This window comes from Peromyscus californicus, unplaced genomic scaffold, assembly GCF_007827085.1.
Source record: "Peromyscus californicus insignis strain IS unplaced genomic scaffold, ASM782708v3 Scaffold_5__1_contigs__length_169319896, whole genome shotgun sequence".
In the NCBI taxonomy this organism is placed as follows: domain Eukaryota; kingdom Metazoa; phylum Chordata; class Mammalia; order Rodentia; family Cricetidae; genus Peromyscus; species Peromyscus californicus.
The window spans coordinates 100,368,043-100,439,844 of record NW_026294573.1 but is presented as its reverse complement, the minus strand read 5'-3'; the positions used below and the strand labels follow the sequence as shown (position 1 = coordinate 100,439,844).

Genomic DNA, 71,802 nt, shown 5'->3' with positions numbered 1-71,802 from the left:
GATAGAAATAAAAGAAAAAAATGTGATATCAGCATCTTTAAAACTTGGAGTGGGCAGTTAGGAATCCTCTAGAAAACCTGGGCACGAGCTCAAGTGTGTGTGTGTGTGTGTGTGTGTGTGTGTGTGTGTGTGTGTGTGTGTGTGTGTACACGCTTTGAGCTCCCCCAGCTTCTTCCTTGCCCCTGTATCACCTCACGTCATTATCATCAGATCATCAGTGATCCTGGGAGTCATTCAGATGCCCGCTTCTCAGAACAGGAAATGGGATCTCAGATCTAACAGTTCTGTCAAGAACACGTGAGTGAGACAAGAGACAAATTCAGAATTGTAATTCTGGATTTGGGGAGTCAAACAATCTTTTCCAGCCCCTCTCGGCTTCAAGATTAAGTAAACTTCCAATTTTCTTACACACACACACCCATTGCCTATTCTCTGAGAAATGTTCCCTGCTGGGTATACATTTCCATGGAGTTTGGTGAACTGTCACCAGAACAAGCCTGCAAGCCTGGAAGTTGTTAGAAGGCATGACATTGGCGACCTCTCTCTCTCTCTCTCTCTCTCTCTCTCTCTCTCTCTCTCTCTCTCTCTGTGTGTGTGTGTGTGTGTGTGTGTGTGTGTGTGTGTGTGTGTGTGTGTGTGTGTTTCTTTCTCTCTTTCTCTCCCTCTTTCTCTTCAGCACCTCTGGCCTGTGGCAGTTCAAGCCCTTAGGGTGGGGAGGGAAGGGAGACACTGTATGGGAAGGGGAGGCAGAGGGGTGAAGGAACACATGGGAAATATATCCTGTCTCCCACATGCTGATACTTGGGCAGTCCTTCAGTGTGTCTCTAAAATGGGTGAAGGACAATAGGGCAGCTGTGACAAAAACTACACTGAGCACCGACCAGGTGCCCAGCATCTGCAACCAGCAAAGGACAGAGCTGAGGGTCTAACTGGAACCTGGAATTCTACATGCCTTCTACCCTGCCTCTCCTTGTGAAAACATCTTCCGTGTGTGCAGCTTAGGAATTTTAGCTGAGACATAGAGACTTTCCCTCTCACTGTCCCCGGAGGTCTGAGCAGCACTGGTTTGGTTTAGTTATGGGAATCCCCATTCCTTTTCTTGAATTATAAATTACGTGTATGTCTGTGTCCCCAGGTACGCGCAGGTGAGTGCTGGTGCCCAATAAAGCCAAAAATGTCAGCTCTCCTGGATCTGGAGCTAGAGGAAGTTGTGAGCAACCTAGTATGTGTTCTGGGAATAAAGTCTGGTGCCTCTGAAAAAGCAGTGCATACTCTTAACTGCTGAGCCATCTCTCCAGCCCTTGGGGTTTTGTTATTGTTGCTGATTTTTTTTTTTAAGACAGAGTCTCACCATGTAACCCTAATTAGCCCAGCAACTTCTTTTGTGTATCAGGTGGGTTTGATCCTATAGTGGTCCTCCTATCTCGGTCTCCCAGGTGCTGGGATTCCAGGGATGCGCCACCACTCCTGCTTTCCTGAGCTGTTCTGCCCACAGGAAACTCCACTTGAAAATATAGTCCCCTGCCTCCGACACACTCCAACTTGACCCACTTTTCAGGGCCTGGAATTAAATTCCCCTTTTCTGTGAAGCCCTCCTTGGCTGTCCCAACAAGATGACACCCATGCTTTCTACCTCCTCCTTCCAAGGCACTGAGCATGGCCTGCCACATGCCCTGGTTGTGAGATTCAGGGATGCTCATCCCCGGGCTGTCTGGATCCTGTTTCCTGGCCGGCCGGAGGCTGTGCCATGGTAAACCCCCCAGTGGAGATCTACTGAAGTGTACGGGTGATGCCCAGGCTACCTCTGCATTCTCACCTTGCTTCTGTGTCGACTGAGATCCCTCTGGAGTCTCCTTCACTCACTCCCCTGGGCTTCTGTGCACAATCTAACTCAACTTCTCTCTAGCCTTCTCTTGGTGAAGTGCCTATTTTACTGATCTGCTGACATCACAAACCATGGCTTAGAACCACTACCACTGCTTACTTGGTACCGTAACCTAGTCTGGGCTCAGCTGGGCAGCTCTTCTGTTGGTCTTCTTCATCACTCATGACTATATTCTGCTGTCAGGCAGTGGGAGACTGGGCTCTGCTGGGGAGGTGTGGACAGCCAGGACTCTCTGGTCTCTGTGTGGGGGCTCTTTGGCATCTTCTTCAGCAAGATAGCCAGGGTTAACAGAGAAGCCCCGGGCATCTAGAGAGCAAACGGAGAAGCCTGGGCTGCCTGTATTGTATCTTGTTGGAAAGTGAATCACAGATTGTGTTAGTTACTTTTCTTGTTACTATGACAAAATAACCTGCCAAAACCAGGACAGAGGGTTTATTTTGGCCCATGGTTTGAGAGGATCCAGTCCATCATGACAGGGAAGGCATGGCAGCCAGAATGTGAGGCAGGAAGCAGAGAGAGAAACACAGTGCTTAGCTGGATTCCTGCTTTTTCCTTTCTGTTCCATCTGGGATCAAGCCTGTGGGATGGCCCACATTCAGAGTAGATCTTCCCTTTCAGTTAAACCTTCCTGGAAATACCCTCACAGACTGCCCAGAGCTGTGTCTCCTAGGTGATTCCAAATCCAGTTCATTGTCAACGGAGATGAATCATCACAAAGACGCAGCCAGACTCACAGGGAGGGCTTCAAAAGGCATGAATTCAGAGACTGACATGTCAGTGTTCCCATCCTTTGACCAAATACCCAACAAAAGCAACTTTGAGGGGGCAGAGTTCAAGACGAGGCTTCTCTGTGCAGCCCTGGCTGTCCTGGAACTCCGCCTGTAGACCAGGCTGGCCTCCAACTCACAGAGATCTGCCCGCCTCTGCCTCCCAAGTGACTGGGATTAGAGGTGTGTGCCAGCACACCTGGCTGACAATAAGGGAGGGGTTATTAATTTTGGCTCATGGTTAGAGCACATGAGTCCATCATAGCAGGGGAAGCATGGTGGCTTCCAAACAGTGGGAATGTGATAGTTACATTACATCTACAGTCAAGAAGGAAGTGAGGGAAGGAGAGAGGGAGGGGACAAACCAGAAGAGGAAAACATTTATAACCTCTAAGACCCACCCCCAGTGACCCATTGATGGACTGATAGACTACATCTTCTAAAGGATCTATAGCCTCCCCAAACAGCACCACCACCTGGGGACCAGGGGTTTAAAAACACTATTTTTTAATTCTATGTCCCTATGGATCTATGTGGGAGTGCCTGCACATGAGTGCAAATGCCTTCAGAGGCCAGAAGTATCAGATTCCTCTGGAGCTGGAGTTGCATGCATGTGGTTGTGAGCCACAGAATGTGGGTGCTTGGGAATCCAAGTCAGGTCCCTTGGGAACACAGTACATGCTCTCAGCCGCTGACCATCTCTCCAGTTCCCAACCTGAGAACAAGTCACATCGCACCACACCCCAGGGCTGTTTGTCAGTCTCCTCCCATGTGCAGGGCTCCTTAGGGACAGGGCTGTGTCCCTAGGAACTAGCCAGGAAGGAGTGGAAAGAGAATAGTCCCTAACCAAGAGCCCCAGGGCCAGTCCCTGAGCCTCAGTTTCCCTATGTGTATGGTGAGAGCCTGAACAGATCAGATCTGAGGGGAGCTGGCCTTCCTGTGATTCCATAAAACAGTCTATAACTCCTGATGAGGTCGCTAGAGCTTCTCATCCAGCCACTTCTACTTCCTGCTACAGTCTGTGCATGCCTTTTCTTATCCCCTGTTCCTCTTTTCCTTCCTTCCTTCCTTCCTTCCTTCCTTCCTTCCTTCCTTCCTTCCTTCCTTCCTCCCTTCCTTCCTTCCTTCCTCCCTCCCTTCTCTTCTTTCTTTTCTTTCTTCCCTTCCTTCCTCCCTTCCTTCCTTTCTCTCTCTCTCTCTCTCTCTCTCTCTCTCTCTCTCTCTCTCTCTCTTTCTTTCTTTCTTTCTTTCTTTCTTAAGACAGGGTTTCTCTGTGTAGCCCTGGCTGTCCTGGAACTTACTTTGTAGACTGGGCTGGCCTCGAACTCAGAGGCCCACCTGCCTCTGCCTGGCCCTCTGCTCCTTTCTGTTTCTGGCCACCACTCTCGTTCCCTTGCATCCTGTGGGGGTGCCCTGCACTTTTGGTTAACTCTCCGCAGCAGGGGCTGACTTCCCAGCTCCCCCATGCAGTTGGAGGTGCTTTCACCACTGCAAGGTCCTTCCTGTCTTTTTTTTTTTCTTAAACCTGACTCTTCTCCCACCCTCCAACACAGCCTCTCCTCCAATGAGCCTAATGCACGCCATACATGCGTATCCATCCCTGAGCTGGGGGTGTAGCTCAGTTGAGAGAGGGCCTGCCTGGCATGAATCCAGAGCCCCCTCATAAAATGCTGTGATGGAACACACCTGTAATCCCAGCATTTGAGAGGGAGGAAGCAAGAGGCTCAGAAGTTGAAGGTCATTCCCAGCAGATTCGAGGCCAGCCTTGGTACATAAGACTCTGCTTTAAAAAGGGGAGGAGGGGCTAGAGAGATGGCTCAGCAGTTAATAGCACTGGCTAGAGGACCTGGGTTCAATTCCCACACCCACATGGCAGCTCACAACTGTCTGTAACTCCAGTTCCAGGAGATCCAACATCCTCATATAGACATACATTTGGGCAATATACCAATGCATATAAAATAAAAATAAATAAATCATAATAATTTTTTTTTAAAGTCTCTGTGCTGCCTCCCGCTCTCCATGGACACAAGCATCTTTTTGAACTCGTGTCCTTAGGAACATACAGGAGTTCCCCTGAGGTACTGTGGCCAGGGTTGGGGATGCTAGGCCCCAGGTATTAATCAGTCTAAGCAGAAAACAGTGTTTACCACAGAGGGCTGAACACAGGACACTAGGGACTGGAGGCATGGAAGGCTGAGTCGCTTCTGGAGGAAGGTGAGCTGTCCCCAGCATCAGCAAGAGCAGAAGGTGGCTACCGTCCCCTGCTGGGGACCAGAGTGACAAGAGGTCATCCGAGAAATCTAGATGGATGGCTGATTTGCTGCCCAGAGTGGCCTTTGGAGGTGATGTGGCGGCCAGCGAGGAGACACTAGGATACCCACATGGAGGAGAGTCTGCTGCTTCTGCCCTCCGGCAGGTTCTCAGTGTCCTACTTTACTTCTCCCATGGGATGGCAGTCCCAGCTGCACCCTTAAGAAGGCTCTGGCCCCCAAGAGAGCTCAGTGCAGTACTGGTGACTTTTCTCTGGAGGAAACCTGCTGAGGCCACTGGCCAGAAGTCAGCTGACAAGGAGCCTGGGGAATGAGACCTTTGGGAACCAGTCCTTCATCACACAGAGCAGAGGGAGAAGAATTAAGAAACCCCTCAGAACACAAGGCCTGGGGCCAGCACCACAGGGTGCTACAGCCCTGGCTGAAACATGTCTTGGGCTAGACTGTATCTCAGTTGGTAGAGTGCTTACTGAGCTACACAGAGCCCTGGGTTCAACCCACAGCACTTCACAAGTCGGTCATGGCGGCACACAACTGTGATCCCAGCACGCAGGAAGCGAAGGCAGAAAGACCAGGCACTTAAAGCAGGGCTGGGGAGATGGTTTAGCCGGTAAAGTGCTTGGAACAGGTGGACCTGAGTGGGAGCCCAAGAGCCCCTATGAGAGTTCCAGCCATGGGGGTGTGTGCTTGAAATGCCAGTGCTGAGGAGACAGGGACAGGATGATCCCTGGGGCTCACACTCAAGGCTGACCTCTGGCATCCACACACATCTACACCCACACACACACACACACACACACACACACACACACACACACACACACAGAGAGAGAGAGAGAGAGAGAGAGAGAGAGAGAGAGAGAGAGAGAGAGAGAGAGAGAGATCAAGGTAACCCTCAGCTGAGTTTGAGAACAACATGGACCACATGAGATACTACCTCAAAAAAAAAAAAAATCCAAACACCACCACCAAAAACAGCCTGCTTTGCAGAACTGACTGTGGCAGCTGTTACAAACCACATCTGCTTCCCACTGAGCCTGTCTGCCTGTCTACCCTTCGGTATGAGACTGACAGGTAGAGAGTGTTCCTGTCCTCTCTCACGCAGGAGGCTGGACTTCCCTTCCCTTGGACCTGGCTCATTATGTCTCCTAGGACAGCCCCCTTCCCTGGGTGCATGAATACTCCTCTCATGCCCCGCAATCTATCATTATTATTACCTTTCTCGGGGCTTTGGGATGTTTTTGGTACCTTGTCAAGGGGTCTGAGATGGGTGGCATATACCTGTAATCCCAGAATTTGGGGAGTTAGGGGGCTGAGGCAGGAGGATCACGAGTTTGATCAGCCTGGGCCACATAGTATGAGATTCTATTTCAACAAGCAACAAAACAAAAATAGGAGTCATTCCCCACTTGGCAGGTCATGTCCCCTCAGTGCCCTGGACTGTGGTTTCTCTAAGCCCCAGGGAACTGTGGGAAGAAAGTAGGAACTTGTCACTCCAGGTTTCCCTCTCGCTCGGCCCTGTGTTGACCCCTCATTCTGGGATGATCTCTGCCTGTTTCCTAGGTTGAAGGCTCTTCACGGAAGACTTAGTTTTCAGCAGCATCAATTTCCCAGAGAACATACTAAACATTGTCATCACCGTTGGCACCACAGCTGGAAAGAGCAATGTTGAATAGGAGGGAAAGGTACACATTATGTGTGGAGCAGAGCTGGCTTCCGAAGCAGGTCCCTTCCAGGAAACGAAGAAAAGTGAAGAAAAGCGCAAAGTGGGCACGTCTGCTCCCACCCCTCAAGTGTCCTGTCTCAAGGGAGTGTGCACACCTCAAGTTCACTTTTAGTCCTGTGTGTCAAAAGGTTCACAGTGTGACCCATTTCATAGCTACAGAGGCAGTAGAGCACGGGGGTCAGACACATGCCAGTGCGAGAGAAAGCCGAGGGGATCTGCACACAGCACCCCGCCTGCCAGGTCCCCTGACCTGCAATGTGTGCCCCTTCCCTGAGGACGCTTACATGCTAGTGCAACTGAAGAGCTCCCCAGCGTTTAAGGAATGGTTCGTTTTGTGAAAAGGTTTCCTATTGTAGCTCAGGCTGGCTGTGAACATGTGATCCTCCTGCCTCAGCTTTCCAATTGCTAGGATTATAGGCATGCTCCACCATGACTAGCTAAGGAGGCTTTTGTTCTAAGACAGAGTATAGCTATAGAATAATCCAGGATGGGCTCCCAATTGTGATCCCCCTGCCTCCATTTCCTGAGGGCTAGAATTACAGGCATTCAGGGTACCACACATTAGGCCTTCACAGATTGCTAAGCACCTAATTTGTGGTATGTACAAGGGACACCTTTTCTCACTTAACCCCCCTCCCCATCATCACAATAGGGACTTATTCTCCCCACTTTATGGAGAAAGCCATCGAGAGGCAGAGGTTCCAGATTGAGGTAGCGTTGCTGTCGGGCAGGATGACCATCCTTTCTCTTGGTTGAGCTGAGTCACGGAGCCATTTGATTTGAGGTCTTGAGGCCTCTCATTGGCCTTCCTTGTGATCTCTCAGGCTGCTCCCCATCCTCCCCACCATTTTCTTGGCCTGGGAACCAGATGAACAGCAGTCACACATGGCACTTTCCAGGTCTCTCCTCCCCCACCGCTTAGGCTGTGCTCAGAGCTCCGGCAGCCCCAGGGATCCCCCATCTGGCTGCCGAAGCTTGCAGTCTCCTGGGAAGTAGTTCCTGCAGCTCCAGGCAGGTGCAGAGGCCTGGAAAGACCTGTTGTTCCAGGGCTGGTAAGTGAAAGCCCCAGGAGTCCTAACTTCCCATGACAAGTGAGGAAGGTGTCACTGCCTTCCCTGAGCCGGGGGAAGAAGCTGCCTATGGCCCTGTGGATAAGGGGTTCGGGCGAAGTCTGGGTGTCAGAGTATGTAGTGGGATGACTTGGAGCAAACGCAGTCAAATGCTCAGCCACAGCCACCCTTGGTGACAGGTTAGTGTAAGGGGTCTAGAGTTGCGTGGGCATGATGGGCTCGGGTTGCCCCTTAGTTTGAGAGGGCATAGAAGCCATTTTCCTCTAAGACTCACTCCCAGGAAACTTCTAGAGCCCAGTCAGCAAGGGACTGAAGAGTCTTTAAACTCTGGTTGATGTCACTTGATGAACAAGGCATCAGGTGATTCCAGGAGCAACAGGTTCTCAAGTAAGTCTGAGCCCTTCCGACTGGAAGGTCCCTGCCTGAGACACTCCACAGCACAGTCTTATGTAGGAAGCAGGCTCAGAGAGGGCAAGCAAGGTTGCACAGCACAGCCAGCCACCTTGCGTCCACACTCCCAGTTATGCTCTCTGCTTAGGGGGTTCTTGGAAGTCCCTGTGATAAAAGTCACCATTGCTCCGAGCACTCAGCCTGAGGGCTTGTCATAAAAGGGGCTGTTCCCCTAGATTCTGAAAGCGCTAAGGAACAGCCCTGTTGTTTAAAAACTATATCCAGATTATTTTAGTGTGTGCACGTCACAAAGACATCTCTGATGCGCTGGCTTTCCCCTTGCTGAATCCCTGGGAGATGTAGACTCAGGAAACATTCTGCTTAGAGCCTATGGGGAGCCAGAGAAGTCCCAAGCCTAGTGTATCCCAGGGAGCAAGCTGCAAGGCCGGGGCGACAGCAAAGGCAGGTGTGGTTGGAAAAAGTCACAGGGAATTTATTGAAAATGTGACTTTGTCATTGACCTGCTGGGTGACCTTGGGTGGGTGCCGCCCCACGCTTCCTCAACACCGGTCCAGCATTGGGGCTGAGATCCTTGTTTTCCCCACTGCTGTCCCTGGGTACCACTTTCCTTCCTCCCTCGGGTTTGCAGAGGCTGGGAAAGGGTTGGGGTCGAGATGGAGGTTTTTCTCCCATTTCAGCTCAGGGTTACTGAGTGACTTAGTCTCCAGATGTGACAGCTGGTGAACACGAAGCTCCTGAGGGGCTCTGTCTAGATCTGACCATAGCCAGCAAGTGAGTGACAAGCCATCCCCTGCTCGCTCTGGGCTGACATGGCAGCCAAGGATGCTGTTAATTTTGCTGTTTACTGAAAGAAGTCCGGTGTGAGTGGAGGCTTTTTTGGTGTTTAAAGCCAGATGGTATTTCCTGCCTTGATCAGCCTCAGAGCTTTGGTTCCCATGGCAACCCTGAAGTTCCACCTACTGCAACTTCCTCATTCTCCAAGCTTCTTCCTCTTCCACCACGGTGTCAGGGGCCCAGGAGAATAAAGCCATTAACTAGTGTGGTGCGTTGCACTTCACAGCTGACATACATTCGTTTATGACCTCACTCCTCACCGCAGCTTTGCCACAGAGCATCTGCTGTCTGTCTGCTGTGCACAGGGAAACCCAGGCTCCAGAGACAGGTGACCTGCTCCATTTGCCCTTATTGGTGTCGGCAGGACTCCAATCAGGTCCGATGTCTCTGGACCTTCGGTAGGACGAGCGAGCATATGAGCGAGCATACCCAGCACACCCACTGCTGTGCTTACGATTCTGTGCTTACAATTCCTTGATTCCTAAGTGGTGAATTTCTTTTGTGAGTTGGGCTAAAATCAAGGTGTGGCATCTTTTACCAAGTTAACTTCCCTGAACCTCACTTTATCTGCAAAATGGTAATCATGGTGCCTCTGAAAGGGTGGGGATATTACACATGGATACATACATAGCCACAGTATATGCCTAGTGGATTTGAAGAGGACCTGAGATCGACTGTAATTACCCGCAAGACCCTGGGCGGATTATTCTGCTTGTGGAACCTGATGGATGAAAGTCTGAGAGATGTCCAACTTTTAGACACTGCAGCATGATGTTGTCATCTACAGATGTGCTGGGCCACACAGCTATGTGATGTTGTCATCTACAGATGTGCTGGGCCACACAGCTATGTGATGTTGTCATCTACAGATGTGCTGGGTGACACAGCTATGTGATGCATGCAGCTTGCAGGCTGCAGGTTGGATATGCCTGTGATAGGTAACAGCACACAGTGTTTGTTTGCTATGATAAGGGCAATGGACAGCTTCTCACGATGCAATGGACATGCACATCCCTGAGGACCTTGTAGGGATTTCACTTATGAATGACCTTAAGGAGTATGACCATAGCTTATGAAGCACCGTGCGAGTGTTCTGAATGGTTCATTGTGCAGAGAGGCAGGGTCCTATCTGTAGACTACTCCAGAAGCTTCAGGGCTCTCGGAGTGTGGGCAGGCGCTGGTATGGAGTATTCCTCCAGGTACCAAATTGTTAGAAAGACACCTGCTGCTGCCGCCTAGGTTCTGCACATCTGGGACCCCGTGGGGCTTTGGCGGCCATTGTGCCTGACTTTGGGACACCCAGGAAAGAATGGAAAGATGTCAACAAGCCATGTCTCGCATGACAAAAATGTACTCATTGATAATGACTTGGCCAAATCTTTTGAAACCAAAGTTACTTCTTAAAAAAGTCATCCTTTCTCAGGAATGCCAAAGGACACATTTAAGCTCGTGACAGGAGGGGGATCGAAGTGGAACTGACAGTCGGCACCTGGTGCTGCTCTTTCTGCCAGCTTTCTTTGCTCTGTATTCTGTATGACTGTGGTTTGCAAACTGAATTATGTGCATTAAGTTAATTGCTATCCAATTAACAAATATTTTCCATTCATTCTTGCAATCAGTCTGGCTGGTACATCCCATAACCAGCTCTTTTGCCTGTCCCCAGCTCTGTGGTGGTCAATGTGGCGGTGCCAAGTGGCTGATCAGTAGTTCATGTGGCTTGACCCCCCACAGGACAGGCAGAAAAAAATGACCAGGAACTCGGGTGCCAGGGAGTGCTTTCCTTGTGACGAGCCCTCAGACGGTCAGTTAAGCTCCACACCTGCCCCTTGAGCCAGGACTGTCATTATTCTAGAGGATGACAAGCAAGGCAAGGACTTGGCTTGGCTCCCGGGGATTCCCCGGTGCCTCTCTGACAATGCTTGGGCCTCAGCACATGAGCTTGCATCCCAGTTCCCACAATCCGTAAGGACACAATACAGTCAGCTTGCCCGGCAGCTTCATTCACAACGCTCTCCACCTCTGGACCCTTTCCACTGGTTCCCCATGCTGCATGGCCCTCACTCCTCTTATTCTCTGTGGGTTCCAGGAGGCAGACTCTACTAGTGTAGAATGGTTGTGTGGTCTAGTTTTATGTCAACTTGACATAGCTAGAGTCATCTGAGAGGAGGGAACCTCAATTGAGAACACGTCTCCAGAAGATTATAGGCTTTCTAAGGCATTTTCTTAATTAGTGATTGATGGTGTCATCCCTGGGCTGGTGGTTGGTCCTGGCTTCAATAAGAAAGAAGGCTGAGTGAGCCTTGAGGAGCAAGCCAGTAAGCAGCACCCCTCCACAGCCTCTGCATTAGCTCCTGCCTCCAGGTTCCTGCTCTGACTTCCTTCAATGATTGACTATGTTGTGGAAGTGTAAGCCAAATAAACCCTTTCCTTCCCAAGTTTCTTTGGTTATGGTGTTTCATCACAATAGTCACTATAATTAAGACACTGGCCTCCAGCCTTTGGACACTTGCAGACAGGGAAGTGGGACTGGGTGGCAAGAGAGGAACAGAGGGGACTGAAAAGCACATGAGGGGGCTAGAGAGTCCCCAGGCTGGGTCTCAACGGCTGAACAATGGCTGAGCAGATCCTGAAGGGGTGGGTGAGCATGCTTGTGACAAGCTCTGAGCTCCACATTCATCTGCTGATGAGCAGAGACAATTGCTCTACTGAATGAACTGAAAGTGAAGCTGAGAACTGGAGAGAGGATGTGGAGAGTGGTAACTCCACCCCACGGGACAGTCTCACCTCAGGAAGGGGGCTTACCAGCCCATCCTGAAGCATTTGCTCTGCAGGGCCTTGGGGACACTGGCTTGAGAGTCTCAGTATGCCTAGGTCCCTCTGAAAAGTGGGCCCATGTATGTGAGAGAAAGCAGCCCCGATCAGGTAAAGATCTCCTGCAGAGGACAGAGCAGAGGTGAACAAGACCAACCGGAAGGGTGGAAGGCCACCGGACACCAGGGCCTTGGGTGGCCCCTCCTGTCTCCTGTATCTGGTAACTGAAGCCAAAAGCAAAACGCACCCCTGTAACCACCGAGGTAGAATGCAGCAGTAGAGTCACACCCCTGTAACCACCGAGGTAGAATGCAGCAGCAGAGTCACACCCCTATGGAGTCACACCATGGGGCGCTTGCACAGCCTCTAAGGAAAACCCTCCCTGTCAGCAATCACACGCCTCTCCCACTCCAGCCTGACCGCAACCAACATGCTTTCTCTCTCTGTGGATCTGCCACTGTGGAGACACTGCGGTCTTCCATCCGGTTTTTTCCTTAGTGCCAGTCTCAGGTTCATCCTGGTCAAGACATCTGTCAATTGAGTAACATTCCTTTCTACAGACAGACCACATTCACACATTGGTGGACACCTGGTGTGATGGTTGCTATTGTCAACTCAATCTACAGTCACCTGGGAAGAGTCTCAGGGAGGGACTGCCTCGATGAGGTTGGCCTGTGGGTATGATTGCAAGGCATTTTCTTAGGTTATTGAGGTGGGAAGGCCCACACTGAATGTGGGTGGCACTGTTCCATGAGTCTGGCCTTGGACAATGAAAAGGAGAGCTGAGCACACACCCCTGGCTCTGACTACAGATGTGACCACCTCCCTTAAGCTCCGGCCTCCATGACTCCCCTGCCACGGTGACTGTAACATGGAAAGTGAGCCAAATGAACGCTTTCCTCCTCAATATGCTTTTGTCAGAGGCAACGAAGAAACCAAGACGCCAGGGCACCTCCACCTCTTGCCCACTGTGATGGTGGTCTCGTTTGAACATGGCTTCCAATTATTTTTAGAAATATGCTGAGGAAGTGAACTTCTGGGTTAGATATACATTGTGTTTATACTTTTTGGTCCTGGGTTCGATAACAGGGTCTGGAAAATCTAGAGGCAAGCACTCTACCATCGGGCTTCGTCCCAGCCCGGCTGGGTGGGCATTCTATGTTTTACTTATTGAAAGTGCTCTCCTGCTTCCTAGTTTCTCATGGTTATGGGGGGAAAAAAGACCTACAAAGGGTCCAGGAGAGTGTTTTTGAGATTTGGATTTCAGAAGTCAAACTGAAGCTATCATTGCTGTACCCTCTTCCCAAAGTATGGCGGACTTATTCAGGTCAAGGCTAGCTCATCAACTGGAGACTTGGTGTCAGGGTAACTTGCTCATGGATACCTATTCCTGTCACCTCTACCTGCTACTGACGTTGGGGAATCACCTGCCAATCCATCCCTCACTAATCTAAATTCCTCTCTAGTTACCTTGACACACAGGGAACCTCTGTGCCTGCCTGGGCGGGTACTGCCTCCCTGGCATCTCTGGTCCCTGAGGGTTCTTCCCCATAGGGAGTTGCCCTGTCCCCAGTCCCCCCACCCCCACACCCCTAACCACCACCTTCTGTTTGCCTGTGCTCCAGGTGGCTGAGGCACCAAGACCAGGGCTGTGGTACAACTCTTTACAGAAACAAGGCGAACCTCCCAAGTTATTTACAGCACTTTGCACCCCCTCCCCACTGTAGACAAACCGTGAGGAGGAAGTGACAAAGTGTTGTTTGGTTGGTTGGTTGCTGGCTGGGTTACTCATTGCCAACGGGCAGTCAGACATCAGAAGATGGACTCTGAGGTGAGACCTGCATTCAAACCAGCGTCCCTCATTAGCCGGGTTTGACCTTCCTGAAGCTGGTTACTATCGCTGTGTCAGTCACCAAACTGACAGGAGTGGAAGGTTCCAGCTGCCTCAAAGGGTTATTGTGGAGACGGGGTAAGGCGGTACAAACACCCTGCAGCATGCTATGCCCCGAAGAGCACAAAGAGAGCAGACACAGTCCCCATTTTTAATATATGCAGTTCGGCGAGCAAAAAGTCTTTCCAAGAATCAAGTCTCTACGTGGAAATAATGTAAGTCTGATGTGAAGGAAACGGAAACCAACCTCAGGGCTGGAATACAACAGTGGCACCATGATCTCTGACTATCGGGTGCAGCCACCCTAGTGTGGCTTGGGACAAAGTCACACCCTAGCCCGGCCCCCAGGGTATCCTGATGAAGATGGCTGGGGCTGTGTCTACTGGTCTTGGGGGGTGTAAGCTCCCGTGGGAAACAAGACCCCTCTCTGAGGTGATCTGGCTGCACTCTGGTGGGGCCGGAGTAGCTGAAGACAGGCGAATGGGCTTGGCGCTCTCCTTGGTGCTCTCCTGGATGGCTCCTCCTCCACAGCTTCCCCTGCAGCTTTACCTCATGGCCATTGTACTCTCAGCTGTGCTACACCCAGAGGTGTGTCCAAGTCTACTCCTGGAGAGCAGTGCCCCAAGAGCAGGGGGAGCCTGGCCAGCCCTCTGGAAGGAACCAGAAAGCGAGTGGGAAACTCCCAAGGGTCTTGGCACTCTCTCCCTGGCATTTTGCAGAATCTGGTGCCAACTTCATTAGGGACAGCATTAGGCTTCCTCACATGTTGAACAGGACCCACTAGGGATTGCTTAAAACGAACAAGGAGAGCCACAGTGGGGTGCTTCACCATGCCTTCTGCAGGGGTTCACCTGTACACAGCATCTTTTCTGGAAGGGTCCCAGGCCTTGAAGGCAGCACCTACTTGGATGTAGAGGTTAGGGTTCTTATCTGCAGCCATGGGGCCTCCATCTTGACCTGTACATGTTCAGGCCTCTCCAAAGCATTAGCAAAGAGAGGGGCTTCCCAGGCCCCTGCACGCTGCATCAGCTCTGATGATTTGGCTAGCCAGCCTTCTTTCTGTCCACTTGCTGTGAGTCCCAGGGAGGAGATAACCCAGGGGCAGACGCAACGGAAGGGCAGAGATTCTCTGCTCAACCTCGATGCCTCAGGGCTTCGGTGCCAGCAGAACCATCAAGCTGCAGCTACCTCTTGCTTGACACTGCTTCTTCTGGCCTCGCCCATCCGGCCATGGCTTGTGTCGTCGTTGTAGAAGGACAGACGGAAGAAAAAGGGAAAAGGGGGAAGAAACAGATTTAAAAGATGCAACCATCTTCGAGATTCCTACCATCTATACAGCTCCAGGGCAAAGGGGCTTTCTGGACTCCACCTGACTTTGGTACCTTGGGACAGATGTTCCCTGGTAACTCCAAGAGGAAAACCGAGGCTCAGGAGATGAAGCAACATGTTGTGTATTACTTAGTGAACGGCGGCTAAGCTAGAGCTTGGTCCGCTCCACATGCAGTATCTTTCTGGAGCTTCCACTCACTTCAAAAAGGAGAGAAGTCAGGTGATGAGTGACATAATGGATAGACATACTCCGTGGACATAATCCAATCAGAGCACCTGCTGCCACTTACCCCCTCCCGTACCCACGACTGTGCCATGTCCACATCTGCCTAAGGACCAGTTCCTGTCGCCTGGGACCATGCGGGTGGAGCCTGAGGCCTCACTAATGACTAAGTCCTTGGCTCACCACACACGTGTCATACATCCTGACAGGGCACCACTGTCTGGCCTGCCATGGGCCAAAGTGAGTCTTTCTGTGGTCTCAGGGCCCAGAGGGTCTGGTATGGGGCAGATGCTCAATAAATGTCCCAAGAATAAGAGGATAAAAAAGGAAACTTCGTTCTTACAAATTCTTCCAGTCTTCTTGGAATGGTGTGGGGTGGAAAGAGGTGGCCAGAACATTCCAGCAGGATGCTGGACGGCAATGCCTCCCACTGTGCAGTGGACAAAAAGCCCACTGAGCAGGGTTCCTGCCAGCTGAGTCAGGGAACTCCCTTATGCTGATGTCCTCCTGACAAGCAGGCCACTTCTGCAGGGCAATTAAGAACTGAGTCTGAGGACTCTGGTCTGGCTCAGACTGTGTCCCCTGGAGTCTGCGGCTGTCACTGTTCCAGATAAAGCAGGGCTTTCTCAGTGCTGTCCAAGGGACCCTGGTCTCACAAGAACGCCTTACAAAAGACACCATGAGCAATGGCACCAGCTCTGTGGCCCCATGAGGTGGCCCAGCACAACGAAGGGACGGGGGTGTTTCACGGCAAAGACAATCTCGCATCTTGGCTTTGACCAGTGTTTGCCAAACCTTCTTGATACAGAACCTGACCCAACTTCCACAAACCCTCCTGTCAAAACCTAACATCTCAAGGCAGTAGTGTTCCAAGAAATGCATTCTGGGAACTACTGGAAACCATGGAGCAAGGGATACACTTTTTTGTGGAGGGCAGGGAACAGCCGTGAGCAGAGGAAGGGTCCCTAGAAGAGATGGGGATGGCCCAGAAAGGATGTCAGGACTGGCCAATCAGCACACTGCGCGGGAGGAAAGGGCTCAGAACCATTCAAGTGCAGTAAAGGTAAGAACGGTGTCGCCCAGAGCCTGTCTCACACCAACCCTGTTGTCCGGCCCAGATGAGGTCCTGGAGGCCTGTTCTATGGAAGCCAGCTCTGGCACAGCACCTGTCACACAGGTGACCCACTGAGGGCAGTGCCAATCATGTGGATACGCAAGCTGGGGCACAGCAGGCAGGCAGCACACGGAGCCTCAGGCTCTACTGCTGGGTTTGAACCTCAGCCAAGGGTAACCTCCAGGACACTGGTTACCCACAACAGCAAGCAGCACCACGACACCAGAGGTGAACAGGATGGGGAAGGCCTGGACGTGGAGGCCACCCGCTCGGACTCACACTCAGCACTGCTACTTCAGGACCGAGTACTCACACTCAGCACTGCTACTTCAGGACCGAGTAACTGGAGGGCGGCTTTCTGCCGCCTGGGTCTACTTCCACGTGTACAGTGTGAGGTTAATCAGTGTGGAGGATGAATGACCGTGCCAAGAAACTAGGGCACATAACAGGTACTTAGCGAGCACGTCCCCCTTTAAAGCAGTGGTTCTCAACCTATGGGTCGCAGCCCCTTTGGCAAACCTCTACCTCTAAAAATATTTACATTACGATTCATAACAGTATCAAAATTACAGTTGTAAAGTAACAACAAAAATAACTGCATGGTTGGGGGTCACAATGTGAGGATCTGTATTAAAGGGTCACAGCATTAGGAACGCTGAGAACCACTGCCTTACAGGACAGCATACAGGAACCTTCCTATAGACAGTTTCAGTGAGCAGGGGATGGGAGGAACAAGAGACCCACTGGATCCATCAGGAGGAAACATGAGGCTCTGGCCAGTGTGGTGGCCACGGCCTCTAACAGCCAGGATGGAGGGACAGGTAAGAGATGGCCCAGCACAGCTCATAGTAAAGATCTGAATTCCGAGACAAGTGCTGTCTGCTGCGTGCCTCCCGAGGACCAAGTACTTGATGTACACAGGCTCCAAGGTGCAGCTGAGAGGCCCGTGCAGCTCTCACCATATCCCCGGCCAGCTGTGCAGCTGGCCCCGACCCCTGACCCCAAGTCCACAGCACAGAGCCTAACTCTGTTGCTGTTCCTGAGGCGGGGCCTGCCTGCTCACGGGTTTCCCTGCCCATCAAGATTCTCCAGACAAGCTCCAGTTCTTCTCTCACGCTCAGTACCCGGTGAAAACTAGAAAGAGTGGGTTTGAAAAGCCAGGCCCTCCCTGGCTGTAGAGATGCACAGGCCAACTAGCTTTTGAGGGGCACAGCACTATAAATAAGGTAGAGAAGAAACCCCAAAGTTTCTACTTCATCGCCTTCTGGGCCCCAAAGCCCTTTGTTTTTCTTCTTTATTTTATTTTTTTGGTTTTTCGAGACAGGATTTCTCTGTATAGCCCTGGATGTTTGGGAACTTTCTCTGTAGACCACGCTGGCCTCGAACTCACAGAGATCTGTCTGCTTCTGTCTCCCACGTGCTGGGATTAAAGCCCCAAAGCCCTATCACAACGCAGTACCTCAGTCTCTGGCTCTGTGCTGGTGCAGAAAGATATACCTGACTCTGGAGGGCACCGTGGCACCCAGAACCTCGTTTTCCCAGCTCTCTAGCCTGTAGGTAGAGAAGGCAAAGGCCACAGAGGCGGAGGATCACACAGTGTGTTGACAGCCTTTGCAACAGAGGGAAGCATGCTGTACACCCCATGCTTGCTGCTTGCGTGCAGTAGCTGCAGTGGAGAGCTACGGTAGTGATGTGCACAGCACAGAAGAACCACGTGTGTATGCAGGGACACCAAGAAAGGCCTTGACTGGATGACTGGGACCCACCAGGAATGAGTTATGAGTTGTTGTTCTATAACAAATGGTCTCACGGATCCAAGGCTGGCCACAAACTCACTACATAGCCAGTGAATACTTTGAACTTCTGATCCTCCTGCCTTTACTGCCATGAGTGCTAAGATTATAGGCATGTATCACCACACCATTTATGTGGTGCTGGGGATCAAATCTGGGTCTTCATGCATGCTAGACAAGCACTCTACCAACTAAGCCTCATTCTCAGCTACAGGTGAAGGTTTTACAGCAAGATGTAGCAGACAAGGTTTACCTTCCACCAAAATGCTCACTCCCCTGTGATTAGTATTGCTTAAGCCACTACAGGAACTACATTTCCCAGCCTGCTTTGCATCCAGGTAGAGCCATGTGATCACTGGGGGCCATTGAAGCATGAGCAAAGGCATTGAGGAAGAAGTTGGGTCTGTCATGTCCATTTTTTAAAGACTTTAAAACTCTTGGGGATGGTAAGTCACCAGGGGTAAATAGTGGGATCCCTGAGTCACTGAGTGAACCCCACTACCAACCAGGAACACCCAAACGTCTCTGCACACTGGAGTCCTGTACGGTACAAGTATCACCAGGGGTGTTCTGGTAGAGGGGACATAACGTGGCAGCTTGGGGCAGCAGCTTGAGCTCTGGCTGTGTGAAAGGGTATTGATGTTCAGGGTGCTCACACTGATGGTCACAGCAAAGAGACTCACGTACAGGGACTGTTGCCAGGGGCCCTGGTGTTGCTGGCGCTGCTCTCAAAGGAAGAGTGGAAGTTGTGAATGGTTTCCTGTAGAATCTGCCTCTCACGCCCCTGTGGACAGAATAGAAACACACACAGAAGTCCTCTTAGATCTGTGGTTGATCACTCAGCTGACTGTGGTTGAGGCTCAGTGCATACCTGAAAAACCCAGTGTTCTGGAGGGAAACAACCCCCTAACTGCCAGAGTACCAAGATCAGGAAAACCAGACTGAGTCAGAAGCTCCCAGTGCCAGCCCACAATTACAGCTGCTGAAGGGAGAGAGACCCCAGGGTGCAGGGGTCTTGTCTCCAGCTGAGGTATGACTGGGGACTCCACCTGGCTTGTGGGGAGGGCTCCTCACTTGCCCAGCTTCAAGAATGCAATGGGATCCCCCACAACAAAGCCCCTATCCCCCAATTTTGATGTGGGAAAAGGCAGAGGTGGCTGTTTCCTCAGCCCTAGGAGAGCATCTCCCCCAACAATGCCCAGGTGAGAAGCAGCAAAAGACACACACAGGTTAAACATGGACTAAAACCTAATAGCCTGGGTTCAAATCCCAGGTGTCCCATTTGCCTCTCCACCTCTCTGGGCCCCCGCTTTCCTCATTGGTCAGTGGGGCGAGGATAGTAGCTCGGCAGGTAGGTCCCATCATGGGACTCTGCATGGCAGCAGAGAGGTCCTAAGCAGGGACAGCACTGTCCATTAGACTGCATGTTCTAAACTATGGATAGACGTGGCCAAAACTTAAAGCAAGCTACAAGTGTATTCTCAGCTGGGCATGGCAGCACACACTTTTGATCCCAGCACTTGAGAGGCAGAGGCAGGAAGATCTCTGTGAGTTCAAAGGCAGCCTGGTCTTCATAGCAAGTTCCAGAAGAGCCAGTGAGTCCTTGTCTAAAAAAAGGGGGAGGGAGATTATCTCTGGCAGATTGTTCTCTGTGAAAGTGCCCACGGAGTGAGGTCAGATTCAAAGGTTCTTTTTGAACTTTCATGAACTTCCACCAGCTACAAGTTTACGGCAACCTTGAAGACGACCTTAAACGGCTGTTAGTATTAGCAGGGGTGTACGGGCACACGGCTGAAGGCTGCAGAGTAAGGACCAAGCGCCAAACGTGAGCAACGGAACCAGAAGCCTTACTCCACCAGTGACAAGCGGTGGCATCCAGATCTGGCCTGGTTCCCCTGAGCAGTATCTGTAAAATGGGATAATGCAACCTGCCAAGTGGCAGGCGACATATGGTCTGATTTGAAACATCATTTCAGCCTTAATTCCCTGAGAAATAGGTCAGGGACACCCAGGCCCCAGAGTTCTGTTTCCTCACCTCAAGAGGACACCAGATATTCACACCATCATCACCAGGATGGCAGTGACAACTGTCTTCTGGTCTGCCTGAACATCCCCCCCAAAAAAGAGCAAATGACCAGTGTGTGTAGGCAACAGCTCTAATCCCTCTAGTAGCTCAAGAAATGTAAATCAAAACCAAGGGTATGTTTGGGCCTACAAACACATAAGGACTAGAAACCACACCAAAGGGCCATTGAGATGGTTCAGTGCATTAACACACTTTTCCCTAAGCCCCAGGGTCCAAATTCAATCCACAGGACACACAGGGTAAAAGTTGAAATTGATTCCTGCAAGTTATCTGTGATCTCCACATGCACTCTGTAACATGAATAGACACATACATACCTACATACATACATACTACACACACACATACATACACATGCAACTTTTAAAAAAGCAAACCAGTAGTGCTCAATACTGACAAGGCCTCCAGGGAACTGGAACTCACATCCACAGCTAGTAGGGTGCCCATGGTACTTTCTGGAAAGAATTGGGGATAACATGCATGTACTGTGGGTCTGGCTCTTTGAGTTGTAGACACCTATCCTGAGGACACTGGGAAGGATTCATACAGAAGCACCCACATGTAGGGAGCCACATACCAACAAGCAGGGATTTTAAAAACAATTTTAGTAAATCTATGTAAATTTATATCAGTAAGAACTCTGCAGGGCACAGTAACATATTCCTGTCACCCTAGCACTCAGCAGGCTGAGGCGGGAGAACCCTAAATTCAAGGCCAACTTGGATTTTATAGCAAGGCTCCATCTAAAAAAACAAAAACCAAGAGAGTTCTTAGCAACGTGGGTAACTGCATAGATTTCATGCTAAACAAAGAAAACAGGATATAAAATTATAGATCCAAATTTATCTCAGTCATGTTTAAAAAAAAAAAAAGGCACCTAGCAAAAAAAAGTGCAGAGTAATTTGCCCCAAAGTGCATAGTGTTAGCCTCTGAGTAGCTGGAGCATGATTTCTTACCAAAATCCTCTCGATCATTTTTGAACTGTACAAATTTAGTTTAAAAAAAAAATCATCACAAAAAGAGGGACCCTAAAGAAACAAAGACTTAGAACCCAGGAGCGTGAGACGGAGACCATGGTTTCTGCTGAGCCTTCTGCAACACAGAACCCACTGGGGGATTCATGGACCTAGCAGCAGACTCAAGTTCACGCTCACTGTGGTGACCTGGCCCGCAGACACAGGGCCTATGGCACTCTACTAAACGGTGTTATTAGGCTGATAATACACATTAACATATGTATTCCTCGCTCGAGGCTGGCTTGAACTTATCATGCAGGTAAAGATGACCTTCAACTTGTTTTTTTGGACACGGTCTCCTGGTCTCCTGTATCTCAGGCTGGCCTTGAACTTGCTATCTAGGCGAGAATGGCTTTGACCTTTTGGTCCTCTGGTGTGCGCACCACCATACCCTGTTTTATGCAGTGCTGGAATCAAAGTCAGGACTGCATGAATGCTAGGTAATATTCTATCAACTGAACATCTATCTTTCGCCCTCACTTAGAAACAAAAAAATCTAGGTTACAATGCTCAAGCATTTCTTTGAGTAAGAGGTGTGTTTTCTATCAGGGCTCACAGCAGAAAGAAATCCCCATTCCTCCATGCAAAGCCTACTAATGGTCCCATTCCACTGCATTTTTAAAAAGTGCTTCTCCAGGGGCTGGAGAGATGGCTCAGTAGTTAGAGCCATGGCTTTTTTTTTTTCCCCCCAGAGGACCCTGGTTGGATTCCCAGCATCCCATGGCGGCTTAAAACCTTTAACTCCAGTCTCAGGAATCTGATGTCCTCTTCTGGCATCCTTGGGTACTGCATGCATGTGGTGCACAGGCATTCACGCAGGTAAAACACACACACACACACACACACACACACACACATATAAATTTTGAAAATTAAACAAAGTATCCTTTTAGGCCCACTCAATTGATTCTCTACCTCCCACAGCACGGACCTGGGTGGCAAGAAGCTTAGACCTCCCTCTGGCATTTCAGAGATCCAGTCTGCGGTGGCTGTCTTCTTGACTGAGCTGAGTGTCAAAAGAAAAGCCTGACCGTCAAAACAAGTTCACACTCAGCCCCAGTGTGGAGTTGGAGCCTCCAAAGAGGGCCAGGCAGGGCCTGCCCTGAGTAGCCAGGTCCCGTGCAGCAGGTCGGGATCTGAGAGCTGCATCTGGCTCCAGGAATTATGCTCCAGTCACTATGTTGTGCTAAGAACCTGGGTGAGCAGCACCAGAGCAGGGAGGGCAGCTGAAGGCCATGTTCTCTTACAAATTTCTCCCCACTGTACCTTCCTCTAGGACACGGTGACACTGCCCCTTTCCAGTAGACTGTGCCTGGTACCGTTTATCCCTGGGGCAACAGGGTCTTCCTCAGGCAGTGACTTAAGTGGGCTGCTGCTGCTGAGGATCACCTGGCTTGACACGTGGGCTTCCAGGGGGAAGGACACAAGGTGCTCTTTGCCCAGCATCTCAGTTACACAGGGTGTTCCTCTTGTAGAAGCTCCAAGGAGGATCACCCAGCTAACCCTTCCGCTTGTGAAGGAGCCTTGCTCAGAACAGAATGCAGCCCGTGCTAACTGGACAGCAGGAGGCAGCCAACTTGGGAGAAAACAGAAAGCTCCGTTCTGCAGCTGTGAGAAACGCCTGTGGGGTGTGGGTGGCTATCCCATCTACTCTGTTGAGGACAGTCACTTTTCCTGAGGTTGGCACACCTTTCTATTTGTCTCCCTAGGCCAAGGAGCCCATGGCTACACAGGGTAGAGGAGGTCACGGGGCATTAGCCACTGCTATCTCCATGCCACTTCCTGTGGTGTCGACTCCCTACCTGTCCTCACCAGCCATGTTTAGAACCTTCTCTGGTTCTCTCTCTGAACTTGTCACTGGCTTTCCTGTCATCCTTCCTTTGGCCACATGTCCACCCTCTAGGCTTGAGACCCCAACTGTGGGAGCCCGTTCTCGGGTTCCTCGTGGCTTTACCAAGCAGGTTCGCATAGAGGATGATTAGACCACGGGTCTGAGTGCAGGTGTCTGAGATGGTCTGCATTTGGCTGTGCTGGGGGGAGGAGGTCTTTTGCTCCACTCCTTGGCGTCTCTATAAATACCCTGGGGCTGAGACAGTCAGGGCCCATTGGAATAGGTTCCAGGCCTTCTCGAGGCTATCCTTTATTTTCTGTTTATCTCTGCAAGATTCTCTGCAAAATAAATCCTTCTATCTAATATTTCCTGTTGCTCATACTCAAGAAAACTCTGGGGAGCTGTGGGGTTGGTGGGTAAACGCCCCACACCCAACCTCACAGTCTGCCAACACTCTGCCCTTTTTCAAGATCCTGCCCTCCCTCACCTGGTCACCCCACCATCCAGCCTCTGCCCTCTGGCTTCCCCCACGAGTGTTTCCCTACACACGTGCTCCCTTTGGCCTAATCTATCCCTGCCTTCGACTCCCTTATCCAGGTCTGCCCTCCATCTCTACTGCCTCAGGAAGGTCTCTCCAGGCCCTGCCTGCCCAGCTCCGCTCTACATAAAGGACAGGGCATCTCATGCCTGCCCTCCTCCATGTGTGCCTGTGGTTTACTGACCCTACTGAGACATGGTCACACCAGGTCCCAGTTCAGGCCAGTCTCTGCCTCTTACTGGCTGTGTGGCCCTGCACAAATTCCTCCAGCACTCTGTGTGTGGGGGCTGTGGGGGCATTTCTCAGCATGGTGCTGATCTCAGAGTGACACTCAGCTCTCAGAACTCACATGGTACCCAGGACAACACAGATTCTTTCCATGAACAAGTCGGTGCTTTAAAGCCTTCATGAGGGCTTGGCTACCTTTATGGACTGGCCAAGGGCTTTTGTTCCCTAGCTGACACCCTTCCTAACCAGGGAGACATGCCTCCAGCCTGCCTCTGCTTCCTCAGTCTCTACATTTAAGAGTGTAACGGGAGCCCTGCTGGTGCCAAGGAAGTCAGGGTCCCCTGCCCACCTCTGAGCTGGACTCCGTTGCCTACCCATTGCCTGGGTGAGACACTTTCAGGGACACCGACAGGAAAGACAAGGAAAATGTCAGCAATGCAGTACCTGCGTGGTACTCCCTCATTCATGAAGGGTCATGAAACAGAAACAACAACAGCCATTGGCCCAGGCCTAGCTATACAGCAGAGAGGAAGAGGGTGAGGCCAGAAGCCCTGGGTTCAGGTCCTGCCTCAGATGCCCAGCATGGAAGCCAGACACAGTCCAGTCTGGGAGTCTCTAGCCCCTTGCCAGGCAGCTGTGCAGACTCCAGCCTCTATCAGGGCTGACTGACATGTTTGCTGAGTGACTTGCAGATGATAAAGGGTGGCATGAACATTTCTTCGCTGTGGGCACTGTTCATCACCCACTGTTGCAGAGCACACTCCCCAGGGCAGAGAAGGAATCAGAAGCCTGGCCATGCTCCTGCCTCGCCTCACATAGTGCAGCACCGCCTGGGAACAGCCAAACCATCAAGCAACAGGCAGAGTCCATATTACCCTGACACACTGCTACTGCTCCACAAGTGGGAAGCTGTGAAGCAAGGGGCAAGAAAACCAGCAGGGAAACAAGCACTGTGGCTGCTGAGTGAGCGCTTGACGGGCAAGGGGCAGGGGTGCAGGCGAGAGCCTGTCAGCAGCCACGGCTAGGGTTTGCACGGTTTATGCCACAGAGTGGGGGTACTGCTGATGCTCACTTCTAAAGTGATGAGATTTAACACTAGGCATCAATGTGGGACACAGTACAGATAATGGTGTTTGACAGCCTTGGGTGCCGGGGGCTCTGCAACTGCCCTAATCCTCACACTATGGGCAGGACAGGGCAGGGAGACCCAGAGAAGGAGTGCCATGTCCTGAGATTCCACCCACAGCTAGTCTGATCCCAGGGCTCTCATCCCACAGTGCCCACAGTGTTGTCGACGGCAATACCCATCCCTCAGCATTGAAACCACCCTAGGAAGTATGCATGTAAACTGGAGGAGCCACGACCTCGTGGGGGAGAGGCATTTGCAAAGGGAATGGGCTGCATGGGGAGGTAGTGGGCTCTCAGTCATGAGGAGTGTGCAAGCAGGCCACCTCTGTCACCTGCCAGAGGACACACAGAGGGACCATCATGAAGATCATGGTGGTCTTCAGCGTTTGAACAAGGCGGGTGGGAAGCTAGAACACAGTACCTTGCCTGCATTCAGCTCGGAGATGGCGGCCAGAATCTGCTGCCGGGAACCATCCGTCTTAATACCCAGCTCCTGCAGGTCACCGTCGGTGAGTGTGAGGAAGGCCTCCATGTCCACCTGGGGAGAGAAGGGATCGCCACTGTCTGTGGGACACTCTCCCCGATGGCACATGTGCCACAGGAGGGGCTGCTGAGCCTTTCTATAGGAACCCGTGATGACTCACTACTTCCAAGTCCGGCCTGACACTTAAAGACAGCTAACTCTTCACAGCCCTAGCCCTTGGCTTTCCAACAGAGGCATTGTGGGAAGATTTAAAATGAACAGAGGAACATCTTGGGGACAGGGATCTGAAGGACTTGAGGTTCTGCCACTGGGAAGGGAATCCCCATGTGACTGCATGTAGCCATCCTGGACCTTGCACAGCAAACAGGGTACATGGGAGTACTCACCGTATCCCCCCAACACACAGGACAAGAGAGGTGCACACTGGGGAAAGACAGAGAGACAGCTCAGCAGGAGCAGGAGGGAGAGGAGGACCATGGGGAACTGAAGCGGAGACACCACAGACGCATGTGCGACAGTACTCCTTGTCTGGCAGGTGACATGCTGCCAGCCCTGCCGGCCTGCCTGGGTGTTGGGAAGAAACAGTCCTGCTCTAGGAGAAAGGCTGATGGGCCTCTGCCCCGGGAAGTTGGGGCTGAGAGATGGTCAAAGTGGCCCAGGTAAAGACATCCCACCACCCTGCATGTGGGACAACGGCAGCCTGAAACACAGCGGGTCAGGGACAGGCTCCCAAACCCAACAAATCCAGTCCTATGCGCCCGATCCTGCACAGAGTGTGGGCGTGATGGCTGGAGCTCCAGGAGCCACACGGCTTTGGGGATGAGGGTCACACACCTCATGAAACAGAAGCGAGGTACACTCTGAGACACAGTCTATGGACACGTCAAAGAAGAGCAGGCAGCAGCCAGGAGTCGGGAAACAGTTCTTGGAAACGAGGAAACCTCTGTGGAAGTTTCAAAGGCCAAGGAGAGAGACAGGACATGACAGGAGGAAAATTGAGGAAGAAGGCGGGACACACATCTGTCTCTAGAGCTTTCGCTGCATCTCAAGCTTGGTGGGGATCAGGAGTGACAGTACTCAAGGCAGCTGTCATGTGCCAAGCTGTCAGCAGACTCCTAAACCAGTGATCACAGCCCCCCAGGGCTGGTGGCCTGCAGGGAGTTTTATTGGGCTGGTACAGCGGATTTAAAATTTCTATTGATGTATAACCCACCCGCTCTACAATTCACCAAATACAGCTGTGTTTACAGTGTGTATCTGGATTAGTGCGCTCCGTGTCAAGCCGTTCCTTCTGGGGAAAGGGTCTCGAGTACCCCAGGCTGACCTTGAACTTCCTGCCTACCTCCACTTCCTGGATTCTGGGGCTGTGTGCACAACCAGGCCGGGTAGGTGCAGTGCTGGGAATGAAGCTAGGACTTCAGGCACGCTAGATAAATAGTCCACACCTCAGCTACACCCCAGCCCAGTATTAGGACACTTTCATGCCCTGTGAGGAAAGCCTGTACCCAATAGCAGTCCCTCTGAATTCAGCCTCAGCAGTTCTCTCTAGCCCTGCCTGCCCTTCTCTCTCTCCCTGTCTCTCATAGCCTCCACACAGTCTCACTCTGTAGTTCACGATGACCTGGGACTTGTAGCAATCCTCCTGCCTCAGCAATCCGAGTGCTGAGATGACAGGCATGAGCCACCATGCCTAGTTGAAATGTGGCTTTTGAGTGCTTGTAGGTGACCCTGACACTGTTTCTAGACGCTTCCCAAACTTGGATTCACATGTGGCTTGGCTTGTGTGAAGTTCATACAACAAAACTGCTTTCAATACAGAGAAGTGCTCACAGTTACAGACTTCCATCACAAAGGAGAACTCAGGCTCCGTGCCACCGGGAAGGACTCAGACGTGATGGGCACCATTGGACTGAAGGGAACTGTATGTGCAAAACCTACGTTTTAATGGTGAGTCTTAGCTGACACCCAGAAACAACACCCTTACCTCTTGCTCCTCGAAGATGGGCTGGTATTTCTCAAGTGATAACTTCTTAAGGATTCCAGTCAGCTCATCTTTGTGAGAAAGAGATGGAGATTAAATCACACACACCACACACAATACACATACACACAACACACACACAATACACACACACATACACACACAATATATATACACATACACACACACATACACATATACACAATACACACACCATAATACACACACACACATACACACACAATACACACACATACACACACAATACACACACACAATACATACACACACAATACACACACACAATACATACACATACACACACATACACATACACAACACACACACACATATACATACACACAATACACACACACATACACATACGCACATGCACACACAATACATACATACACATGCGCATGCACACACATATATTTTGGAGTTTGGTGACACTCAGCAGGAGTGGGTCTCATACTTCTCTAGGACGTCAGTAAGATCCCCCAAGAAGCCATAGCACAGACAGATCCCTTGGCTGTACCCCTGGTGACTGAGGCGAGGTGTGTTCAGTTATACTCTCCCTCAGGGCAGGCCCTCAGCTCTCTAGGAAGCCAAGATCAGCCTGTAGAGATTAGGGTGGCCTGGGCCAATGGTCCTGGGGCTACAGGCAGCAAATGTGGGGAGTTCCAGCTACTGGAAATGAAACCCTGCCTTGCAAGAGCACACACTCAACGCCACGGCTAAGGCCAAAAGTCCTCAGCTGGTCTGAGAATGGCACCAGAGCAGGCAGGCACTGTGGATGAGCAGAGGCAGGGGGTTCACATGCATGGGGCCCACGGCCTCCCCAATGCAGGGGTAGCAGAGCCAGAAGGACTTAGATCGGGGGATGAAGGTGAGCATCAGACCAGGTAGGACAAGGAGGAGACCCAGAGCAGTGTCTGGGACTAGAAGAAATACAAGGACATGCTCAAGAGGGACTGATCAGACCGGACACCACCCAGAGGACAACGCAGGCTGAAGTCAAGGCAGAAAGGAAGGAGAGGCAGAGTGGATGGATGACAAGAAAATGCTGCTCGACAGCGGGTGGCCAGGGCATGGTGTTCCCTGTCCCGAGACATTTGACATTAAGTGAAGAATGAACAATGCACATATCTGAGGGCAGAGCACTAGGCAGCATCTAGGGAGCATGAGCAGCAGGTACAAAGGTCCTGAGGTAGTGAGTAAGTTCAAAGAAGATAGCGGAGAATGGGTTCCTTCTTCACTCACTCAGCAGTAACTATCAGTGTGGCTACTGCATGCTGCGAGTTCATGGGTGGGGCGATCTCTGTCACCTGGACCCCTGGGGTTTCGCTTGGACCCACTGAGAGAGTAGTGCTCCTTCAGCTGGCTGGCAAAGTCAGCACAAGGATGAAAGAAGTGTGAAGCTGCTTGTTAGCACTGAGGTCTGCCAAGATCTGGAGAAAGCATTCCCAAGGTCCCTGGGTCCACACTCACCTGAAGCCTGCTCCAGACATCTCCATCATACGAACCAATTAATGGGTTTTTCTTAAGCTGGTTTGAATAGAGCCCCCGCCCCCCCGCCACACACACACACACACACACACACACACACACACACACACACACACACACACACACCTCACTAGCAGCTGTAGGATGCTGACTTGTGCAGTACACAGGGAGACGGAGCGATTGGGTTTGGAAAGGCCTTCTACAGGTGTCTGTGCCTATCAGCAAAACAGCCTATACTCAAATCCCACTTGAGAGCGCTTACAACCAGGGCAGGGAAAAGATGTGAGACCTTGGCTGGTAGCACCCGGTTCTGTGCTGCCAGGCCACCGTGGTGGAGGAACAGGTGTGGACTGGGCCCTCTGGGGACTCACCCTCGTCTGTGATGGTGCCACTGCTGGAGCCTCCACTGCTCTTAGACTGCCGATGGGATGACGAGGAAGACACCCGAGGATTCCGCAGCGTGGCCTTTGGGAGAGGGCGAGGGCGTGAGGGTAGGGGATGTGCTTTTAGAGGTAGCAGAAGTTCCAGATGGAGGCCGCTTGCTGGGGTCCAGTTTCTGTACGGGGCATAAAACAAACATTGAAGCCATCACCTGGTGGTTGGGGAAGGAGTATCTTGGAACACGGTGGTACCTACTCCACGGCACATCTAGCTGGGACTGTAATGTCTATAACACAGACTCAGAGATGCAGAGTGGCATCAGGTCGGGAAGCCTGGGCTCGGGTGCCACTCTGCTGCTGCCAGGAGGTGGGGTTTGTACCTAAACACTACTGAGCCTCCCATCTCCTCATGGAGGTAAGCTCCTTAGATTTACCAGCGTTCCATAGTTTTCAACCTACAGATTCTACACATTTTACTAAATTTAAACAGATTTCATTTTCATATAATCTTATGTAAATGATATTTATAAAATGTCAAATTAAAAATTCTAATTGTTGGGGCTGGAGAGATGGCTCGGTGGTTGAGAGCACTTGTTGCTCTTGCAGAGGACCCAGGTTCAGTTCCCAGTGCCCACATGACAGCTCAGACCCACTGGTAACTCCAGTTCCAGGGTGTCCTACATCCTCTTCTGATTCCTGTGGGCCCTGTAAACACACATGGTACAGATACACAGATGCACACAAAAAGCTCATATACACAAAATAAATCGAATTTTTAGAAAAATTCTAATTGTTTACTATAAGTATAAAGAAATACAACTGACCTCATATATTGGCCTTGTGTTCTCTGAGCTGCAGCCCAGCCCCTGGCCTCCTACTCTGGGCTCGCTAAACCATTTTATTAGCCCTGATCTGTACAGATTCCTTAGTTTTCTATATGGCCAGACACACTGCCTAAGGGCAGCGGGGGTGTGGCTTCTTCCTTTCCACACTGTCGCCTTTTCGCCGCTGGGAGCACAGGTTGTAAGCAGTAAGCACCCCTGGTCTGACAGCATCCTAGCTCCCATCAGGGGAGCGCTTGGTCTTCACCGGCAACTGTGATGTCACTCTACTTATTTAACCCGTGACTGAGGAAATCCCTCTGATAGCTGCTTTGTGTTTTAGCTTCTCTACACTCCATACACACTAGGTGTCCTAGAAAGCCAGAGGAGGGCATGGATCTCCTGGGACTGGAGTTACAGCTGGCTGTAAGTCACCATGTGGTGCTGAGAATCAAACCCAGGTCCCCTGGAAGAGCAGCCAGTGCTCTTAACCTCAGAGCCATCTCTGCAGCCCCTCAATTCTGAGTGTTGTTAAATGCTTTTCTGCATTTCTTTTTCCATCTGTTAGACAGTGTGTCACAGTCACTGATTTTCTGATGCTGAACCCAACTTACATAACAAACCCCAATTAATTGGAAGGGGCTTCCTTTTGTCCACTACTAGGTTTGGCTGTGTGGAGATTTCAGAATATATGAGGACTGCTGATGCCCCATTCTTTCTTGCAATGTCATGAAAACTCACCTTGTCCCAACCTTAGGAGACAGAGAGACATTGCATCATAATACAGGGGTCATTAAGACACAAGAATCATCCAGCATGGTGGTGCACATCTTTAAGGCAGAGGCAGGAGGATCTCTGTGAGTTTGAGGCCAGACTGGTCTACATAGTGAGTTCCTGCCTCAAAAAACAAACAAAAAACAAGACAGATCCAAATGTTTGTAGAACTTTAAGTGAGGCAGAAAATGATAGACCTGAAAAGAGAGATAGTTTACCCCCTTCTCATAATTACAGATGTTCCCACTCCTCTGGGAACAGATGGAGTTGGAGAATCAGGATGTAGAACATGGACCACACTACTAGCCAACCTTGACTCCAGAGTGACAGTCAGAGTCCCCCTCCCCAGAGACAGCAAGAGAATACATGTTTTTTTCTTAAGTGGCTATGGGAGTTTCACCAAGATAGATCACACTCCAGGGCATAAAACAGACCTTGACACACTTACAGACGGGGAGGGAAACCACGGTGGAGCCGAGCTACACTCAGTGATAGGAAGATTCCTAGAAAGCCCTCCTCAAATGACTGAAAAATTACAGTAAAACAAAAACCAAAGATGTCCAGACTCAGCTGTGCCCAGTCACAGATGCTCCAAGCATGAACCTTAGCTTGATGGCGGAGGAGGCAACTGACACCGACAAAGATTTGGAGGTGGCCTGCTCGCCCCACTCGCCATCTGCCTTCCCAACGATTCAGGTTTCCATGATCGGTGGGTGAATAAGCAGAAACCAGGCCCATGCATACCTCACCAGAGCAGTGAGCCTCCTGCTTTAAAACAAAGTACAAAATCCAGATCCAGGAGGCTCCAGTTTTGAAGGCTAATTTCTATTCTTCCTAAGGGAGCTGTTGAGAAGCACTTCATCTCTTCACTTACTACTACAGCCCGCAGCAGAGAGGCCGTTTCTTACTGGGGCAGTAGTTTCTAAGAGTCCTGGCTGAGATGGACTCTCTGGAGGCAGAAACATTCCCCAGACCCCATCCCGAGAGTCAAGGGCAGCAGGGTAGAGTGGAGAGCTGTTTCTACACCAAGCGTCAGGAGATCATGGAACTGGATCATTCTCCCGATGACTGCTCCTGGGGTCATCTTTTTTTTTTTTTTCCCCCTGAACCAGGGTTTCTCTGTGGTGTTTTGGTGCCTGTCTTGGATCTCGCTTTGTAGACCAGACTGGCCTCGAACTCACGGAGATCCGCCTGGCTCTGCCTCCCGAGTGCTGGGATTAAAGGCATGCACCACCACCGCCCGGCTGGGGTCATCTTTTAAAAGACAGCTAATTTGGGCTGGAGAGATGGCTCAGAGGTTCGGAGCACTGACTGCTCTTCCAAAGGTCCTGAGTTCAATTCCCAGCACCCACATGGTGGCTCACAACCATCTGTAATGAGATCTGGCTGCCTCTTCTGGCCTGCAGGCAAACATGCAAACAGAATACTGTATACATATCAAATAAATAAATCTTTAAAAAAAAAGACAGCTAATTTCTTTTCATCAGAATATACCTGTATGTTGTTATAGCTGACAGATAAGGCCAAGTAAGGTAATAGTTAATAACTTACATGCCTATTTCCAACACCTATAACAGAAAGCTAAATGATGTTTAATACAGTTAATTCAACCATCAGAAAGGAAGAGAACATTTTAGACAACAAAGGAGAAAGCTATTTCCAAAGCTCTCAGCTAGTAGACTTACTTTAATGAGTAGCTGTGAGTATCCAAGGAGAAAATGTGAAAAGAGAAATACACCAATTATGTAACTTTTTGTGTCTGACAAAGAAAATGCATCAAAATATCAGGAGGAACTTTTTTGTCTCTAGCTGAACTCGAAAATAAACTTAATTATACAGGTCCTTCGCATAAAAAATTCTGAACATAACAGAACATAACAGAAATACGTGTATGTGTTAGGGAGAAACTTGTGGAACTAAATTATAAAAGAAACTTAAATTATGAGGTTTCGCTGTGAGTTGGGGTAACAGAAAGTTGTGGAGCCGGTAGCAGCGGGGCAGAAACAGACTATTTCTCTCACGTCTGCTAAACACAAACCTAAGAGCGGGGGCCGGAGCTCAGTGAGTTGAGGTTTAGTTCAGCAGGCTACCCCAGCCCTGTTAACCCTGTGCTCACAGCAGTGAATAGTGTGTGCAAGGTGGATTCGATGGACATGTGCAAGGTGTGCACGAGCCCCTTCCAACATCCCGCAACCCCCACCACACTGAAGAAGAGGTGGGGTGAACACAGGCCTGCAGGGGGCAGATTCAGACCTCTGCAGGAACCTTAGAGTGGCCGTAACTGCAATGCCTCTGCGGCTCCAACCCCCGGTACCCCAGTTCCACACGTGGGTCACGGGAGAACAATCAACAGGTGCCACAGGCATCCAGAGAACGAGTACCTTGCTGCCGGAAGTGCCACTGGAAGAGCCACCGCCACTGCCCACGAGGGAGGCTGGCAGCTCAGGCGGGCTGGAGCCGGGCGCTGGCCCCACAGGACTGGACCGCTGGCTGGGCTTCTGCTCAGACAATCCAGCTGCCTTTTTCCTCTGAGCAGCGATCTGGGACAAGACACTGTCTACGCTGCCACCTGAGGAGACAGAGACAGGCGTGAGCAGTGAGGCAAGGGTCCTTCCGGCCCCGTGGTCGATTGTGAGCTGTCTCAAGGCTCAGGCTGGAGAGAGCTCTACACGAGGGCCCACAGGGGCTGAGGTGGGGCTAACTGTCATGGTGAGAAGCAGGGCAGGTAGGAGCCTGCTTGCCTTTGCTCCCTCCAGGGCCAGCATGTGCACATGCCTAACCCCACAGAACTCCAGGCGCTCTGCCTCTAACTGCATCCTAACTGACATGTTCCCTCTCAGCTTCCCTGAATGCACTGCAACCTGGAGAGGAGTTGGGATGAGCACACATACACACGGACACACAGACACTTACTTCCTGGGGCTGTTCCCAGGAAGCCACTGGCAACAGGCGTTCACGGAGCATTGCGGTTGGTCACCCCCTGCCAGGTGCACCTGCCAGCACTTCACACGGAACTGGAAAACCAGCATACTCACCAGCTGGGTCTAGTGGTGCGGGCCTGGAACCTAAGCTACTGGGGAGGACTGAGGCAGGGGGACTGTAAGTTCAAGGCCTGCCTGAGCAACTTAGTGGTTGCCAACCTATAGTAAGAAATGAAGAGTGAGGGGTATAACAAAATGGTAGACAGCTTGTTGGCAACTAACTAACTACACTGACTTTTTTAAAAGGCAAATTGATGACTCAGCCATGGAGCTTAGACTACAGAGATCACTCAACAGGCCTGAAAGTATCACCTGGGAGCCAGCAAGATGGCTCACGGGCTAGAGGCACCTGCCCAAGCCTAAGGACTTGAGGGAAATCCCCAGGACCCATAGGGAGGAAGGAGAGAACTGTAAATTATCCTCTGACCTCCATGTGTGGCACATACGCACCCACACACATACACAAAGTCACATCACAAAATAGATTTAAACATGTTTAAACTCTGGGAGGCATCATTGGCATGAGCAAGAATGCAGGACAGGGTTCGCTAAGAAGTGGCCACACCAAGCGAGAGCTGAGTGCAGGGGGGGAGAGTACTGAAGAGCAGTGGCAGACAAATGCACATCCACCTCAAACACCAGTGAAAAGGCAGGACCCCCCCCCCAACACCCACATCCACCCCCACTCATCGGGGCTCTGCAGCAGAGTGCCTGGGTTCAAGTCAGAGGCATATGACCTCAGATGAGTCACTGGAACCCCAGCTCCCTCACCTGTATGCAGAGAAGAGAACATGAAGGAATTGTTCAGGGACCCTTTAAACAGCTCGGCATCGTGCCGGGTACAGTGTGCAACAAATCATTTTGACTGTATAAATATTCATAATATGTACAAAATAAAACACTGCAAAGTTACAGCAAAGTGCTGGTCATGAGTGAGCCCTTGTGGGTGTGCTTACACTCCTCCCCCCCGCCCCCCCTTTGTCTTTTAGCTCATCTGGTCTTCAAGTTTACTTTTCTGTCAGATGCATGTGTGCCTGATGCAGTGGCATGCCACGGGAGTGTCCCTGTCAAAGAGCTGGCTTTGGTTAGTCCTCGGGATCTCTGGGAGGACTTGGAAGTATGCTGTGGCTTAGAACTGTGTGGTCCCCCGATGTGACCCTGCCTTGCCTCCAGCTTGCTGGGTAAGGCTGGGTATGTCTCTTTCCCACTCAGAGCTCCAGGATCCTTGTCTGTTCAACGGATGGTAGAACATAAGTTCCCTGAGCCTTCAAGAAGTTTGTGTACCAGGAAAATCCTTAGCATTTTTCTCCATTTCTTATAACATTTTACAAGAAATAAGAAAAACCATCCGGCTTCATTTCAGGAAAATAAGTGAAATCAACCCTGAATTATTAGTTCACTGAAAGCTGAACTAACTAAACAGTGCAGCCATTTCTGGTATTGAGTGCAGATGGAGCTTGGAGTCAGTTGGTAACCTGGCCAGGGACCATCCCATCTCCCTGAGTGGCCTGTGGCTACTCACCTGAGCGGTTATGCAGCTCCCCACCCAGCCTGCTCATGCCCCCAATGCCACTGGCACCTCCTGAGGAATGAGGTGAGTGGTTGAAGTTCCCAGAGCTGGCAGGGGAGGTGGGGCTTCGGGAGATGCTGGGGAATTTCACTGGCCTGCCAGCAGCCTGCGAATACAAGGCGGAACCAGTCAGGAGGGGGCCTATGGACCTGCTCCCACACAGCATAGCAGCACATGCATGCCTAGCACCCTGCCCACCAGGGTCCCTCCCTGCATGGGAAAGAGCTTGTTTCCACCTGCTAACAACCCATTGTCTCAAGCTGAGCCACGGAGCACCATGCCAACACTGGCCACTTGACTTCAGTCCCATCAACTACAGTGCTAAGGAGCCCATTCACTAAAAGCCGGGGAAAGTCACAGTATATCCAAGACAGGTCTACCTGGGGTCTAGCCTCCCTCTGTGAAGCTACCTCTGCTGCTGAAACATCTCTTCCGACTTCCTTCCAGGCTAGTTCCACCAGGTGCCAGTGGTCCGGCCACTTGCCCCTCCAGGGGGACCTGCTCCACGCTGTGGCACAGACTTCCTTGGCTCCCAGGCAGTCCCTCTGCCTCAAGGCCCTTCACCAGCCATCCTCCCTCTTAGGATCCCCGTCCAGCGAGTCCAGGCTCGGCTCCTGCTATGCCGCTGTTCCCACCCCAGCACCCCGGACATCCATAGATCCTGACCAAAAACTGTGAGTGCAGGCTTACTCTAAACACCCACTGGGCTGACCCTTAATGGCCTGCTGGCCACTCAGACCTGCCCTCCTCTCTACGGCCGGTCCTCGGTCCTGGCCTGGGCATACTGGAAGCACTCAGAAGAAACAAAGGCTTCAGTGGGCTGGACGGTGACCCCCAGAAGGCAGGCAAGTGTCCTCATCTCTAGAACCTGTGAATGCCAACCGTCAAGTGCCACCACCTCAGAGGTACTTATCAAAGGTGTGCCAACAGGGACATGGGGCTGGAGAGGTGGCTCAGAGATCAGGAGCACTGGCTGCTCTGTCATGGAACCTAGGCTTGGTTCCTAGCACCCACATGGCATCTCCTAACAGTCTGCAATTTTAGCTCCAGGGGAGCTGATGCTCTCTTCTGGCCTCTGCAAACACTGTACACAGTGCAGGGAAAACACTCACGAACGTAAGATGAAAAGAAACAAAATCAGAACAGGACAGGGACTTGCCTGGGTTGCCTAGACGCTCCCTAAGTACATTCTCAGGCCTTCTTGTGACCCAGGGTTGGACAGAAGAAGTCCAGTGACCACAGAGGCCGGGGATGCCCAGAAGAGCCCGTGAAGTGTTACGTCACTGGGGCAGAGTCCCCCTCCACCCCGCCCCCACCGCGAGCCTCAGCAGGGGCACAGTCCTACCCACACATGCTGTAGCACACACAGCACTGTAAGAAAGCATCCAGCCTAAAGTGGAGCAGAGAAGTGAGGCCTCACACCTACACTCTCCCTCCGCGGGGTGCTCCCGGAGGCCTTCCTGGCTGCCCACCCAGCTCCCGGAACACACACTCATCTTCTGGGTGCACAGACACCCCTTGTAGGCTCTGTGCCCAGAGTTCTATGTGCCGTGGAGGAAGGGATCAGTGACTAATTGCATCAGTGTTGACATCCAGGCCCCTGGGGTTAGTGACATTTTCCAGGAAAGGCAGCCATAGGAAGAGATCTTAGGGGATATTCTGACTGACAGCCCCACCTCACTTCTCACACCCAGCATACCAGCATCCCTGTCTCCCCTAGCACCTGGGAGTGCCTGGCCCTGGGACAGTCCTGCCACAGACACTGTGAAAGTCCCAGGTGTATGCAGTCACTCAGCCACCAAAGCCGCGGGGCCTGGCCTAAATCCTCATCTACAATGTGTACCACTTACTGAAACCACAGTGTAGACAGTCTACACACCCAAAGACCACCTGGCCCTGCTGTCAGGGGTCATAGTGGGCAGCTCAGAAACAGACCAAGGCCTCCAGGCTAGTGGTCACTGTGGGCAAAGAGACAGGAGTCCCCTCCCACAAAATCCCCAGGAGCGCCCTCAGCGGTCCCCCAGCATGTGCTCTTGGTCACAGCCCTGAGCTACATGATAGAGTCCATGAGAAGCCATGGACTGATTTCTGACCCACCCCCACCAGGCCAGTGATAGAAAGTCATTTCCCAAGGTGCTTTCCTCACTGAAGGAGAGGCCGGAGAGCTAGAGTGGATCCTCAAACCGTGTTCCTCAGAGAGAAGCCAGGGCTCCAGAGAGGACAGAGGTCCCTGGCCCCACACCCCCCACCCTTGCAACATTTTAACCCTCCACACGCTCAGTTCTTTGGTAGGATCTCCTTAGGCTAAGGGACATGGCTCACTTAAAAGAAGAAAGCGGCTGGGCACCAGGGGCCCCGGGGTCCTGGTGCCCGAGGCCCCTCTGCTCACCACACACCTGGATCTCTGTGAAGAGTGTCAGAGCTCCGCAACTAGATGACTTACGGTGTCTGTGCCCACAAGGTGGGCCCTGCTGGCTCTGGGGGGCAGCACAGTCTTTGTGGGGTCTGCCTTCCCATTGCGACACATGCGGGACCTGTCAGAGCTCCACAGCTCAAAGCTGGACGGAGGCAGGAAGGGGGGGATGACGGCCTTCAGCTTGTCACTGGGGAGCCGGGGGAAGGGAGCTCCATTCCGTAGCTGAAAAAGACAAGCCAGGATGAGATGGGCCCAGGAAGCTCCCACACCGGGGGAAGGATCCAGTTTTCCAGCACTGTAGATGACGGTACCCCTGCCCACTTCTCCACTGGAAAGAGGAGCCCAGAGGGCATTACACCGCTCTCCTCCCGGTAACCCAGTGCACCGTGGCAAGGTGAGGGCATGGGCAGCGGACAGAGAACCAGAGAGATGAAGAGATGCCAGAGTGGGGAACGAAGGGGATGGGGGACCACTCTGCAGTGGCAGAGAACTGAGCCCAATGGACAGTGCAGGGAAGCTGGAGCAGAGAACATTCCAGACATAGGATGGGCAGGGTGCAGGCAAGCCTGGAGCCAGGGGGTACAGAAGAGGTTGCAGAGCTACAAAACCAGCTGAAGGCATACGGGGCGGAGGCTGAGAGTCCCAAGCCCAGCCACACTCCCTCCACGCCCTGCCCATGCTTCCACACTGACATTTTCTCAACTGTGACTTAGTATGATTCTGTGCTGCTGGGGTCAATATAAACCACACAGCCCTGACAGCTGATGTGTGCAGCAGCATTCTCATGTTCACATTCATGTTAAATAAGAAAAGACTGAGCCTACTGCCATATGGTCCTCCAATGGGACGGACGTTCCACAATGGCTAACTCTGCCTGGGGGTGGGCGGGCAGGCGGGCATCTTGGCACCAGTGGCCGCAAACATCTACCCTGGAGCCAACAGAGTCACGGACCAGCAGCCACCCACCATGGGCCACCAAGTGGGCACACTGGTGCCCTCTGCTGCACACAAGCAGTGGGAAAGAAGAGTGCCAGGGCTGGAGGCAGGCCCCCCAGGCTTCCCTCACTGGCTAAGCTGCTTCTTTGCCAGTCAGTGGACGGGTGTCACCCTCTCTGGAATGGACAAGCTTCCTCTACCCGAGGGGAGCTGGGCTAGATACTCAGGGCAGCCAACCCACCACCACAGATGGGCACAGTTGCTGCAGCCCTTCTGGAAGCCAGTGACTTCCACATTCTTTGCCTGAGGAATAATTAGGAAGCGGAGGAGATGGCAGGGTACGAATGTTCAGCAGAGCTGTTAAAATTACAAAGAGCTATAGACCAGCCCCCCAACTCCCGTGGGTCTGCCTTGGGTGAAATCACTCTATGATAGAATGTCCTGTCACACGGCTATTAAACATTATATGGCTAAACAAGGTTTTAATGACATGGAAAAGATCATGGTAAATTGTTAATAAATCAGGTCCAACACACCATGGGGAAATTTTAATACCACCAGTCTTGTGCGGTTCTGGGAAAGTTGAGTGAGGATGTGTAAAGAGCTGAACACTTAGGAAGTGGTAAGGTATTTGTCCTTACTAGTACAACATGATTCCACAATCTTAAACGCTAAAAAGGCTTAGGAAAAAACCAGAAGGGATGAAAACCATAAAAATGCCACCATGACTCACTCTGGATGTGTGATCTTGATAATCCTGAGGGCCGTCAATCACACCTGGTGGCCAGGCAAAGTGTGGACCAGGGCCAGACCCACTCTGTGCTGGGCCTCTCCGGCCCTGTCGCCTGGCAGCCTAGTTGCTCGGGCTTGCCTGTCCTTGACAATACTGCCCCCTGCTGGCCAGAATTGGAGTCCTCGTGCCGCGGTGCTCTAACCATGAGGCTTTGAGTGCCACAGAACATCAGACAGAGAGAGGTGTGATAACACAGTCAAGGTCACACAGTGCTTATTCTGAGCCAAACACTAGGCAGAGCCTCTGGGGGACAATCTCATTTAAAAATTACCACTGTGATGACCATCACCCCCTCAGTTAGAGAATGCAGCTTTTCTGAGGGGGTCTACCTTCCACATCTCTTCAGCAATGACATCTCTGGCGCTTAATAGGGACTGACCACCTGGACCAGACTTCACGGGCCAGCTTTCTGCACAGTGTGCCCTGCCCACATGACTAAACTGTAACCCCTCTGCCGTGAGCAGAAGTGACATGTGGGGTCCACTCCCTCTTTCTCACTACATGGACTGAACGGTTTTCCTTTACTGGGACATCCAGTCAGGACAGAGCCTCAGCCACAGAACCAAGAGATCACAGGTGGAAAGCTCTAGAACCATGAGCCCTCAAAAATCTTTCTTCCTTGTAAGTTGTACTCAAAAGATTCTGTCTCAGCAGCGGAAAGTCTAACACAGGCTGTGATGGCCAGAGCTCTGGCAGCCTCTGGGACTGTGAGATAGCCTACAGATGATGGCCCACGCACGGGGAACTGCAAATAGAGGAATCCAGGGTCCCAACTCCACAGAGCTGTCTTATTGTATCACTGTCACCTCGGGGACGTTCTGATGCTCTCTTAGCTTAGCCTAGTTCTAAGCTTACAGATCAGGAAACTGAGGCCTTCCCTAGACTAGAGACACCCTTTCCTCAGTTCCCCCACTTAACCAGAATGGTGAGTCTTCCTGACCAATGCTGGCCATCACTCTGTCCCACTAGTCCCTACAACATGGCCAGGACTTGGATTTGGCCATCAAGATCTGGGGGTGAGTCTCTACTTGGAAGGGTGTTTCCCTAGCAACAAGGCCCAGGTACTGTGTAACTTGGTATGATGGATTCCCTTAATCCCAGAACTCAGGAGATAGAAGTATTGGAGCGGGAGGATCTGAAGGTAAGTCACCCTCGGCTACACAGGCTACACAGCGAGACTGAGGCCAGCCTGGGTTGTGTGAGACTCCAAGGGCTCATAAGGCCTCATTCACAGTTCAGGGCTGGCATCCGCTCCAATCCCTAGGAGCCAGTGCTTCATTCACTGGTGCCCATTCTGAGCACCATCTACGCTCACCCTCCTCCTCCTCAGTATCAACCAGCCAAGGCTTGGCAGTCACCACGTGATAGAATGCAATAGAGTGGACAGCAGTAGCCAGCAGAGGCCCTGTGTCCTGGTTCTTCACTGCCTGCTAAGGGACCACAGGCCAGGCACTGCCCCTCTTGCCTTTCATGCTTCTGGGCACCCCACTCACCATGGTTGTCAGTAACACATCTTCCTTCTCTCTCCTTGGGCTCCCAGGACCTGCAAAACAAACAGAAGCTTCCTGAAACGCCCCTCCCCGTGACCACAGATTGCAGAGTGGCACTGGGGGCCCTACATCCTGGAAATCCAGCTCTCCTGGGGGCTTAAATATTTAATAACAATTGGTGTTCGATATACTAACAGATGGAAGGCATTTAAAGTCATCTATCTCAGAGTACGTTTTCAGCCTCTCCAGAAGCCGCTGCCACCCTGGGTCAGACAGCACCATGCCCACTCAATAGTCTGTCTCTAACACCCGGGCCAAGGAGTCGATCCAGGAAGGAATCTGACTGCTGGGGGGATCTTCTCCAATCCATTTTCCTTCCAGTGTGGAAATCTCCTCCAGCAACCCGGCGAGGTTGTTCAGTCTGTTGAAGGCCCCTACCGGTGTGAAGCTCACTACCTCGCTGCAGGGGCTCACTGTATTTCAGACACTTTCAGTACCACAAGCCAACCACACTGGATTGTGCGGACACCAACCATCAAAGGCAAGAGAGCCCGTGCCTGGCCTGTGGTCCCTTAGTGGGGAGTCAAGAGCCGGAACATGGGGCTCCTATGCGGATTACTACTGCCCACTTCCTTACATTCGGCATGGCATCTGCCTACTTCTAGCGTCTCCCAGAGCAGCCACTGCTCCTGTGTCTCATCCCCACGCCATCTCATGGCCAGCCGCTCAGCGGCTGGGACCTGGGCCTTGGTGCCTCCGCTGGAAGCTCCCCCATGTGCAGCCCTCCTCACCGCTGTCTTTGGTCCCATGGGCTGCGTCAGGGGGCCCAAGGTGGCTAGTCCTGTCCTGGAGGGGTGCCCGCATGGTGGAGTCCAGCGCCAGCTCAGGCTCATCAGAGAAAGGCAGAGGTTGGTTGGCAGCCAGTCCACGTGGCAGTGTCTGCATAAGTTTGAGCTTTCGGAACCTGTTGGACATCCGGCTCCACCAGGACTGTGTGGGAGGGAGGAGACAGAAGTCAGCTGCAAAGACAAAAGAACAGGCCCCGGGACAAGGGTCCTACTCCATACAGCTTCCCCCTTCCTGGGTGCCAGGCAGGTGCTGCCAATCAACCACAGCACCCTTCCTTAGCGACCACACTGCTTGCCAAACCCTTCCCCAGCCCTTCCGAAGAGGAAGGCAAACCTTCAGGCCTCCCTTGTCATCGGGCAGCATGGGGATGCTCCAGGGTTGCCTGGCCTTCAGGTGGGGCAGGGGTGGTCGGTGGCTGGGCCGTCCTCGGTCCTTATTCACCTGCATGCACACAGATGCCAGCAGTCGAACAAGTTCAGTGTCTATGGGCACAAAAAAAACAGTGTTTGACCTGTGAATACATCTTCCTGGCCCTGGGGAGGGGCCCAAATCGCCCCTTTTCCGTTTCAGAACTCAGTTCCGCAACACCAGGGTAGGCATAACCTGAGTCCCCAGCTCAAGCTCCTCACCCCTCCATTCACTGTTATCAGAGACCCCCCCTCCTTCCCAGGAGTCAGGAAACTGGGTGGTGAAAAGCACAGGATCTCAGCCAGACTACAGCAGTTCCTATTTGGTCTCTGTCCTAGCATGGCTAATGGTAGGTAAATTACACAGTCTCTCTATGTGGTTCATAAGGAGGTGGCATTAACCCCCAGCACATAAACACGTCTTGAGGATTTCAAGGGGATTCTTTGGATGCTCAAGGTGCTGAAATTCAGTATGCACTCAAGAGGGTTTTAAATCACATTAGCACTTCCTATAAGCGCCTAGGGCATCCTATGAAAATGGCTCACTATTCTCTTGACCCAGAAAACCTGACAAAATCATGCAAATCAGGAGGTTCAAATTTTCATATTCACTTTAAGGATACCTGTGAAACTCCCCAGACCATCAGAGGTATGCAAATCTGAAAAGCCACCAAGCATCCCAAGGATGTCTTTAAAGGATCGGTGTGTGCCAGTCCAGCAGGATAATGGGAGAGTCGGTAGGAACGCCCAGGCCAAACAGTGAGGCTGGGCACTGCATCAGTGACCCCCAAAACAGTGCTCAATCTTTTCTGCACATGCTTAAAAATGCAGGGGTTGATGCTGAACTGAAGATTTCGATGTAGATTCTCCAGTCACTGAATATTCCAGGTGAGTCAAAAGCACCTAAGATGCACAGTTGAACTTAAGATGCACTGTCAGGGGAACCCACAGAGACAGCTGACCTGAGCTCGTGGGAGCACACTGACTCTGGACCAACAGTTAGGGAGCCTGCATGGGACTGACCTTGGGCCTCTGATGGGGGTGACAAAGCTTGGTCTCTTGTAGGGCTCCTAGAAGTGAGATCAGGACCTGTCCCTGGCACTTAGCTGGCTTTTGGAAACCTGTTCCCCATGCTGGATTACCTAGTCCAGCCTTTATGCAGGGGGAGGATCTGGGTTCTGCCTCAACTTGATGTGCCATGCTTTGTTCAAGCCCATGGGAGGCCTGCCCCTTTCTGAATGGAGATGGAGGAGTGGATGGGGATGGGGGTAGATGGGAGTGTGTGTGGGGGGGGGGGAACGGGAGGAGAGGAGGGAGGGGAAACTGTGGTCACTATGTAAAATAAATGAAAAAAAAGTTAATTAAACAAAATCAAAAAGATGCTCTCGTGTCATTTTAACCCACAGGTGAACTCCCCTGCCTCCCTGAGCTGACCCCACTGGAAAGGAACGCACTGTCCCTTAAGAGGCTGCTGCATGGAAGCAAACCACAACCCAGGGGCAACTGCAGAACAAAATCTTTTGGCATCAGAAAAAATTCAGTATAAAATAAATGGAAATTAAAAAATTTAAATGCACTTTTAGTTACTGTGAACTCAACTGGATTTTTTTTAAAAAAGAGAGTATTGGACAAGATTGTGAAGAAAGCACTCAGAGCTCCTGGGCTGGGGGATGCATCCACATGCAGTGAGGAAGGCCTGGGCTGGGGGATGCATCCACGTGCAGTGAGGAGCTCCTGGGCTGGGGGATGCATCCACGTGCAGTGAGAGGGCCTGGGCTGGGGGATGCATCCATGTGCAGTGAGGAGGGCCTGAGCTGGGGGATGCATCCATGTGCAGTGAGAGGGCCTGGGCTGGGGGATACATCCACGTGCAGTGAGAGGGCCTGGGCTGGGGACCACCTGGACTCACCTGCCACTCTTCTATCCGTCTATCCTTTCCAACGCCCTTTATGACGCAGCAGTAAGTAAGAAAGACAGAGAAAGTGCCAGCTCTCTAAGCATTCGATAACAGACAAGTGTCTGGGTGAAAGTTTGGACAAAAGGGTTGGGGATTTAGCTCAGTGGTAGAATGCTTGCCTAGCAAGCACAAGGCCCTGGGTTCGGTCCTCAGCTCCGGGGTGGGGGGGGGGGGGGCTGGAAAAATGGCTCAGCAGTTAAGAGCATTGACTCCTCTTGCAGAGGACCTGGCTGCAGCTCTACAGTTCCAGGGGATCCAATGCACTATCTGGCCCCATGTAAGCAAACCAAACATACATACAAAAAATGTTTTTAATCATAAAAAAAGCCCCAAACACTAAGAATGGGTATGGAACATGCCCACATGCCTAGCCAGGAGGCTGAGTTTAAGGCCAGCCTGGTCTATACAGTGAGACCCTGTCTTAGAAGGGGGGTGGGGGAGGCTAGGGTGTAGAGATGGTCCAGAGGGCAATGGCACCTGCTTCCAGGCCTGACATGCTGAGTACAACCCCCACACCCCACATGGTGGAACGAGAAAACCAGCTTCTCCAGTCATCCTGACCACACGGACACCAAGTCATGTACAGAGCAAACGCAGCTTTTAAAAAGCCTCCGTTCCTACAGCTTGGGGTTGGAATCCCAGCTCAGGCTCAAAGCCTATGGCTCAGGAGGACTCTGAACTCCTCCATCTCTAGACTGAATCTCCAGGATAACCAAGATCATAACATGCCAGAGAGACCCAGCCCCTATTTGGAAGCCCCAGGCCTTAGAAGAGGGCCAGTGAAAGCAGGGGAGGCTGGAGGGAGCAGCAGGGCGTGGACAACCCAGAGAGGGAAATAAGGTGGACACACCAGAGCAGGACCTGGGCCTGCAGCCCCTCACACAGAGTAGAGTGGGGCTCCTCCTCCACTTAGCTTTTCTTGTCAAAGGCCCTTTCTGTTTCCTGCAAAGGCACTTAGCATTTCCAGCTGTGACCACAGAATGGGTCTAGGCCCTAACAGCCTACAAAGCCACATGCCCTTGTCTGCTCTCTCTCCCCAGCAACTCCACGGTGGCTGGGGCTAGAAGAAGGCTAGCAGAGTCCCAAGGGCATCGGGTGTGCCCTTGACACCTGAGACCGTTTCTGCTGCAAATCAGCATAGGCTTCATACGTGATGGGAGGCACTGTTTGGTTCCCAGGTGAGGAAGGGCATGGTGGCTGAGCACCATCTGCAGGCTTACTCACCAGGATCGTTCAGCAGCATCACCAGGTCAAAGGCCGTGTACCCATTTTTGGCCCGAAGGGCAACATCAGCCCCTTGATTTAGCAGATACTTGACAATTTCCTTATTTCTGGGGAGCGAAGAGGCAGGCAGTTAGATTCCCTATTCTCATTTGGATATCGATTGACCTTACAGCCCATATGCAAATGCTGGATCACGGGAAGGTGCTGTAGACCATTAGAGGTGGGGCCTTATAGAGGCCTCCTGGTCATTGTGTATGTGCCCACAGGGGGTTATGGACCTCTGCCTTTGCCCTGGATTGCACACTTGTTTGGACACTTGCTCCCTGCCTGTGGTAGTCTGAATGTAATTGGCCCCCATAAGCTATGGGGAGTGGCACTATTAGGAGGTGTGGTTTTGTTGGAGTAGGGATGGCCTTGTTGGAGGAAGTGTGTCACTGTAGGGGTGAGCTTTGAGATCTCATATATGCTCAATCCACTCCCAGTGTCTCAACTTCCTGTTGCCTGAGGATCAAAGATGTAGAATTCTCAGCTCCTTCTCCAGCACCATGCCTGCCTACACCGCCACCATGTCCCGCCATGATGATAATGGACTGAACCTCTGAACTGTAAGCCATCTCATTAAATGTTTTCCTCTATAAGAGTTGCCATGGTCAGGCCTGGCAGTGGTGGCACACACCTTTAATCCCAGCACTCAGGAGGCAGAAGCAGGCGCATCTCTGTGAGTTCAAGGCTGGCCTGGTCTACAAAGTGAGTTACAGGGCAGCCAAGGCTACACAGAGAAACCATGTTGAAACTAACTTGAAAACTAACCAAGCAAACAAACAAACAAACAAAAAACCAACCAAACAAACAAAGAGTTGGTTTATCTCTATAGCAACAGAAACCCTAACTAAGTCATTGCCCATGCCATACTTTCACCAGAGGTTGGAAGCCTTGGGACTACTCCAACTTGAACAGCAACCTCGAGAACCAGGAGCCAAAACAAACCTGTTTCTTCATAAATTAACTGCCTCGGCACTTTGTTAAGAGTGACACAACATTGGCTCATACACCAAGTGACAGGAAAAGTGTGGCTGTGTTCCTAGACAACAAGCCTGGCAACATTAACCAGACACACAGTCTCCAGATGTTTAAGCAGGGCATGGGCAATCACTACTATTCTCACAGGCCATCATGTCCTATCACTCAGCAGATCAGGGGCAAATGTGCTTCCCACCTGTCCTAATGCTCTTCCTTAATGACGATTAAAAACCAGGGCCTCTGCCCCAAAGCGCTCAGCCACCACGCCTATGTCTCAGAGACCTCCTTCCAGAAGCTTCTGCAGGGTCAGGGATTTTAGGCTCATCAGATAACATAGCCAATGAAGGAGTATGATGTGGCCAGCTGAACCAGGCAAGAGGAAAGCCCCTAAGGGGAGCCAGGACATTTAGCAGCTACAAGATGTCCCCAGAGGGGCCTGCAGGAAGGGGATAGCCCACCTGGCCGTGATGATCACATTTTAAAGGGGGTCAAGATGACTCTCAGAGTTTAAGGCCATGAAAAGCCCAGGCATGTGTGACCACTGCACCTATCACGGAGGGGACGCTTAATGGCGGTCTCTGAACTGCCACGTGAAAACTCCAGATGAACTAATCACACAGTTCAGCTGAAAACAAACTTGAGAAATGCATCTTTCTGCCTAAAATGCATCTGCTGCATGGGTTTCCACAGCCACCGGGAAATTCCAAGGCAGACTAGCACGTGCCCTGGATGGAGGCAGGAGGCTGGCTGCACTGATCTTTTCTGCAGGCCTCAGAGTCCCCACGGCCCTGGGCTACAGGTTGCATCTCAGATCGGAAAACCACACTCCCCCAGCCAGAGCACCTGCTTGGCCTCCCATGGAGGGAGTTGTGGAGGGGGTGGGAGACACAGACCCGTGGTAGGTGGCCTGCATGAGGGCTGTCCAGCCATGCACACTGTCCTGCTTGTCCATGTCTGCGTGCTTCTCCACCAGGAGCTGTACCAGGGGCAACTGCCCCGTGACAGCCGCCAGCATCAGTGGGGTCGCCCCGTCACCGTTGACCAGGTTCACGTGGTTGGGGTCTTCATCGGCAATCTCCTTGACCAGTTGGAAGTTTCCTACAAACGGCAGGAGTACAGGTGACCCACGGCCCTGGCACCATAAGCTCATGTGTCCAGTTGTCTCCCATGATGAACACTTGCTCACTCTGCCTCTGCTGTGGTCACCGGGGCCACCAAGGTGGGTCAGAGAGAGCCCCACTCAGATCCCTCTGTCTATGACAGATGGAGACTAGCACATGAGCATCAGAAGTACTTCCTGTGTCTCAAGGAGTGAATAAACAGAAGTACTTCCTGTGTCTCAGGGAGTAGGGAGAGTGAGGAAGGGCCACAGGCCTGCAGAGGGAAAATACAGGTCTAGATGGTGAGTGGAGATCCAGGAGGGCTGCCTGAAGGTGATGTCTGTATCAAGAGGAAACCCAGGGGCATGGGAGACGGATCGGTGGGTAAAAGGGCTTGCCATGCAAGCCTAAGGACTTGAGTTCGAATCTCCAGCTCACACAAAAGGCAGATACATGTAGCAAGAGTATTTGTAATCTCAGTGCTCCTGTAGGGAGGCAGAGGACAGGAGAATCCCAGCAGCTTGCAGGACAGCTGGCCTGACATATGAAGCAGAACCATAAGAAAAACCCTCTCACGGTGGAAGGAAGGGAGGTGGAAAGTAACACCGGAAGCTGACCTCTGACCTCCACCTGATGCCATGGCCCACATGTGGTACACTGTCTCTCACACACATGGACACTCTGGGATAACAAAACTGTGGCCAGCAGAGAGAAGCCAGGGTACAGTTCAGCATCTAGCTAGTGGGATAGCAGGGACATGGGGACAGAGTGTTCTAGAATCTGTGGATAGAACGCTCTAATAAATATGGGCCCCCAGGGCCCACACTTCCCTGGGGAGAATGAATTATAATCTCACAAAAGTTTAAAAAAATTACTTTAAAAAACAAAAAAACCCCAAAAACTGCGTATCTTTATCAGATTCCTTGTGTCCAAGGGGCAGGCCTGAGGGTGTGGCCTCAGGCTCTTCAACATCCGAAGCCGCTTGCTGAAGCACTTACCCATCTTCAGTGCGTGAAAAATGTCAGGTCGGCTCCTCTCCTCATCTGGGCAAACAGAGATTTTCAGAATTAGCAGAGGAGACGTTAACACACTGTAAAGCTGCAGCGGTCAGAGCCCAGGTTGGCTTTCTAAAAGACATGCCCTTAGGAGCCTTGGGGCCGAGGCTAGGGCCAGTGGACTATGTGACAGCCCTCCTGGGCAGCTGTCACCACCAGCTTTGAAAACCCTGCAGGGATAGACCACTGCCCCAACTACAAGCCAAAGAAGCTATCAGATTCAGGCACTGAAATTTTGGGGGTGTATTTACCTAAGCTAATAAAAAAGCAGGGTCTAAGAAAGAGTCCATTCTATAGGAATTGGAAAAGGAAACTGATTTTTTTTTAAACTTTTAAAATCTAACAACAATGAACTAAGTACAAGGTCAGAGGACCCTGTGACACTATGCAGCTGAGCTCAGGAAGTCATGACCATGGCCCCAGTAAAGACAACAGCACCTTTTTCTTTCTTCCCGAGCACTAAGGACCTGAGTGCCCTGCCCAGTCTACAGACAGCTGTCTAGACAATCGTCCATCAGACATCCTCACACAGGACTCCCTTCCTTGAGCTGGTGCCGAGACTCCATCCCTACCAAGAACCCCCTCAACGTAAGCCCCTCCCTCCACACACCCATGCCACATCTGACCCACCAGGGTCCCTGCAGTTTGTCCACAAACAAGCACTCCTTAAAGCCAGTCCGCATGCCAGGTAGCATAGGCAAGATTCCTGCCAGCTTCCTGAACTCCAGGAGGGACACCTATGGCTCTGGGCTACCTGGGAGGAGTGGTTGAGTCTGAGCTCCATGTGAACTAGAATGTTAGAAGGTATACTTCTGGACAGGCTGTCCCATCATCACCAACATGGAGACAATATCCACGCCACCAGGTTGTCCCAAGGCATAGGAGGGAGGTGCTTCAGAAACATGGAGCCAACTCAGTGCCAGAAAAACCCAAACTCAAAAGGGAGCTGTACTCTATACTAATTTTGAGTGAATTGGTCTTGGGGATTTGATGGCCAGCATGCCATTCCTGAATAGGGGGTACCATCCTACGCTTGGGACCAACCTGTCTGTCTCTGTACTCAGCACAAGGCCACACCTACTCATTTACATTCTAAGTGTGGCTGCTTACACTCTAACAAGGGCCAATAATCATCGCACCAGCACCTAGCTGGGCCAGGAAGCCTAAGTATTCGTGATCTGGCCTTTTACAGAGAAAACTGAGCTGGCCTCTCTCTGTTCAGGAAGGATCCTGGGACCGCCGAACCAGAGTCAACACTTAGGCAGGAAAGGCCTCACTCTACAAGTTCACAGGCTCTTCCCGAGAGCACCTGGTCAGGCTGACAAATGGGTAAGGCCTGTGTGTCACAGGCACTCATAGGCACTGTATAGCTCAAAGCTCATGGCCTGCCTGTCAAGACTCCTATTCCTGCACACTTTTTTGGATGGGCAAACCCTGGCTCATGCCACCTAAACACTCCTCTGTGAGACCACAGCAGGGATGGGGGCTTTTGGCCTGACCTGTTTTCGGCCGGACAGTAGTCAGTGGGTCCAGGTAGTCGGCCAGATCCCTGTGCTTGCGGTCAAGGGCAACCTCGAAGGCCGTCTTCTCCAGCACACTGAGGTGGTCGGGGTTGGCTCCCTTCTCAACCAGCTGCTGCGCCACACTGAGCTTCCCAAGGAGGGCCGCCAGCATCAGAGGGCTCCAGCCCACGGTCCGGGCTGTGTGGTTGGGGTCCGCACCCCATTCCATCAGCAAGCGGACCACAGCCTCGTGCCCATGCTGAACGGCGGCCATCAGGGCTGTGATGCCCAGCAGCTCATCCCTGCTGCCTCCCATGGCTGGTGACTCTCCAGAGGGGTTGTGAGGGTCCACAATGGCACCTGCCTCTAGCAGCAGCTTCACCACACCCAGGTGGCCGCCCCGAGAAGCCACAGTGAGCACGCTGGCACCCAGCCGATTCTGAGCGTTGACATCAGCCCCGTGATCCAAAAGGAGGTGCGCCACACTCGCATGCCCACACCTGCCAGAAAGATGGGAATTAGTGACACTAAACAGAAAACACTGATAAGTGAACAGCTCCAGTAACCCTCACCACTGTCAACTACTGCGGGTACAGGGGCTGCTTAGATGTCACGACCACGGCCTGGTGTGAGGTACCAGGATCTGTGCAACCATCCTCATCTGATGACAGAAGCCCTGTCTAGCTTGGAATCTAGGTCTCTCCTCCATGTGACACTGAGAAAGACTTCGTTTCTTTGTGCCTTCATTTTCTGATCTGTAAAATGGGGCTATAATCCTACCTCTATGAAAGACTGCTTGTGGCTTACTGAGCATATATGTAGAGAGCTCCTGGAACTGTGATTGGCCAAAGGAAGCAGGCACTCAATATTAGCTATGATAACAGCTATACATTTTCCATTCCACAACCTGCTACAGTCACCTGCCTGGCTAAGGACCACTCCAGGATAAAACATCCAGCCCTGGCCAGGCATGGTGATGCCCACCTTTAATCCCAGCACTCAAGAGGCAGAGGCAGGAGGATCTCTATGAGTTTGAAGCTAGCCTGCTCACACAGTGAGACCCCTGATGCCCAAAATTGAAAGAAAAGAAACCCAATCCCGAGGCTAGGGCACAGACATGCAGGCAAAACATCACACACATCAAGTAAAAGACATAAATCTAAAAAAAAAACAAAAACAAAAACAAAACAAAAAAACCAAAAACAAGGCAGACTTTCTATGAGGAAATACACCTGAGGTGGATCTGTGACCCCCCCACACACACACACACCCTGAAGTCTAAATCCAACTGCCTTTACTTCTCCCCTCCATCACTCTGCCCCCCACATCTGAGTTCCCTGTACACTGCTTTACGGCTTGCTAAACTGGCTCTGCCAGTACTCTGATTCCTTCATGGGCAAAGCCCTTGTGATTCATTTCTGCCCTTTCCAGCGCAACTCCCCACCAACTCCAGCGCAAGCCAGTTGTGACAGCTGTGCTGGGCAAAGGGACTCCCGCTCCTCCGTGGAGGCCTACTGCCACCTGCTGGCAGGAATGTTCACCGTAGGTGGCTGTGAACCTGGCTAGGTCAGCTAAAGGAAGCTCTGGCTAGGGCTGCACTGGGGACAGGCAGGCTCCCACCAACTCCCTGACTCCAGGGGAGGACAGAGGCCACTTCTCAGCAGGCAGGCTTATGTCCTAAGGTGTTCCTGGCTCACAGGAAAGAATGACAATCCCAGGGAAGGGGGTGTTAGAAGACCACAGGGCAGTGGTCAGGCTCACAGGCAGGTTCTGAAGGGGCTACTCAGCCCTCCTTTCTGGAAGTGGATGTTGTGCTAAATCTAGGGGCTGAACTGCAGGAGGCAAGGCCAGGGCCGAACTCTGGTCTGAGGCTCCAGCTAAATATAAAATACCTTCTGGGCTGTGAACCTTGACACAGCAGGCTGCCTCCTGCAGCGTGCGAATGGGAATGGTGGCCTGGCACACCAACCCCGGGGCAGGATGGGGGCCTCTGCTCTGCGGCAGAGGGGCCAGTCTGGGGAATCACACCCACACGCAGAAATGGCCAACTTTGCAAACTGGAGATCTCCCCTGTCCTGTCCCCTCCTGTCCATCCTCCAAGCAGCCCCCACACCTAAACCTCAAGGTCCCTGCCAACCGCCCAGAGTCAGGAGGGCTGCCTACATAGCTAATACTTCCCAGCCCCTTGCCTCCTCCCTCCTTCCCTGCACTTCCAGCATGTCTGACTCCAGGCTTCTGCCATTCAGTCCTGCCAAGCAAAGTGCTCACTCAGCCTCTGTTCTGCTCAGCCCCACCCCTACCCCATCTTACCAACTCTGGGCAGTTTCCTGGGCTCCCTCCCGAGGACCCACAAGTCTGCAGCTTCCCGCTGCCTACACCTGAACCCTCCTTCAAAAACCATGTCTCCCCTACCTGATTGTGGCTAAGGACAGGGCTAGGTGACTTCTCTGGCCACTAACACAGGGGATGGCCCATATTAGAGTTCAAAATATTCTGTCTAATGAATAAATAAATGAATGCCTAGAGAGGATGACAGGGGAGGGGAGGTCTGAGAGACAGACAGCAACCAGGGGCTGCTGCACTGGTCTCCACTGCAGTAGAGTTCAAAGCTCCCACAGGTTTCGGGGAACACAAAATAAACTCTGGTGTAATCCCTAACTGCAGATTACATGATCCTTTCAGATTCTTATCTCATTTGAAAACCGAGAGGAACACAGCCTCCCATTTCACAGATAAGGGAGCTTAAGATTAGCACAGAGAGCAATTCATCTCAATTTGGAAGTGACAGGTCCCAAACCAGCCCCAAGAATCTCAAATCACAGCTCCTCTAGCCTGCCCACTTCCTGCAGAGGAAGCAAAGGGCTGAATTCGAGTAGAAATACTGAATTTGGGGATGTTGTCTCAACTCTCAGGTAGCCCTAGAGAGCATTCAATTAGGCTGAAAATAAAAAATGATCCAACGAAGCCCAAGATAATTTTGCGACTGTTCAATTTCTAATAGGTAATTACTAGAGATGAGGCTGCTGGGGGCTTCTGAGCAGGTGCTGAGACTGCCAATTAATTTCAGCAATTAACACCTGTGCTTTAAGAGCTGGCACGTGATCGTGCCACTCAGAGCACCTGGCGGCCACCCACACGCGTTGGGTAAAGACCGAAGCGGAGGGAAGGTAAACAGGCCGAAGTGTGACCAGAAGACCACGCTATGCCGTCCCCTGCTCAGAGCCACCACCAGCACCCAGAGGGAGTTGTCAGGGGCTGGATTCACAGCTCTTGGGCCACCAGTCTCAGTGTGAGTTTTACTCTGCCACTCAACTAGCTATGTGGCTATGGGCAAGTTACTTAACTTCTCTGTAGCTCACTGTCCTATCTGTAAAAGGTAGGGCAACAATACTACATACTTCCTGGGGTTTGGGGTGGACTGAAGGAGCCGATCCACTTAAAACTGTAAGCACAGTGCTGGACACGAAATAGGTGCTCAAGAAAGGCCACCGTTGCCGGGCGGTGGTGGCGCACGCCTTTAATCCCAGCACTCGGGAGGCAGAGCCAGGCGGATCTCTGTGAGTTCGAGGCCAGCCTGGTCTCCAAAGCGAGTTCCAGGAAAGGCACAAAGCTACACAGAGAAACCCTGTCTCGAAAAACCAAAAAAAAAAAAAAAAAAGGCCACCGTTAGCTGGACCTGATGATGCAGGCCTGGCTGACGCAGGGACATCAGGCCTGCTTGGACTACAAGGTAAGTTCAAGGACAGCCTGGGCCAATCAGTGAGACTTTGCTTTAAAAGAGGGCTGAGGTGGTAACTCAGTGGTAGCATGCTTGCCTGCCAGGTGCAAGCTCCTAAATTCAAGCCCCACTACTGGGGAGGGGAAAGAGGATCATCCATTTTGCAAATAGGAACTATTGCTTGTAGTAAAACTGTAAGAAACCAATGTCTCCAAGTCCTACCCCAAGGCCTCTATGGCTTGCCTCATTGACAGATGTTGGAACACACAAGATGATAAAAACAAGTCCATTTAGGTAGACACGGTGAACGTCTGGAACACTGTCCAAGGATGGCCAGCCAAGGATGGACAGTGTGCAGGCACAGGCCACCCTGACCTGAGAGACAACTAACAGAGCCTCCAGGATGTCTCCCTACCTCAGTCCCTGACCCTGTGCCTTCACGTGGACCAGGCAGCTCTAGACAGCTCAGTGTGTCTCAACTCCAGCACAGTGGAGTCACCTGTGAGGGCCAGCACCGAGAAAGTATCCAGGCCCTGGTCAACAGGCAGTTGTGAATTCTAATCCTCTTCTTACAGGCTACCCTCTACCTTGATCTTGTAGAACAGGAAGGAGTGTACATACTAACGCTCTCAAAACAGCACCTTTCGGGGCCAGAGAGCTGGCTCAGTGGTTATTAGTGCTGGCTGCTCCTCCAGAGAACCCAGCTTCAATTCCCAGCATCCACATGCCGGCTGACAAGCCTGTAACTCCAGTTCTAAGGACTCTCGTGCCCTCTTCTGGCTTCTGAGGGTACCAGGCCTGCACATGGCACACAGACACACATAAAACAGTAATTAAAAAACAGCACCTGTGGCAAACTGAGGCACGAACAGGGAGCCCAAAGCCTCTCAATTTGGAACTGTCAGAGTTGGAGTGCTTGGACCACAAATCCCAGCTCTTTTACGATACCAACTGAAGGGCTCTATCAGGCCCAGGCATGGCAACCATGGCGCCAACAGGTCTTACACTCCTCCCTTCCCTCTCCCTTGCTGTCCGTTAGATTACATCCCTAAAGCTAGCCACGAAGTCTAGTCCTTTATCTGGCCACTCTCCTATGCCTGAGCCAAACAGCAAGGTCCAACTATCAAAACACCACCGTCCACCAAAAACTCATTATTGGGCTACACTGACTAACAGGTCCAATCAGGACTTACCATCCTAGCACAGACCTCCTCTCTTCTCCTTAAAAACCACTCCTGCAGAGACACCTGCTGCTGTCTCTGACGGGTCCCCACCCCCACCCCTCCCCTTCCCGTGTTCCCTCTGGGGTAACAGAATCTCTTTTGTGCCCACATTAAGGTACTGAAATTAGTCAGGTGATGTGGACCATCCTGCAGAACTGAGCAGCAGAACCAGGTGCCTAGAGGTTGGTGGCACAGATGTAAACCAGTGTGGCAATCCATTGCAAGCCAAGATCTCAGCAAGCTCCCTGGGACTTGCAAGGCCTCTCTGCTAGGTGGAGCTCAGAAATGCGGTGTATGTCCAGGGCTCTCACATGTACGAAGTCATTCTGAGCCTCTTTCTCATGCCCCTTCCTGGCCCCCATCCCTCTCCTCAGACCCCGGGCCTCCAGTCACAACCTTTAGAAAGGTGACCCCAGAATCCCCATCTTGGAAAGACATCCCAGTGAACCTCTGGTACAGCCAGGGTTGGGTACACACAGGGAGGGAGCCGGCTGCAAGTGGATAGGCTTTCCTGGTGTGGTGAGGCCAAAGGATATGGCCACAGCATGGAGGGCTTCCTGGAAGAAGCGAAGCTTGAGAGTAGAGGGGCTTTGCTGAGGGCAGAAGAGGAAAAACTCACACTAAGGGTTCTGCAGAGGGACTCCCTGCCCACACACATTCTGACGAGCTGTATGCTGGAGGCTCATTTTGCCTTCGAAATCTCAGGCTCTCATCTGTAAGGTGGAGAAGATACTCTTGGCACAGAGTAAATGCTCAGCGTTAGCTTTTTAAAAAGCACAAAATGACATGGAAAAGGACTGGATGAGATCTTGGCCGGCTGGAGCTTAAGAAACCAGAAGGACATAGAGGAGAGTCCGGGCAGGAGTGTCATCCCGAGACTAGGGGAACACTGCAGATGGGCACAACCAAGCACTCATTCCAGAAAGATCTGGAAGCTCTTTAAGGAGGCATAGGCAAGGGCATGCTCAGAGGAGAGGGGCATGATGGGAGACCTCTACAGAGATGTCTGTGGACAAGGGTGAGGGGATAGGGAGAAGGGTGTTGGATCCCAGGGCTATCTCAAGCCAGTAGGGAGGCACATCATAACTGTCTGTACCTCCAGTTCCAAGGGATCCACCGCCTGGCTTCCTCAGGCACCCATGTGGTGCACATACACACACAGGCACACACACTCACACACATAACATAAAAATAAATAAATCTTTTTTAAAAAAATGTATCTTCCCTTGTACTCTCCAGCTCAGTACATGTGTAGCCCATGGTCAGAAACCTACAGAGATGGATTTTGCTGTCTCCCTCTCTCCTGACCCCTTCGCAGGGTCAGACAGCCACAGGCATCAACTTCAGTCTGGTCCAAACCACTGTGCCTCCTTCCTGGGTTGCCTCCTTCCTGGGTTGCCGCCTTCCTAACCAGCCTTCTTGACTCTCCGCCCATATTCTCACACGTGGTGAATGAGACCTATCCAAAACAAAACTGTGGTCCAGTCTCTCCGCCCTGTGCCCTCCACACTCCCCCCCCCCCCCCCCCCGACACCCTTCCCAGCCCCGGTATCTGGTGCCTGCTTTCTTCTCTCCAATGGGGGGCTTGCTTCCCATTACTTCCAGCCCCTTCCGGGTCCCAGCACCCTCCCAGGTGTCTGACCACTTGCCACCATTATGTTCGCACTGTGCCCTCCCACACACACACGTTTTCCCGTCGTGGTTAATTCTTACACATCCTCGGGTCTAGACGTGGATCATAGACATCATTTCTACTAAAAATTGCCTCCGTTCTCCCAACGGGGTCAGCTATGACAGTCAGACCTTCTAGATCAAGATTGCTACTTTATCTACCACCCCACTCCTACCCCCAAGTGGGGACTTAACAGGATCCCGGTTATCCTATCCCCCAAAGCCAAGGTGAGCAGACAGGTTCTTGGGAGACTCTTGATGCAAAAACGGAATGAATGAACGCCTGGAAGATGCACTCGGCAACCTCCAGACTGTTCAAAAGCCAAAGTTTCTAACATCCTAATCTTGTATTTCTGAAACAGCCCTTCTATTTCCAGCACACAGATGACCAAAAGGCAATGCTCCAAATCTGCCGTTCGCACTTTCACGAGTCCCGGACTCTCTCCCTCCCGGTGCCCGCTCACCTGGCCGCCTGCATGAGAGCGCTCCAGCCGTAGTGGTTGCGGCTGTTGACCGAGGCTCCGCGGCGCAGCAGGAACCGCACGAGTGGCTCGTGGCCACCGGCCGCCGCCAGCTGCAGCGCCGAGTTGCCCGCCTCATCCGAGCAGTCCACCGGCACCGGCGCTCCGGCCTCCGCCACCCGGGCCGCCTCGGGCCCTGCCTGCTCCGCTCCCGCCTCGGGTCCCACGGCCGGCTCCGCGCCGGGCTCCAGCAGGCGCCGCGCGGTGTCGGTGTCGCCCTGCTCGCAGGCGCGGAGCAGCAGCTGCAGGCCCGGGGCCAGCGCGCCCTCGCCCATCGCCGGCCGCCCGCTCAGCGCCGCCGCCCGCTCCCACCCGCGTCCGCGCGCGCGCGCCCGCCCGCCGTCGGCAGGCCCGCCCCCTGGGTGCGCGCGCGCCGCCGGGGCCGCGCCTGCTGGGGACGCGCGCGCAGGGCCCGCCTCCGGGCTTGGAGTGTGGGCCTGTGACTGTGCGGTCACTTCTCAGCCTTCCTGCCCGGTGCCAATCCGCCCTCGGGGCCTGGCGGGGGCCTCGGCATCACCCCTGGACCGCAACCCGCGGCTCCACCGACCCCAGATCGCCCTGCACTTCCTAAACAGCCGGGGACTGAATCGGGTCTACCCGTCGGTTCCTGCCTCATCGTTTGCCCCAGAAGCCCCGCAGTGTTGGGTTCTCCATCTGTGCCAGGCTACCAGCCCCTGTGCCTTGTCTTTGACGTGTGGCTCACACTGCAGCAGTAATTTACACGTTACAGATGGAGACTTTTCGAGCCACACACCAGACCCACTGAGTCAGAAACTCAGCGTGGGGCCAGGAACTGTCGTTTAACAAGCCCTCTGGTATGTGCACAAAAGGTAGGACCCACTGACTGATCTGCAAGGCAGTCCTGCCTGTCACCCTAGGGTCCAAATGATCATTCCAAACTACAGAAGAATGGCCCAGGGAGGCCATGTGTTGCTATAGTCTGCACAGATCTGCAGATGTTGCTGTGGGCTAGGAATCAGGCCCTCTGACATCAAGTTCAGCACTCTTTCCATGCTCAACAAGTATTTATTGGATGCCTTCTAGTGCCAGGCACAGCTCCACATGCTGAAAACATCTGAGAGGCAAGATAGTATCTCTGCCTTCCAGGAGCTGACCCACCCATTCCGGCTGTAAAGATACGATGTGGAAATAACTTCAGTGAGTGCTGTTGGCACAGTAAAGTGAACGTGAATCCAAGCAAGCCAGGGTAGAAGGTGGGGTATTCGTTTTATAATCGAGCCAGCAAGGAAATCACTGAAAACGTAACACTTGCAAACACCTGAAGGAAGAAAGTAAACCGCAGTGACATTTGGGGAAAGAGCCAGGCAAGCAGAGGGCCAGAAGAAGGTGCTCAGGAGCAGGCCTGCCCACAAGCAGTGCACACGGTACTTGTCATTAAATCATGGACACATCCATGTGAAGGGACAACTGGTTTCCATAGATGGTTAGTGGTGGAGCCAAAGCCCAGTAAGAAGCCAGACGTACAGCCAGACACGGCTGTTCCACACCAAGTCCCACCAATGTGTGATGGTGACAGCAAAACCGTTAGGTCTGGGCAGCCATGAGTCACAGATGCGGGTCAGAGAGAGTGGGGCCAGGGCATCAGAGCTGCCAGAAAGGGTAAAGGATGAGGATGGGAAACTATGTGGAAGGTTTCCAGTGCCCTGCTGCAGACTATGGAGTTTGTTCTGTGAGCGGGGAGCCTTGAGAAGTGTTTGGGCAAGTGAGTCAGGGGCGGGAGCTAACCACTCATGTGCAGATGAACATCCTGACTCATCCACATTCAACCCCAGTAGGGTGGGGGTGGGAGACAACCGCCTTCGGAATTCCCAAGGAAGCCATTTAGTTCCCTGAAGATCTGTCTTATTTTCTATCTTGTCTTTCATACCTTTTCACTAACTATTGCTTCACTATGAAAGCAATATAAAAGTAAGAGCTAAGGCTAAGCTCAGTGGTACATTCCTATCATCCCAGAACTTGGGTGACAGAGGCAGGAAGATCATGAGTTCAAGGTCAGCCTGAGTTACTTAGTGAGTAACCTTGTCTCCAAAAGCAAACAAATGGGGCTGAGAAACCACTTGATTGGTAAAGAGCCTGCCTGGTAAGCACAAGGACCTGAGTTCAGATCCCGGCACCCATGTTAAAGCCGGGAGTGGTGGTGGCACATGTGTGTGCAACCACAGCACTTGGGGCTAGAGCTGGTGAGACAGGCAGAGCCATGAAGCTCACCAGCCACCCGATCTAGTCTAAGCGGCAAGCTCCACATTGACTGAGAGACGCTGTCTCAGTAAATAAGGCGGAAAAGAGAGGTCAAGGCAGACAACGGAAGTTGACCTCTGGTCTCCATGGCCACATGTACATACACAAATAAGTGCACATGCCGAACTAACACACACACATTCCTGAATAGTAATAAGTGAGTGATAATCAACTCCAACAACACATGAAAGCAAAAGGCAGAAGTTAAAATGCCCTTTCCTGCCTTCCCTGGTTTTCCAGGGCTATTCCCCACAAGTCACCAGTATGCACGTTCATTTGACCGTTCCAAAAAGATTTTACGTTGTATTATTTTATGTTACTGGGACTAACATACCTGAGAGAGACGACTTATGGGAAGAGAGAGGTATGTGGGATCCTGATTTCCCAGGGTTACAGTCCCTCACAGTGTGGAAGGTGTGGTTAGTGGCTCCACCTGTCAGAGCAGGAGCGTGTGGTGGTGCTGTCCAATCATGGCGGGCCAAGCATGGGCAGAGTCAGGGGCTAGTGGGGGGCCACTTTCCAAGGCTTGCCCCTGTGCCTGTGGGCTGGGAAGACAGCTCTGTGGGTGAAGTGCTTGCTGCTCTAACTGCAAGGAGCTGCATTTGGATCCCCAGCACCCACAGAGAAAAGCTGGGGGTGGCAGTGCACTCTTGTAATCCTAGTACATGAGCCTAGAGGCCTGCTGGCCAGCTGGTCTAGTCAATTGGTGAGCGCCTGCTTCAGGGAGAGACCCTGTCTCAGAAACACAGTGGGAGGGCTGCTGAGATGGCTCAGTAACTAAGGACCTGAGTTCAATCCCTGGGACCCACACAGTAGAAAGAAGGAACCAACTCCTAAAAGTGTCCTCTGGCCTCCATATTTGTACTGTGGCATGCACACACACTCGCACGTGCACACACGCTAAATAAATATGTCAGGTGTGGTGGTGCGTGCCTTTAATTCTGGTACTGGGAAAGCAGAGACAGGCAGATCTCTATGAGTTTGAGGCCAGCCTGGTCTGCATAATGAGCTCCAGGCCAGCCAAGACTACATAGTAAGACCCTGTCTCAAAGACAACAAAATAATAATAGTAAATATAATTTAAAATAAACAAAGTAGAAAGCCATGGAGGAAGACATTCAACATTGACCTCTGGCTGCCACACACCCACATATAGTATATGCCTATAATCCCAGTACATGCAACACGCACACACGCACGCACGCACGCACGCACAAGCAAAAGAAAAAGAATGCCAGCCTATAGCTGGATGTGGTGGTGTATACCTATAATCTCAGCCCTGGAGTAACAGAGGAAGGAGGGTCAGGAGTTCAAGGTCATCTTTAGCTACAGAGAAAGTTTGTGGCCAGTATAAAACAACAAACAAACAATAAAAGAATGGGCTCCTAGTGACCTACTTCCTCCAGCTAGGATTCATCTAAAGATCCACAGCATCCTTAAATATTGTCATGCACTGAGACACAAATATTCAAAATATTTGTGGAGGACATTCCCCATTAAAACCATGAATATGTACATATGTGTAGATATTGGCCAAGAATCTTGCTTTCAGGCAGCAGAAATCACCCCCGGGGTCACTGAAGCAGAAAGAGAATTTAGTACAAGGTTTTCTGTTTTTGTTTTTTTTCCCCTAGTTCACAGCCCCTAGAAGGGCCCAAGTTTTAGAGACTTCAAACAAGGCTGCAGTCATGCCATGGCTGTTTCCTACCGGGATGGAGTGTGCTCAGGTCTCTTTTGGTGTCACTGGCTTCAAGTTGACAGCCTGACATGGTTGTGTCTGACTGACCCATCCTGGGGCACACGCTATGCTCGACAAAACAAGGAGACTGGGAAGATAAGTCCTGGGTTTTCAGCATCTATGGATGGAGGAGCCTATGGTCCCCAAGGTGGGGGCCATCCAGCATGGAAAATGTCTCAGAGGCTTTGACATAGACTAATAAATGTTCACTGCACTCTATGCCTTCTAGGCTCTTTCTCAGGGAGTCTTCCTTGACCAACCGAATCTCTGGGGGTCAGTGGTTATATGGTCCGGCCATGCTAATGGGCCTGGCTGGGGGGCTTACTGAAGCAAAAGAGGCATCCCCCTCTGAAGGCCTCAGCGGTCAAACTGGAGTCACTCTGCCAGAACCTGAAGCCAGACTGTTTGCAGGCAAGTCTGCCACCAAGGGCAGCAGGACCATCAGCAGCAAACCCTGCCCCTGCCTTTCTGATGAGGTTTATTTTGAGCAAGGCTGTCATCATATTCAATCCAAACCCAGCAAGAGTAGCATTTACTGTTTTAAATACATAGGTTTGTATTTACCCTTTTTTTTCTTTTGTGGCATTGGGCATTGGCTCCAGGGCCTTGTGCATGCTAGGCAAGCATTCTCTCACTGAGCAGCACAAACCCCACATTTATTTTTGTTAATGAGTGGCTTTACACAATGCAGGCTGTTCTGAATTTTGCTTGGTTTTTGTTTTGTTTTTCCATTTGGCAAATGTCTTAGACGCCAGTTCATGTAGGTGACTATAGATCAGAGACAACCTTTCCAGTGCTACACATGACACCGACAATTAGGAAATTAGGAAATGTAGCATCATTTCATTTTTTTTTTTTTTAGACAAGGTTTCTCTGTGTAGCCCTGGATGTCCTGGAACTCGCTCTGTAGACCAGGCTGGCCTTGAACTCAGAGAGCTGCCATTTAATGGTGAGCCACTACACCTGGCCATTTAATCAATTTTTTTTAATGAAGCATAGCTGGCTTGTTTCTAGTATTCTGCTAATATATATTAAAATATATCTATACATTATATGTAATATATAACTATGTATATAGTTATATACTAATATATGATATATAGACACATAATTGTTATGATACATACCATTATACAATATAGTACATTATATAATCATGTAATAATTCAATTGTATATTGAATTTTAAATTATATTATATATAATTATATATTATAATAACACATATATCATGTATACATACACACATATTATATGTAGATACATACATATATATATATGTGTATGTTGTATTGTCCAGGTGTGGTGGAGTGCACCTGTAATCCCAACACGCAGGAGGAGGCAGGAGAATCTTGAGTTCCAGGACCAGCTTGGGCTATGCAGTGAGACCCTTTTTCAAAAACACCAAGAGCGAATCTTTCAGTAAGCAGTGTGTGGCTGCTGTGAGGGTCCTCACAGAGGACAGATGGCACACTTAGCTGACATGCTGACGAACACTTACTGAAGACTGGACAAGTGGCTGGAGAGATGGCTCAGCAATTAAGAGCATTTACTGCTCTTGCAAAGGATGCTGATTTGGTTCCCAGTACCATTTGGAGCAAGTGATAGGCATTCACAGCTGCCTACGACTCCAGTTTCAGGGGTTTGGGCACCCTCTACTGGCCACAATGGGCACACACATACACGTACAATAAGTAAGTAAATGAATGAATGAATAAATAAATGTTTTAAAAAGCATTGATTACATTTAAAAAATAGTGCAGGATGCCAGAGCTGGTAACTCTCAGAAAAATTACCACCTGAGGCCTGAAGGAGGTGGGATGAGGCAGTTACAAAATTCTGCAAAAAAGCAAATTCTGTGAGCCACTTGATAGAGTTGTGGCATCCAGGAGAGGGGCCACAGTCCACTTCCGTTCAGCAGGAGATTCCTTCAAATGGTAACAAACACCTCTAGTCTCACTCCCCTCTGTCGCCTAGTCACCTGCTGTACTCCTCAGAACCCAGCAGGAAGCCAGAGTCTAGGAGCTACTGGTGTGGTTCCCTGCTCCACACCCACTGAGCCTCCCAACAGAGGGGTGCCTTGCTGCTCAGCATGTGGTGCCTGGGGCAGAGGACAGACACAAGTTGGGAGCCTGCTAGCAATACAACATCTTGGGCCCATGCCAGCTCCACTAAAGCAGAATCTGCATGTCAACACAGTCCCCAGATAATTGAGACACACATGAAAGTTCATAGGGCAAAGGCCTGCGTCTCTGATGCCGGGATATCTACAGTCCTATTATTTATCTTTATGACCTGTCTTTCAGCACTTTTTTTTTCCCATTTCCCCACTGTGTTGGTTTGTGTCCTCTAAAAAAATCAAAGGTTTAAATATTTGTTCATTTGTTTTGGCTTCGGGGGAAAATGTCTATAAAGAATAAGAAGGGAGGGAGGGTGAAGGAGGAAGGTAGGGAGCCGCAGGTGTGGTGCTGAGAAAGGGCAGAGAGGTAGGGTGCTTCCGCCCACAGCCCAGCTCTGGGGAGACTCGGCCAGGTCCACCAGGAGTCCGTGTTAGCATTCCCACCACACTGATGCCCTGTTGGGAAACTAGAGAACACCGCCAAGGCTGGGCAGGTACAGCAGCTGGAAGCTCCCCGTCTCTCTGCTCCCCAGTAGGCTGGACTTACTGACAGTTGTGAACCACTTGCCATGGATGCTGAGAACGAAACTCAAGTCCCCAGGAAGAGCAGCAAGTGCTCTTAATGGTTGAGCCGTCTCTCCAGCCCGGTTTGCTTTTACATACGATGCCTTAAGTTTCTGGTATGACTCTTTTGAGAGCCTTTTAGCTTATTTTTGGTGGCTAAATTTCTAGCTGTGGACTCACAAAACCAAAAGAATAGTAACACTAGCGCTAAAATAAATGTTGCCTAAAAGCTTTCCAAAGCTTACCGCCAGTCCATCCTCCCCAGGCACACAAGGGTGTGCTTATTTACAGCCTCGTCAACAATAGAGTTACCATGACAACCTTTTTAAAATCACTGCCACTCTGATAGGTGAAAAATTAGGTGCTAGGAAGTTTAATTTGCCTACACGTTGGGCAAAGAGATTGAGTTTCTCTTCTGTCTTTCTTAAACTATACCTATCTCTTCGGGAGAGGAATTGGCTGTTCAAATCCTTTGACCATTTTAATTTCTGTTTGTTCTTTGTATTTCCCTGTTGATTCATATATCAGGTAAATGCCACCTGAAGAAACCTTTTCCTGATTTGTTGTCTAACTTTGTGTTTCTCTGGAAGTCTTATACAATATACACTTTTTTTTGTTGTTGTTGTTTTTGGTTTTTTCTCTGTATAGCTCTGGCTGTCCCAGAACTTCTCCCTCAGTAGAACAGGCTAGCCTCGAACTCACAGAGATCCGCCTGCCTCTGCCTCACAAGTGCTGGGATTAAAGGTATGTACCACCACCACTCAGCCAATATATACATTTTAGTAGATTTATAAATCATTTCTGTAATGGCTTCTAGGTTCTTTCATCCAATAATTTTATTGTTAAATTTCTCTCCCTTTTTTCCTCTGTCCTCCTCTACCCCTTGACCCGGACCCCTTCTTCACTTTTTATATTCTTTTTTTATTCAAACCAGGTCTCACTATGTAACTCTGGCTAACCTAGAACTCAATCTGTAGATCAGGCTGGCGTTGAACTCACAGAGATCATTGGCCTGCCTCTGTCTCCCTGGGTTTAAAGATGTGCACCAGCATGCTTGGCCTTCCACTCTTCTCTTTAAAGAGTTTATTGCATCTACTTGTTTGGTGTGGATGGGTGGGTGGGCACTTACGCAGCACAGCACATGTGTGGAAGTCAGAGGACAGCTTGCAGGAGTGGATTCTCTCTTCCTCCCACGTGGGTCTTGGGGATAGAGCTTGAGTCCACAGGATTGACAGCAGAAGCCATTTTTCCGGCTTCTCTTCTACTCTTAATTTCTCTTTCCCTCTCGGTCTTCTCTACTTCTGTCTCTCTATTTCTTTTCCAAACTCTTCCCCCCCCTTCCCTCCCCCTTCTTCCTTCCCTTCCTTTCCCACTCACTTCACCCCTAGGAGACCATTTCCTTGTCTCTGTCTTTGCAAGGTTACCAATTGGATGCAGAGGAACAATGGGAAAAGTCAAGCCCAGTACTTTACAGCCCGCACTGAGAGCCAATAACCATCTGCTTCTTTCTGTCAATTATCTGGGCTCCACTGCCCCGCCCCACCCCCTTCGCCAAAGCCTCTGCAGAGAAGCCTTCCAATTTGGCAGTCAATCCAAGCCCTTATGAATTGTAATCATTGTCTGTTTTCTAATCTGACCGCAGATCTTAACTGTCTGGAGACTAGCCCAAAGGTGGGGTTCCAGGCTATCCTACAGCTAAAGCCGTGGTACCTGGAGGCAGCAGGGCGCCCTGGGCACTGGATCGAACCACCTGTAAATTGTGCTTTGCAGGGGTCACCCAAGCCTTATGCCCTCCTGGATCCTGGGGAGACTTCCTCCTCAGGCTTTCTCCCAGAGCCTACAGGTTGAGGGAGACCATCTTCTCACCCCGTGTCTCAGACCCCATCTGTGAAATGAGAAACTGGACCAGTTTGGTGCTTTCTGGACTGTTTGTCTTATGGTTCACATGGAAATAGTTGATAAAAAGTTTTGGGCTGCTTTCTTGTTGATTTACAACAAAGAAAGTAATAAATCGAGCACTTTCAAACACATTGGTGTGTCCATCAGCTAGGCGGTTCACAGTAAAGTGGGAAAACCATGGCCTCAGATGCTATGTGATGACCGCCTTAGCTTTTGGGTCGGTGGAAGCAAGGGGTCTTTCTATACATTCCAAAAGGATACCTAACATTCACAAGGATTTTAGGTCACACACAGGAATGGGCAGTACATGGATATTTAGAAGACTAAGATAATTAGGCTTTGGATCTGCAGCATTCCAACTCTTTTTAATCATTGAAGTTCTTCAGTCAGCTTCTGCCCAGAAACTTCAGTTAACAGTTTGGGGACAAACCTTTGAGTTTCTGGGACTTAGGCTGACTCCGGTAGAGGGAGTAGAGGGGCCATGGGTAGAGGGGCCATGACTAGGTAATAAAGACGGCAGCTTCCCAAAATGGCCGGCTTCTTCTTCACTCTCTTAATTTGAGACAAAAGCCTGGCAGCTTCAAACAAAGGCCTTGAGGGTTTTGTCTCCCACCAGCAGGCCCCCATTGATGGACAGGCCCAACAAGTTCAACACCTGCTCAGGACGTGTCACACAGCAGTTCTGAGCCCGTCAACGCCCCTAGCTTTCTTCAAATGGACCAACCCTAAATTGGCGGAGAAAAAACTCTTCATTGCTTTCAAACCCCCAGCTCTTGAGAAGCAACTCGAGTTTTTGGTTTTCTGAGTCCCCCTCATCCCTCCCATCCCCCCCATCCCCCCATCCCCCCCCCCCCCCCCCCGCTTTCACAGAGGGTCTTTTTCTCTGAGTACCTGCTGCATGCGTGTGTGTCCTCACCCCCAATAGACTCCTTTCTTCAACCGCTGATTCTGTCTGCTGCTGTCTGCCGTGTGTGTGTGTGTGTGTGTGTGTGTGTGTGTGTGTGTGTGTGTGATTTCTCCACTGCCACCTGTTGCGCTGGCGATTTCCCCTGCCTTTTAATTCTTTAACTGGCAGAGAATACGAACCTGCCAGGACCCCTAGGCTGTGTCAGCTTCTCCCTCTGACCTGGCTTTAGACAGGTGTTCATCCTAAAGATGGGAGGAGAAAGACCACGGACCCAAATCATCGTGGCTAAATTAATTAAAGCAAGCTCTTGTTTTCTGTGTGTACACACGCTGCCACTCCCCCCCCCCCCAAGGCGGGGTTCGGGAGGACAGCATTGGACATGGGGAAGATAAGGACTTTTATAGTTCAGGAGTATAGTGTTTCCAAATGGGGGATCTGGTGGGTGGGCAAAATGGGCGGGGCTACAGGAGCAGAACATAAGCATAACAAGTTAGTCCCTCCTGAAATAAAGACACCATTGCAAGGTGGGCATAACAAGGTAGTCAGAGGTGGTCACATAACCTTTGGAAACAAAGGTAGAGTTGGAAGATGGTTATGAACAACTTTTTGAAACAAAGACACCATTGCCGTTCCTGGAACAGGCAGTTCAGAATCATTTTTGTTAGCGTTACAGGTGGAGCATAGCCCGATCCTTGAGAAACAGAGGTTTAATCATAAACAGGGATTAACCTAGTTTGTCTTTACTATCAGATGGCTTTTAAGCCTATGATGGAGGCAAGCTGGTTCTTCACAGGCTCTTCTGAGTGTTCTTTTTAATCCCCCTCCCCAGGGTAGAGGGGGCAGGTGGGTGGACACATTGCCCGAGCTGACCTCAAACTCATGTTCATCTTCACTCAGCCTCCCAAGTGCTGGGGGTTCAAGTATGTACAGTCATGCCCCACAGTGAACACCATGCCTCCCGGCCGAGCACCACTGTGTTCTGGGAACACTCCCTGCTTCGTCTCCCTGTCTCCTCAAAGTTAAAGGACTTAAGCCAGCACTATCATAGTGACCAATAGGCGATCCCTAGGCTAACCTCAGAAGCACCACGCCAAACATCTGCCTAGAGTGCTGATGGAGCCACATGGTTCCAAGTCCCCAACAAGACTTTCTCAGAGTATTTACTACAAAAGGGTTCACAGGCCCGAATCCTTCCTCTGTCCCTCTGAGATGTGTATTTACCTCCCACAACTTAGGAGAGTTTTCTCCACTGACTGAAAGCCCAGCATTCAAAGCATTATCATCAAGAGGGGTGTGGTGGCTCATGGCTACAACCCCAGCATTCAGGAAGCTGAGGCTGAAGGTTGGAAGTTCAAGACAAACCTATGCTACATAGACTCAAACACACACACACACACACACACACACACACACACACACACACACACACACACTGGCATGCATGGTTAGAGAGGATGGGCTCTCTCTGCCTCTAGGAGGATGTCACCGTCACATCAGCCCTTTGCAATGCGCTTCTACTGAGTCCCACCCACCCCTCCGCACTCCTTCATCTCCCTTTACAGACACGGCCTCCTCTGTACACACCCCGGGTAGGTTCAGTTCACACCGGCCTCTCCTGCCGCTGCTGAGGCACACTGTGTGACACCAGTCCTTCCCACTGCAGGGTCTCTGAGATTCTTTGACACTGGCTTCTTAGCAGGAGCTTAGATCTCGGCTTGGTGCCTGGAGCATAGCAGACAGCCAGGAAGTTCTCCCTGGCTGTGAAAATGGGGCTTAAAACCTCTCATTTGTTCCCATTAGCTATTGTATAACAAACCATTTCCAATCTTCACACCCACCATCTCCTCAGGCTTTTCGGCTCTGGGTCTGGGAATTTGAAAAAGGCACCTTTCTCCTCTGTTTCTACTTCTTCTCTCCAGCTTCTCTCAGGAACAGTGATTCCTGCAGGCAACTGTCTCAGATGAGAAGCAAAACTGTCCTCCCAAATGGAAATAATTATCAGGCACCAGCAAGAGCCCACAGCACAGGCCTTAGAACTTAATGGTCAATTGGACACCCCCCCCCCGCCCTCCACACACACCCCTGGTTCTGACCTGCCAGGGCTTAGTGGCCTGGCCCAGCTTCTCCTGCTGTCATAGTGTGGGGCTCCTCTCTCCGCCTCAAAGACAGGGCTTTCTGGGGCTGGGGAATGGCTTGCTTGGGCAAAGTGCCTGCATGAGCACGATTGGCTAGTTCAAGTCCCTCCCTTTGGTGTCAGATTATTGACACATGGACCCCAAGGAATCAGAATTTCCCCAGGACTCTCCTGCTGGGCGAGGAGAAGACTGAAGGCCTGGCCTCAGCCAGAGGACAAATTTATCTCCCTCGGGAGATTTATTACACCAGGGACCTTTCGGGAGAGCATGACCTTGGGAACTGAGGCACTGATGTCGTATTTTGGATTCTGCTGTCTTAGGATGATATCACTGATAGATGATTGAGGTCAGTGAGAATGTGCAGTGTGTTTTTGCGGCATGGGCTCTCCTGTGGCAGGACTCTGCTTAGGAGTCAGTGGGACAATCCCCAGGGCAGAAAACCTGCTGGGAGCCACGTGGGGACTTTGTATTTTTAATGCAGATGCCCCACAGGGCGCTCCTTTTTTCATCCAGATAGTGTAGATTTGTGAGTGGATTTTCTTACTGCCATTAAGAACTGTGTGCTAGGGGCTGGAGAGATGGCTCATAGGTTAAGAGCACTGACTCCTCTTCCAGAGGACCTGGGTTCAATACCCAGCACCCACATGGCAGCGCACAACTGTCTGTAACTCCAAGACTTGACACCCTCGCACAGACATACATGCAAGCAAAACACCAATAAACATAAAATAAATAAATTATACATATAAAAAAAAGAACTGTGTGCTAGAAGACAGACTTGGGGGAGTCACTTGATTTCTCTGCCCCTCTTCCTAATGTGGCCATGTCTAATAAATCTCCTTTTTCTGCTTTTCACCATTCATTTGGTTCTTTTAATTTACTTATTTTTTTTTTTTTTTTTTTTTTTTTTTTTTTTTTTGGTTTTTCGAGACAGGGTTTCTCTGTGTAGCTTTGCGCCTTTTCCTGGAACTCACTTGGTAGCCCAGGCTGGCCTCGAACTCACAGAGATCCGCCTGGCTCTGCCTCCCGAGTGCTGGGATTAAAGGCGTGCGCCACCACCGCCCGGCTTAATTTACTTATTAAAGACAAATGATCTGAGCCTGGCTTGTTAAGGCAGCCAGAGCCTAGTCACTGACTCTTACCTCTGGTAACATGAGGACCTGAGTTCAGATCCCTAGTACCCAAGTAAAAGCGAGGTGTGGGCTGGTGAGATGGCTAGTGGGTAAAGGTGCTTGCAGCTAAACCTGATGTGCTGGTCAGTTTTATGTCAACTTGACATTTGGGAGGAGGGATTCTCAATTGAGAAAAATGCTTCCATAGATTTTCCTGTAGGCAAGCACATGGTACATTTTCTTGATTGGTGATTAAAGTGTGTGGGGGGGCAGCTCACTGTGGGTGGGGCCACCTCTGGCAGGTAGTTCTGGGTACTATAAAAAAGCAGGCTGAGCAAGTCAGTAAGCAGTGTTCCTCCATGGCTTCTGGATCAGTTCCTGCATTGAGTTTCTGCCCTGCCTTGCCTTTATGATGGGCTGTGATTGAAATGTGTAAGCCCAATAAATCCTTCCCTCTCTGAGTTGCTTTTGTTCATGGTGTTTTACCACAGCAATAGAAGCCCTAACTAAGACACCTGACAACCTGAGTTTCATCTCTGGGACCCACATAGTGGAAGGAAAGACTCAATTACAGTCAGTCATCTTCACATGTGGTGTGATACATACACAGTCCATCAATCAATAAAGTATGACAGGACAAGACAGATCAATGTTTCCTTCATCTTGGTTTTTTGTTTGTTTTGTTTTATTTTTCAAGACAGGGTTTTTCTGTATAGCCTTGGCTGTCCTAGAACTCACCCTGTAAACCAGGCTGGCCTTGAACTCACAAAGATCTGCCTATCTCTGCCTCCCAAGTGCTGGGATTAAAGGAGTGTGCCACCAACACCTGGCTCATCTTGTATTCTTGCTGAGGTCATTTTAGGTTTAAACTAGAATTTGATCTCCTTGATGGAGAATCCTGTGGAAAATTACCCAACTCTGTTCTAGGAACCTGAGGTCAACATGCTCCAGCTAACTTATCCTAGCTTCTGTTAAACTGTTTGCTTGTGCAAAAACTCCACCTGTAGCTGGTAAGTGAGATACAAGGATGTGGTTTTTGCCTTTGAAACCCCTTATAGCCCGGTGGTGATGGCACAGGCCTTTAATCCCAGCACTCTGGAGGCAGAGGCAGATGGGTCTTTGAGATCAAGGCCAGCATGGTCTACAGAGTGAGTTCCAGGACATCCAAGGCTACACAGAAAAACCCTATCTTGAAAAAATCCAAATACATACATACATACATACATACATACATACATACATACATGTGGTGGTATTTTACTTATACTGAAATGTGATTTTAATTGTATGTTAATAAATAAAGTTGTCTGGGGGTCAGAGCTATTAGAGTCATAGCAAGTGCGTGGCGGCAGTGGCGCACGCCTTTAAGGACCTGGAGGGCGGTACATTCAGGCAGTGACGAGGCAGTCACATGTTTGGGTTTACAACCAATGAGAAGGCAGAACAGGAAGACTTTAAAGACAGACACACAGGAAGTAGGTTTTTTTCGGAGAGCTCTCTTGGCTGAAGAGGATCCCTGAATCAGGAAGGGTGAGGGTCTTAGCTCTGACCTCTTGGCTTTCTTCTCTGAATCGGCTCTGTGTTTCTTATTTAATAAGACCGTCGGTTACATCTACACATACATACACACATAAAAAAGTAAAAACCTCTCACCCTAAACACTTGGGGCTACACTTGGGTTCTAAACACCTGAGTGTAGTCCCAGCTGGCTGGGATAAAGACCTCAACTGG

The 71,802-nt window shown here is 51.1% G+C and overlaps 1 protein-coding gene across 1 annotated transcript; it reads right to left on the bottom strand.

Moving 5' to 3' along the window:
- Positions 1–13,805: 13,805 nt before the first annotated feature.
- Anks6 (ankyrin repeat and sterile alpha motif domain containing 6) lies at positions 13,806–57,631 on the bottom strand. The gene is given in 17 exon segments (XM_052715420.1): positions 13,806–14,902; positions 18,815–18,911; positions 25,376–25,492; positions 27,423–27,490; positions 29,303–29,375; positions 29,377–29,487; positions 33,288–33,475; positions 35,410–35,563; positions 37,901–38,095; positions 41,096–41,145; positions 41,884–42,082; positions 42,275–42,423; positions 45,530–45,636; positions 47,443–47,647; positions 48,648–48,692; positions 50,204–50,706; positions 57,283–57,631. Coding segments are annotated over 17 exon segments (2,643 nt in total). The 5' UTR covers positions 57,615–57,631; the 3' UTR covers positions 13,806–14,852.
- Between the last annotated feature and the right edge of the window lie 14,171 nt (positions 57,632–71,802).